Raw genomic sequence first — 72089 nt, 5'->3', positions numbered from 1 at the left:
TAATGGATCTGATTCATGAAATTTGGACATAAGAGTAATCAAGTATCACTGAACATCTTGTTCGAGTTTCAGGTCACATGACTATGACCAAATGTCATTTAAGGTCAATAAACTTTGGCCATGTTGGGGGTATTTGTTGAATTACTCTAACTCTGTTAGTGTATTGGTCTAGTTCATAAAACTGGGACATAAGAGTAATCAAGTATCACTGAACATCCTGTGCGAGTTTTAGGTCACATGACCAAGGTCAATGGACTTTGGCCATGTTGGGGGTATTTGTTGAATAACCATCCTAACTCTGAAAGTGTATGGATCTAGTTCATAAATCTTGGACATAGGAGTAAAAATGTAATTTATTGTCAATGAACGTATTATTGTATCATTATATGATTGGTGTTTTTTGTGAATAATTATTTTATAATAGTTTTCAAGGTCAGCACGGCTGCTATTTTGAATCGCACGATGCAGGCCCTCCACTTGTTGGTTTACTTGGCGTGGATCCAGAGGGCCGAAGCGGCAATGATCCCCAACAAAAACAAGCGAGAAAGGATCCAGGGACCGGAGGCGCCTAACCCCTCCCCCCAAAGAGAGAGAGAGAACAAAAAAAAGGGGGGACAGGAGTGGAAAAGGGGGAGGGAGTGTAGAAGAAAAAAAGAAAGGGAGAAGGGAGAGAGGAGAAAACAGAAATAAAGATAGAGAGACGGATCATCTCTATCTTTAACATTTGTTATTTCCCTATTTTGATTATTTATTTTCTCCTCAATTTTCATTATAATTATTTTTTAGGTGGGGGTGGGGGTGAGGTGCCCCTCCAGCATCCCTGGATCCGTCATGCTATCTGTAATTCTGTTCTTTTCTCAACTTATCCTTTATTTGTCTACTTCCCTATCTTTCTCCCCCTTTTCCCACCTTGTCTTTTTTTTTGGGGGGGGGGGGGCAAGGCCCCTCCACTGAGCCTCCTGGAACGGTTTCTCTATATCTATTTCTGTTTGTCATTTCTTCTTCTGCTTCTCTCTCCTTTTTTTTGGGGGGGGGGGGATTGTCCCTCTGGCCCCCTGGATCCGCGCCAGGTTCAACCAACTGGACAAAAACGATTAGACAGTTGATAATAAAACCAAATGATGAACCCAAATCGGTATCCTACATATTAGCCATTAGACAAATTAACCAATTAGAAAAAAAATATGTTATTTTAGACAGTTAAAGGGGAATCCAACCCAAATAAAAACTTGTTTTTATAAGGAAAAGAAAAATCAGACAAGTTGATAGGTGAAAGTTTGAACAATATTGGACAAACAACAAGAAAGTTATGAATTTTCAAAAGTTGTAAATATTCGTAATCACTATACTCATGGAGACTTCAAATTGGCCGCATATGGGATGTCATAGTGATGTAAGGCAAGGACTACTCTTCTATGTACTCCAATACATATTATGGCTAAGATGTCATTTTTCCCAAAAGTTTTACTTCAAATTATATTTTTCTTTCATGAGGACATTAAACAATATACTACCTGGGTTATATTTAGATTACTGCCCCAGGGGAATGGATACTTAGGAGAAAACCACAAATCCCTGATAATAAAGTACATGGCCTATGGGAAAGTTGTCCTTGCCCCTTGTCATAATTTACTTACACAGTTGCCAATTTGAAATGTACATACTATTAGTGATCTCAATTTTAAAGCAGCTATAACTTTCTTATTGCTTGTCCGATTTCTTTCAAACTTTCACCATTCTGTTTAATTCATTTTTCTCCTTCCCAACACAACAGTTTATGGCCAAGGCTGGATTCCCCTTTAATAAGACCAGATGATGAAACCTATAGATAAAAACCCAACAAACTAATGCACGGTACGCACCCTTTCGGCAAAATCCGGGGGGGGGGGGTGCTTTGGACGAAAGGGTGAATTTGAGGAAACTCCATGCAACCCGACGCATCCTTTCAGTTAAACGGGCCTACCTGATAAATATCCGCCGAGGAAATATGTGACGGATTCACCCACGTTATTCACCCCCAATGCCATGGGCAGGTTTTCAGATGAAAATCGATTCCTGATGATCACCGTTTTCAAAATAGTTCTCCCAGCAATGCAAGCCATTGAACAGAAGGACGTCACGAGCATGACATGATAATTAGAAAATAATGCATCGAAAGTGAGAGAAATGGTGTTAATGAATGTTAAAATGAGAAAGATGTTCACGGGTTCAAAGCATTTATGCATCAGGATAGCTACCGCTAGGCGGATGGAGATGTTTCCAACCCCCGCAACGAATGTTAGGATGATCGTGTTCCTTTCAGAGATTCCACGCTGGAGAACTTGGGGTATAAGAAAATCATGCCATCCATTGTACACGAAAAAGTGCATTGCAATGGAAGCGAAAATGAACAAGGAAAAAGGGTCATCGTAGAACCCCATGCTTCGAAAAAAGGATGACAATTTTTTCGGGATAATGGCGAGGTAACCCAAGCAGGCCTTTGGAGGTATTTTATTGTTTGGGCATGTCTGGGCATCCACATCATCAGATGTCTTATCATTTCCAGTTGACGGAGGCAGTAGTAGGTCTGTGCCAGTGACAGTACCACCATGGACCTTCTCTGTTGCTGCATCAACTTCAAAGCTACCATCCTCTTGGTTAGGTTTCTTCGAGTACTCTTTATTTCTTGGTTTGAAGTCATCTGGGGTTATTCGAACGGCCATAGCACATGGAATAACATGTAATGTAAGACCACCGGTGATCAAGATAACCCCTCGCCAGTCGTATGCCGTCAGCAAGACTTCTGCCAGCAGCGGGAATATCAAAATTCCGGCAGACATTCCGCAAGTCGAAAGACTGAACAAGAGGTTGAAATGCTCACCAGCAAGGCGATCCATCAGAGTCAGGCATGTCAAGCGCAAAATAGTGTATCCTATTCCTATCATAATGATAAAAACAGAAATTTACCCTAAAAATAAAAGTAGCAACAACATTAACCAGTAAAAACCCACAACAAAACACAAATCAAAACAAAACAAAATCTACAAAAACCTGCAAACATATCCTACAGCCCTAATTCACTGAGAGTGATATTTTTAAGATTCAAGAAATCCATCAAACAAATTCAGTGGCGTACCGTACGTGGGTCACCGGGGGGGGGGGGGGGCACCAGCAAAATTTTTGAGTCACTTGCCATGTATGCTGGCCTAATCTAAGGACTGTGCCATTAAACGGAACTGTACCTTACTGATAAAATAACCCGAGTGCGAAGCGCGAGCTGAAAATATTTGATATTCAGACCTAACAAAGGGACATTATAAGTAAATTTTGTAATCGTGATACACATCCGTCTCATTTAAACAAATTGAGAGCGCGAAGCGCGGGCTGAAATTTTTGTATAGTGACCCCAATACAGTGACCCTAAACAGGGTATTTTAAGGACTATTTTTTAAAGGAATTAATGAAGAGCATGCATATCTTTTTATAATCATGTGCGAAATTTGTTAGAATAAAACCTAAATACAGGCATGACATGAAGCTTTTTTGTAGTCATTGTAATCATGAACATACGGTATACGTATCTCACTAATCAATATTACGAGCGCGAAGCGCGAGCGGAAAATTTTTGAAATTCGGACCTGAAGAGGGGCATTCTAAGGCTTGATTGTTTGAATTAACTAAGACCATATGTATTTCACTAAAGAAATGATGCAAGCGCGAAGTGCGAGCTGAATTTTTTTAAAAATATTCTGACCAGAAAAAGGGACATTTTAGGACCATTTTTAGGAATTCATGAACAGCAGACATATCTCACCAATCCACTAAGTGAACGTAAGCACTGACTGGAGATATTTTCATAGACAGATCTTAAACTGGATAAATCAAACATGAAAAAATCAAGTACATGTCAATAGCATAATTTTATGATAACAAAAACTTGTACGAAATACCTTGAATGTGTTTTGGAATGAAGGGATCCACTAAGAAGAACTGCTGGTAGAACACCGATCCCCGATCATAGTATTACTAAAGAATGAGTGTACAGCTATACAACATATTAAACATGGGAGAAACCTCTTGACAGCTGGAATGAATTAGGGCATTTGTATTACATAAGTTGTAATTTGCGAGTTTAGGGATGTGTCACTACCTATTGTCATAATAATAATTTCAATCTAGTATGAATCAGAATCCCAAAGTTATGTTAAAAATATATAACTGACAAAATATAGATTTCAAAGCAATAAGACCCAGTTATCTTCAGGCTGCTAAAATGTTTTTTTTCCTACTAGATTTTCTTTTCGGCGTCAGAATATGGTTTATTTCCTCAAAGAGTACCGTCATGAATATTCCTAACTTGAATAGCTCTTAACATATTATCGGTGAGCGCCTCGACAGCGTGGTTTATATGCCGATATTTTTTTTCGGCCCTATTTTTGGGGTACTTTTTCGTTCCTCTTACTTCCCGTATCAGATGTAACCCGTTTTGAAGACTTTGATTTTAGGCTACAAGTACTACCGTGTGAGTAGAAAAAAAACCCGGCCCTACCTTACATAAACTTGTAATTTGAATTTTTGATCTCACCTGATATTGAAAAGGTGATGAAGAAATGCCAGCTGTAGGTTGCTCTTGACGCTAGTATGATAGGACAGCTACATACAATGGCACCGGTAATTAATAGAAAACGGGGATGAGGTGTTCGGGTCATGACGGTTGCCACGATTGGACCTGAAAGAAAATTTAAAACAAATTATTCGAAATGTAACCAGGGCCATGGACTCTGATTTTGTTTGGTATAGGATAGAAATGGAATACTGTTAGGGATCGAATAGGCGTATATGCATACGACTAAAAATAGTATTTTGTAATTGAAACTTATTAAGGCATGGTAGTGAATGAAGGACTTTAGTTATAAACACGTTATTTGTCTCCATAAAGCAGGAAGTGGCCTTATGTATTTATCCCCGCTATTTTGATTTTAAAAGAAAAAATCATTTGTATCATATAAAACTTCAAATTATGTCTAATCATTCTTCATAATGATACAAAGCGGGGGGGGGGGTGACAAATGGGGGAGTAGGAAACTCTTCCCCCCCCCCATAATTTTCACGACCCCATAATAAAAAGAGAAAAGGAAAGAAAAAGGAAAAAGAGAAGGGTGAAATATGATACAATTTTCTGAATATGTTAGAATCTATGGCAAAATCTGATTTTTTTTGTAATAAAAATGTCGAAACTTTTGCTTTCTCGCTCGCATCTTTTAATGATTTTTGCCCGATCTAGCCCCCTCAAAATGTTTGGCTCATAACGCCACTGATACAAACATGAAAATACATCGTGTTTACACAGTGATTCGGCTCGGGGGGTTCGACACGCGAGCCGTGCTCAACGCGGCAATTTTATGCTGTGTAAACGCGATCAGTGGGATCCGAGAGCCGTGTCGAACACGGCTTTACTGATCCGCCCAAATCGTAGGTTTCATCCCGCGAGCCGAGACAGACTTCCCTATTTTTTTTGCGTGTAAACAGAAAGGCGTGTCGAACTCGCATGGCCTATATAGGTCAAACATGCATGGGCGGAAATCCAAGGGGGACAGGGGGTCGCGTCTCCCCTACCCAAAATAGTAGGGGGGGACACAAAATCATGTCCCCCCTACTATTTTTGGTCTTTTATGATGGAAAGAAATACATCAATAAAAATCGAAATAATACATGTATTTTGGAGGAGAAAAAAATGGAAAAAAAGGGGAAATAAAGAAAAAAGAAGGGGAAAGGGAGGAAAAATGAAGAGGAAGAATGAGAAGGGAGACGAGTGAATAAAATAAGGTCAAGGGAAGACTTGGAAAATGATTTGAAAATACATTTCATGTCACTATATTAAATTTTTGCTCGCGCTTCGCGCTCGCATAGTATGTTCGACGAAATACATATCGTGTTTAATATGCTGATATGTAGCTTAAAATATCAAGTTTTGAAATATACAATGCATATTTCAGCTCGAACATCGAGCTTTAATTATTTTGTTTGATTTACAAATTGTTTTTAAGTGCTCTGTAAAGTGTCCGTTTTATTGTGTGAATATCATTTGCAGCTTTTTGCGCTGTGCGCTCGCTTTATTTGATTTGCCAAGTAGGCCTACATATTGTCTCCGTTTATTCCATAAGATTCTTTATACATGAATATTAATTCTATAAAAAATTACTTAAAATCCCCCTTTTATGACAGTTTATCAAAAATTTCGTCCGCGATTTGCGCTGGCATTATTGTTGAAAATATATCAACTCATAAATCTTATTCATGATTACAAAAGTGCTTAAAATATCCAGTTTTCAGGCCTCAATGTCAACAAATTTCACTCACTAATTATGCTTATAAAATTAATAAATACGATAGATAAAATTTTCATGAATTTCTAATAATAAAATTGTCGCTTTTTCAGAATAGGAATAGGACAGTCATCATTTTCATATGATGACAAAATGTTCAGGTCTCAGGTCAAAATAGTAATAAAAATATCAGCTCGCGCTTGTCACTCGCATCATATATTAAGTGCTATCCATATCCACTTTACAATTTCCATACACAGTGCTTTAGATTGTGCTTAAATTCACCTTTTTCATACCGGAATATCAAGTATTTTCCGCTCGCGCTTCGCGCTTCATTATTGATTTTCATGATAAAAAATGAAATGTATTCAAAATGCCCAGATTCTGCCTAACTCTAAAACACACGCACAAATTTTTTATTGAGATACGCAGCTTGATCTTTATTCAAAACGTGCTAAAATTATCCAGTTTCAGATCAGAATAAAAAAAAAAAATCTGCTCGCGCTTTGCACTCACATTATTAATGTAGGAAAAGACCAAATTTCCCATCTTTTTTCATGATTTTCAAAACATGAATAGAGTATCCCATTTTTAGGTCTGAAATCTCATTTTTTCCGCTCGCGCTTCGCGCTCGCATTGTTTGGTTTTATACCGTTAATGATTATAAATAGTGCTTAGAATGTCAACTTTGTAGGTCGGAATATCAAAAAAAATTTCAGCTCGCGCTTTGCGCTCGCATTATTTCATAGTTGAAATATGTATCGTCTTAATGGCTAACTGCAAAACGTCCTTAACAGGTCCCTTACAGATCAAGCCAGAACCGCTCGCAGTAATTATTTAATTACTTTAATTAATTTAATTTAATTGAATTTAATAACGCATCTTGTTCAGGTTCACACATATTGCCCAGAATATTCAATTTTCAGGACAAAATACATGAAATTCCAAAAAAAATTCAGCCCGGGCTTCGCGCTCGCACTATTTGAATATAGCTTATGAGATTACTACACTTTTTAATTTTTTTTTATAAGAATAAAGTTAGAAATGACTGTAGAACATCGGCGTTTTGCCCCCACCCCCAATTTTTCACAACCAAGAAACTAAAAGAGAAAAGGAAAGGGATAAGGGTGAAATATAAAGCCTATTATTTTCCAGATGTCATGTCAAAATTTATCACAAACTTTGATTTTTGTAATGAAAATTTTTAAATTTTTGCTCGCTCGCTTCGCTCGCAACTTATTAATTTGATGTGATACGCCGTATCAAGCCCCTTAATTTTTTTGGCCCCTTGGCCCCAACCCCTTCAAAGAAACAAACAAAAATCAACTTTGAGCGGCCGATCGGGGAGAATATGGGTGAAAAAAATCTGGATCCGCCCCTGGTCCCCCCCCCCTACCTTCGGGGAGAAATTTCCGCCCATGCAAACATGGCATATCTGTGCCCCTGCCTTCGCTCGGATTTTATACAGGTAAAAATACTCCTTTCAGGGGTCGTAAATTCTGTTGTTGCTCATATTGTCTACAAGGTATATCTCTATTTTTTATGATCCTTGCATATCTTATTCTTCGTCATTTCTCCAAAGTGGATAATGCGGAGAGCTCTAAATCTGAGGTCATTGACATCGATTCACAGCCATCAACCAAGTCTACCAAGAGTGAGTAAGCCTTTCTTATTGAATTAGATAAGATTGAAGAGACATAGATGTAGCCTGTATATATATATATATATATATATGTGTGTGTGTGTGTGTTTGTGTGTGTGAATCGATTTGTAATGGCATTATTTCATATATATGTATTCCATAGGCAACTGAACCCTTGCATTTTTTTGTTTATTTGAAACTGAAGAATTTTGTTATTTTCTAATGTTGTAAAGGTTCTGCCAGTTGTCATTCAGCCGGGTTCAATCATTTGATTGCAACTTGACTTGTGATTGATACAAACTGATCTCAGTTATTACTGCTAGATTAAACTCAGGGGCGGATCCAGCTTTCGCCAATAGGGGGGGGGGGGCGAAAAATATTTTCATCAACATTTTGCTTGATTGGCCGCTGATTTTTTTGTTGTTGGTTTTTCAGGGGGTAGTCCTAACTAAAGACTGAAGTTTTAAGTATATGTTAGTTTTTATTGTTATAAACAAGATAAGGTATCTCATGTGGTCTTAATATATAATGCGAGCGCGAAGCGCTAGCCAATTTTTTTGATATTCTATGTCCTTAGAATTGAATATTCTGGACAGTTTTTATAATCATGAACAAAGATAAGTATCCATCTAAAGAATGCGAGCGCGAGCCGAAATTTTATAATAGTAACGTGAAAAGGGACTTAATTAGAACTGTTTTTAGTGATTAATGAAGAGGATACAAGTATCACCAATTAAATAATGCGAAGCGCGTGCTCAAAATTTTTGATATTCCAACCTGAAAACTGGACAGTCTAAGCGCCTTTTTATTTGAAGTTAAAGAACAAGCTTGTGTCTCTCAAACAATTAAATGCGAGCGCGAAGCACGAGCTTAATTTCTTGATATACTGGCATGATAAAGGAGCATTTTGACAAATTTTGGAAAGAATTTCCAAAGAGGATAGGTATCTCACAAATCAAACAAAGCGAGCGCGCAGCGCGAGCTGAAAATGTTGATATAACAATTTGTGTAGATCAAACAAATAATTAAAGCTTGATGTGCGAGCTAAAATAATGTGTGCAAATTGATTTCAGAATTGGATATATAAAGTGTCATTTAATCATCTTGAATGGGATTCATTACACAGGTAATGCCCCCGCCTTCGCTCGGTTTTTATACAGGTAAAAATACTTTTAGGGGTCGTAAAATTATGTTGTTGCTCATATTGTCTGCAAGGTATATCTATTTTTTATGATCCTTGCATATCTTATTCTTCGTCATTTCTCCAAAGTGGAAAATGCGGAGAGCTCTAAATCTGAGGTCATTGACATCGATTCACAGCCATCAACCAAGTCTACCAAGAGTGGGTATAAGCCTGTGTTATTGAATTCGATAATATTGAAGAGACATAGATGTAGCCTGCATGTATGATATATATATATATATATGTGTGTGTGACACTGTGTGTGTCAGTGGCGTACCTAGGATTTTCCAAAAGGGGGGCGAATTCGTCCGCCCAAAAATTTGACAAGCAAAAAAAAAGGTATTCATGTCCAAAGGAGCAGGCCCATTGTGACTCGTCAGGGGGGGGGGGGGGGGGGGCAGGGATACGTCCCTTGCATGGGTTGTGACTTTCAGGGGGGGGGGCAGTCTGCCCCCCGTAGGAACGCTAATGGTGTGTGTGTGAATCGATTGTAATGGCATTATTTCATATATTTGTATTCCATAGGCAACTGAACTCTTGCATTTTTTTTGTTTATTTGAAACTGAAGAATTTTGTTATTTTCTAATGTTGTAAAGGTTCTGTCAGTTGTCATTCAGCCGGGTTCAATCATTTGATTGCAACTTGACTTGTGATTGATACAAACTGATCTCAGTTATTACTGCTAGATTAAACTCAGGGGCGGATCCAGCTTTCGCCAATAGGGGGGGGGGGGATATTTTCATCAACATTTTTTCTCGATTGGCCGCTATAATCTGTTTTTTGTTGGTTTTTCAGGGGGTAGTCCTAACTAAAGACTGAAGTTTTAAGTATATGTTAGTTTTTATTGTTATAAACAAGATAAGGTATCTCATGTGGTCTTAATATATAATGCGAGCGCGAAGCGCGAGCTAATTTTTTAATATTTTGTGTCTTTGGAATTGAATATTCTGAGCAGTTTTTATAATCATGAACAAAGATAAGTATCCATCTAAAGAATGCGAGCGCGAGCCGAAATTTTATTATAGTAACGTGAAAAGGGACTCAATTATAATTGTTTTTAGTGATTAATGAAGAGGATACAAGTATCACCAATTAAATAATGCGAAGCGCGAGCTTAAGATTTTTGATATTCCAACCTGAAAACTGGACAGTCTAAGCGCCTTTTTATTTGAAATTAATGAACAAGCTTGTGTGTCTCAAACAATTAAATGCGAGCGCGAAGCACGAACTTAATTTCTTGATATACTGACATGATGAAGGAGCATTTTGACAAATTTTGGAAAGAATTTCCAAAGAGGATATATAGGTATCTCACAAATCAAACAATGCGAGCGCGCAGCGCGAGCTGAAAATGTTGATATAACAATTTGTGTAAATCAAACAAATAATGCAAGCTTGATGTGCGAGCTAAAATATTGTGTGCAAATTGATTTCAGAACTGGATATATAAAGCGTCATTTAATACTCTTGAATGGGATTCATTACACAGGCAATGCGAGCGCGAAGCGCGAGCGAACATTTTTATATAAAGTCTCTTTTCCAATTATTCCCCTCACCTTTTTCTTGTTTCCTTTCGGGGTCGGGCCGGCCGTTACGAGGCTATAAATTACAGATCATGGGTATAATATCTATTTCTTACATTTCTTTCTGTTTTTCGTAGTTTTATCAAGATAAAGAGTACACTCTTTTGCAGGTTGTCAAAAAATATGGGGGGGGGGCGGGGCCGGCTCGGCCCCCTCCTGGATCAGCGCCTGAAACTTACACTGAGCCGGCTCGGCCCCCTCCTGGATCAGCGCCTGAAACTTACACTTGAGTCGAAGTCTTACGTAAAATGTATTTGGAACATGAAATGTTACTCCCCCAAAAAATCCTGAAATCTACAGCTAAATTCCAAAGTACTTAGATTTGCTAAATCCTATGTATTGTAGTAAAAGATTGATTCTTCATGATGCATTCCATCCTATAAGTACTCAACATAATGACCCGCGAGCCGTGTCGAACTCGCATTTTTTTGGTTTCAGTATTGATTGGAGCACATTATCGTGCTGATTACGGCTTGCGAGTCGAACCCCCACTGTGTAAACACGATGAAAATGTTATTGCGAATGTGCATGGCCATTGATTCGATAATTACTATTGACATTGTGCTTTCTAGTATTAAAAAGAATGTTATTTGTAGTATTTATGTAATTATCTCGCCTGCAAAAGCACAGCGATATAGCCGCCACTTTCCGAACATTGAAATCTTAACCGAGGTTTAGTTAATGAAATGTCACCTTAAGTAAGAAAGTATAGGGAACTTCATAAAACATGTACTTAAAGGTAATCAAATATCACTGGTCATCTTGCATGAGTTTCAGGTGACACGACCAAGGTCAAAGTTCAATTAGGGTCGGTGAACTTTTACCGTGTTTGGGGTATCAGCCTTGAAATCTCAACCAAGTTCAAGTTTTTTAAATGTCATCATAACGTCGAAAGTATTCATGAAACTTATTGGCCGTAATGGTAATAGTTATCAAGTATGACTGATCGTCTTGCCTTGGTTATAAGGCACAAGATTAATTAAGGCTATGAATGTTTATCGTCAGTTTTCACTGACTATCGGTGTACAAACTCATACCGAATTTAAAGGCAATTGCCGGTTATATTACGAATTATCAGTCATTTTGATGAGTGATACAAAGTGCCAAAATTTATGAAAATATAGCGTAAATTTTATATAGCATTTCAAAATCCTTATTTTCAATATCCCCATAATTTTTTGTTGTTTTAAAAAATATCTTATTACATTAACCAGAATTTTCCCGACCTGATAACGTTAATAGATTACTGTTTCTCGGCTTTATGAGGAAATGCCAGACCTTCAAAATCAGGTTAATTTTTGCTATATTTCTAACAGAAAATTGTTAGATTCGAACTACTATACCAACTGTACGCCCGAAGGAGGGTTATCATCTCGTATTGTTGTGTAAATGATACATAACAATTCATTTCAGGAGTGTAGTAATCCATGTTAGATAATCTTTTTCACGATGAGTTTTGTAATGAAGAGAAAAAATCAAGTTCATTCTTGGCACGCGAGCCGCAGAATGATAAATTTTAGCGTGCGCAGACGGGGCTGATCCCTAGTGTGTCGGACGGGATTATCTAGTCCCATACTGGTCATGCTGGTTTCGGGTGGTATATTCCACGTACCTTTTCCCCTTGCGATGACCACTGTCCAGTTTTATAGTGCTTAATGTTGATACTTAATCTGTGAAATGAATAGTTTACCGATATCTAAAAATGCTCGAATATACCTGACACATGAATGATTTCATTTTCGAGAATCATTATTTCTTTCGACCTGCATGAATCACAAAAAGTCAATCTTATAGGTAAAGAATGTGTATATACTCTAGTTAAAAATGAAAGAATTGTCAAGGCTTGGGAAATATCGTGTTAAGTTTGCCCAATGTCATGAGTATCTCACTGTATGTTAAACAGATCACAGAATGACTGTAAACTTTGTAAATTCCACGGCTGCCTCCACGAACTGGGACATGAAGACGACATGGCGGCTCCTGATTTGTTAAAATAAAAATGATGGCAATATTTACAACAATTTTGAATCATACAACTGCGATAAACCAGGCTCTCGTGATTCGGCGGATAGTCCCTATAACCATTGCAAGAAAGCAAAACATAATTTCGTAATTACCTGGGCTGATTGGCACTTTGCGAGAAATGTCTCGTTTTTAGACTTTCGGCCATGCAATCTAAAGCACTTAAAAAATAATCTTTCTAACAGTAGTTTATTAATTTTAAGAATTAAAAATATGTATATAGTTTCTGTGTTGAAAACGGAGGGAAGATTGGAGAAGCCTTTCGGCTCTCAATCCAGTTCCTCTTCCTCCTCCTCCTTTTGTATATACCATCCCTTTATCTTTCTTATTTCTAATAGTAATTCCTGTTTTTATCGTGTAAATATTAAGATTTTACCTTTTATCATAATGGGGATCCTACTATAAGCTTTCCAGCTGTCCGAGATTACTGATTTTAATGCTACTGTATTTTATTTTGGTGACTGTATTCAATACAGTCAATAAATTGATTTTATTAGCCAATCTGGCTAAACACAATCAATTCATCAACCAATCAGTCAATTTTCTGCTGGTCCCATTGGCCCCCATTCTCTGCTACTGAGACTGACTAGGTGGTAGAGGGAGGGGGGGGGGGGGGATAATCATCATCTCACCGTGCTCACTGCCGCCCCAGACAAGTGCCTGTTTGATATATTTTAATTGCAAGGGCTTCTCTTTTCCTCCTATATCTCCCTGTTCTCTCTTTCTTTGTTTTTGCGTTCGTGCCATTATATATCTCAAAGATCAGCTCTCCCTATTTAAATTTCCACTGTCTTGTATTATTCCTTCCCTCCTGTTATGGTGATGCTCTCCTCAAATAAAGCTTGCCCTATTAATATTTGCCCCTCTGTCATTCTACCGGCCTGCAATCTCCTTTTGGCCCCTTAATTCTTTTTTTCTCTCGGCCTCGACCCCTCCCCAATCTATTTCATCCAACCCTTTTTACTCCCCCAACTCACCATGATTATAATTTATAATCACAAGAGCCTGGTAATAGGCATATTGAAGGTCCTTATAAATATTGCTATTACTTTCATTTTAACAAATAATTTGAGTGCCCCCCCCCCCGGCGGTCATGCAGGTCGACTTCATATGTTCCATAATGGTGTAGGCGGTCGTGGAATTTACAAAACATATAGTTGTTTTATATTTTCTGTTTAACATATACCGAGATGCTGATGACATTGGACAAACTTAACACGATATTTCCCAAACCTATATTTTTAACTATACAGTCAATGTTACACATTCTTGACATCAGTTTGACTTTTTGTAATTAAGGAAAGAAATAATAATCACCGAAAATTAAATAATTTATGTGTCAGGTATATACCGAGCATTTTTAGACATCGGTAAAGTATGAATCTCATAGACTGAGTATCAAAATAAAACACTAAAACTGCACAGTGGTCATCGCGAGGGGAAAAGGTACGTGAAATATACCACCTGACTCCAGTATCGGACTGGATAATCTGAACGGACAGCCAGGGCGATCAGCCCCGTCTGCACACGCTAAAATTTAGCATTCTGCGGCTCGCGTGCTAAGAATGAACTTGATTTGTCTGTTCATTACGTAACTCATCGTGAAAAATGTTATCCAACATTGATTGCTACACTCGTAATATTTAATGTTATGTAAGATATACACAAAATTATGAGATGATAACCCTTCTTCGGGAGAACAATGATATAGTAGTTCGAATCTAACTATTTTCTTTTAGAAATATAACAAAAAATAACCTGATTTTGAAGGCCTGAAATTTTATTATGAATGATGGAGAAAATAAGCTACCAACGTTATCAGGTTGGAAAAATTCTAGTTAATGTAATAAGATATTTTTTTAAACAAAAAAAAATTATGGGGATATTGAAAATAAGGATTTTGAAATGCTATATAAAATTTACGCTATATTTTCATAAATTTTGGCATATTGTATCACTCATCAAAATGACTGGTAATTCGCCTTCTTACACACACTTGCTTATAGTTTCGATATAGGTTGATACACCGATAGTCAATATAAATGATAAACATTCATAGTCTTACTAAATTTAAACGATTTGATTAGTTTTTAGGATTTTAATACCGCAGACATTTTGGAGAGTGAGCAAGAAGATGCTCGTAAGTGTCGCTAACAAGATTGTTAGGCGACCTACCGCGAGAGGGATTTTATTATGGCGGGCTCCGCTGAGTTGATGCATAGCCTATAGGCGGTTCACGTACGTGTTTCATGTTCTAACTTCTATTACAATTTCATTGGTCTCGCTTCAGCGGTTTTGAATACACAATGTAGCCAGAAGCGGATCTAGAGGGGGGGTTGGGGGGGTTGCAACCCCCCCAAAAAAAAATCCGGGGACCATTTTTTTAAATCTTATCTTTTTTTTTAAACTTGTAATTTTATTTTATTATATTTTATGCAAGAAAACGCCATTTTCACACACAGATTTTCAAAAATTTTCCCTACTGTGGGAGGGGGGACACCCCCCTCCCACCCCCTCCCCCCTCGCTCGCTCCGCTCGCTTGGACTCGGTCGCTACGCTCCCTCGCATACCACCCCAACCCCCCCCTTTATAAAAAGCTGGATCCGCCCCTGGTAGCTGTGGTGCTTTTCAGCCCATTCCAAGTTTGCATGCAGCACTGCTGTATCTTCTGCAGTGTCTACCATTTTGTAGCCCAGAATCTGACCAGGGAAATCCCCATGATCTCATCACATCACAACCTTTAGCTAAGAAGGGCAGCAGCAGTGCTTGATAGTCCACTTCAAGTTTGATCAGTGTAGTAAAATAGCACGAAATCGTCATAACGGTGTAGCGTTAATTTCGGTGAAAGTTACGTAATCTTCGCACACCGAATTCGCAGAGCGGCAGCATGGTCGAGTGATTTTTGTAGCCTGTTGTTAGTCGTTTCGCGCGTATTTGACACACAAGCTTGCACCGTGCGGTGATGCACACAGCACAGGCGCTCTTCACCAAAGAGCCGACCCAACAACTTACACACAAATCAAGGCCTATACCTCGGGTATCTCTCCTTGCATGCACACACCAGTTAGCTCCATGCACACACCAAACCCCATCTCCCTGGTATACACATGATTATGTAATGATAAGCGTGATAAGAGAGAATTGAGAGGAATTAGGGAAATTATTCTCTGACCATCGTGAATGTAGGCCTACAAAAATGCTTGAACTGACCACGGGACCATACAGCCAGTACCAAATTATTCACCGTTTCCCCCTTTTTTGCAATCATAAAGCCAAAGGAAAAATAAGGGATATTATGATTCATGCGATAGTGGACAAGTCAAGTAAGTAGTATAATTTCATCATGTTCATCTGTTTTGTAATTGATGATCCTGATCCTTCACTGTGTCAGTTAACTGCATCAAGGATTCATAATTTTTATATAGTTCTTACTGGTTTTTATTGTACATGTCGAATCTCATGCGTTGCTCTCACCTCCGAATATTAATACTAACGCAAATAACCTTCAATATCACTGTAGTCGTACGACGTTGTGTGCATATCATGATCAGTACACTACGTGTAGAATGAAAGTTCACATATCGGATACAAAAGTTTACGTGAATGACGGCTGTCATAAACGCCTATCAGTCGTTTTATTCAGCTCGGCAAAACTGATGTACATGTTCTTTTGCTAATTTATAACAAAACGGCACGGTAAAAATAAAATCGGCACGGATAGATCGGATGCTAATTAAGTTGAAAAACAAAGTATCGTAGTTTGCAGAAATCCTTTTGCTTTGGGAGAAATCGCCGGGAATGGAAAGATGGGGGAAGAGCTCGTGGAATCGTTCGCTCTTGATTGTTTCTCATAGGTTTGCGTGCAAATCTCTGTGAACCGCTGGCAATGTGCAGCGCTCTCGCTGTGATCGATTCACTGTGATGACCTCATTTTATTACACGTTTGCGTAATGACGATTTCGCGTGGTTTTACTACACTGTTGATAATGAAAAAGACAACAGGTCGTGCCTGTTTCATGTCTAATCCAACAATTGCATCGTACATATTTGTTATAATGTATGAAAAATCAATATCTATGTCATTTCTGTTGGAAATAAATATGAATCTGAAATCAATTATTTGATTTGTGACGTCATATGCGAGCAGCATTCCTACATAGCGAATGGTAAAAAATGAATGAAATGTCATTTCCTAATGAAATTGAAAATGGTTTTCACTGTACCTTTTGTATATCAATAGACATATCATTTCACACCCGATCATGAATAGAAAACAAAATTAAGTCAACAGGAACCATACAAAATTTGATATTCGTGCATTTTATATTACATAACGCATGGGGCAGCTGCTTGTTTATGACGTCACAAATCCAAATCTTTGAACTCTAATAACTTTCTTATTCTTTAACGGATTTTCCTCAAACCTTCACCAATACTTTTTTAAACTATTTTCCTGCTATTTTTACAACAAAGTTTTCTTTAGGTTGAACTTCCCCTTTAACATGCTTAGGACCGTAGAACAGAGCTGGACACTTGAAAATGTGCCTCTCTTACATAGCACAATGTGCGTTCAAAACCACTGATGCGAGACCAATTACATTTTCATAGAAGTTTAGAACACTCTGTAAACCTGTATATTTAATTGACAATACAATCATAGTTTTGAATCAATTTAGTCCTATGTCAGAGGGACATTTTTAGGGGGGGGGGCGCTGTAGGCTCTTTGACCTTTTCATGAAACTTGAACATGGTTATCATATATAACCGATCTTTTTTCTTGAGTTTTAAAGGTCACATGATAAAGATCAAAAGTTCCACCTTGGTTAATTATTGACAATTTTCTTCCTTGTAAAAAAAAAAAAACATGACGAGAATAATATTGTGATGTGCACGTATTATTTCTCACGATATTTGCTACTGAACATGTTCTTCCTAATAATACAAAACATGCAGGGGCGGATCCAGGATTTTCCAAGGGGGGGGGGGCACTTTTTTCCGATGAAACTTTGACAAGCCAAAAAAAAGGTTTTCACCTAAAATTGAAGTGTTATTGTCCGTGGGAAATTCGACAAGCAAAGAAAAGGGGGGGGGGGCGTTACCTAAACTTGAAAGTGATGTCGTCCGCGGAAAATTCGACAAGCAAAAAAAAAACAGCGTTTTTCCTTTGACGGTATCTGTAAATTGAAGGCAAAACGCATTTTTTTTTTCGATGACTAGATTGTAATAGGTTCTATCGTGATATAAAGTAATACATTACAATTAATATAATTTTCAGTAGTTGCAAGACAATATGATGTTCCTAAATCTCTTTCAAGTGGTGTGTTATTATCACATCAAAATCAGGCGAAATTAAACACTTTGATTGCACCTAAAGATCAATCCACGCATTAACAGTAGTATCAATCATTAATGGATTAAAATATATATTGTTTTTTGTCTTAGAAAGTGGGGGGGGGGGGTTGTGCATGTCATCCCCCCTCTTCGAATAGGGGGATATATCCCCATCTCCCGGGATTTACACCCGTAACTTGTATCATTACTTGATAATAAACCGGTTGCATAAAAAAGACCAAGTGCGATGCCAAGATCAGCCGAAGTCATCTCCATTGACTTTGAGAGGTCCTCGAACAGGATCCCCATGGCCTTGACAAGGCCTATCTTGTTACAGGCTTGCATGAACAGGATAATGAAGACCGGGAAACAAGGAGATCTCATTACACTTCTACATCGATCCATTGTCATGATGACACAAGGTATCTAATATCTTAATGATTATGATCACAAATCAATCGAGCACGTTTGTGTTTACAGAAATGTCAATTCGAAAACAGTCAAATAAAAGTTGTAAAGTTTCCACAACCAGAAGTACATGAACAAAGATCCAACTTTTCAGCAAGAATATCCGGAAATAGATGTGCAGTGATACAATAAAATCGTTGATGATCGCATCATGGTCAAGCAGATTTTTTTAAAGTCATTGATCAATTCAAGAATGACAGTACGTGACGAAATACACAATTTGTTGACAGTCACTTGCGCTTCTGTTGAGCGTTCAAAAAACAAATGTGTTCTTTCGAAAACACACAACCCACTGGCTATACACGATCGTCTGTGTTCACCTGGGCGGGGGCGGCCTACCTTTTAAATCGAGAGAGCCATTTTCGAATGGGTCGAGGGGAGTCAAATAACGCACCCTTTCGGGACAATTAACAGGGGAGCTTCTTACGAGAGACTGTTTTCTAAACCAGTCATTGTTATGAAAATTATTCGTCAAATAATAACAACATAATATTAATAGATTATAAGGGGAAAAGGAAGAGAGCTTGCAGGTTTTCTTGTTTTTTATTATAACTGCATAATAAATAGTTTCTAATTCTAGAACTCCGCCAAAATTCCACAAAACCATACTAAACAATATTGAATTATAAGAGAAAGAGTTTGTTTTCTATTTAAGTGGGGGGGGGGGGGGGGGCGTGGCCTGTGTTATCATCCCCCAATAAATTGAAGGTTGAATATCATAGTTTTTGATATTATGGCTCATGACACAAGTACGATCACAATATAGTAAAAATTATAATAATAACAATAATGATGATAATTATATTATTGTAATGATGATGATAATAGTAATAGTTATGATAATAATGATTATGATGACGATGATAATTATGATTATCATGATGGTAATGATGATTATTGTATTAATGCATGATGACCATTTTGTTTTAGGTTCTCATAAGTTTATTGTTTGTTGGTATTGAATTAAACCATTTATTTTTGGAAACTGATACAAGCAGATGGAATCTGGATGGAATCGCGCTTTTCGCACGCATTATTGATTTATAGTAATAAGTTAACATTATACTTAAAATTTAGGTCTTACGGACCCCCCCCCCCCCACTGGCGTAGGCCTTCAGTTGGGGCTTGGGGCATGAGCCCCAATGAATTATAACGACCAAGAAAGAAGTAGAAAAGAAAGAGAGAAAAGAAAAATATGATGTACTTTTTGACATATGTCAAAACCTATTACAAACTTATAATTTTTCATTAAAAAGGTAACAAATTTTACACTTTATGCCATGTCTGACCCGAAAAAAATTGGACTCGTAAAACTATAAAAAAATCCCCTCACCTAGAAAAATATTTGTGTCGGTCATCCCGTCCATGCATGAACACCGATCGGCACCGATGGTTATGCATATATTCTTTTCAATTGCGATTCTGTCTATTTCTGTAACCAAAGAGCTAGCAATGCTCCGATAAAGCGATTTGTTAACGTTATACAAGTCTTTGAATTCACTGAATCAAATCATTTTCTTTCTAACATCATGTCAAAGCAAATATTTGGCATGAAATACACAAAAGAAAATGAACTTTGATTCGCGACTCATTTTCCTTTCTTTTCTTTTTTTGGCACGGGGGATGAGGGGTACACACTTAAAATGATGGGCAACACACTGTCCACTGTGCTGGGTAGTGCATGTTGGTAATATATATTGGGCAATTATTATCCAATTGAGCAAATTTATTACCCAATTATTAGTTTTTATTACCAAATTTGGACAGATTTTTACCAATAGTTGTGTGAACAGTATGTTGCCTAATGATGGTTAAAAATTTCGCCTTTTCCCCCAACCTTTTCAAAAGTGCAGAGTCCACACTGAATAAAAGAATCGCAAAATGAATGGCAAGGACAAAAAGTTACTCATAGGAATGTGACTTTAGAGCAATGTATATGCGATGTGAAGGAATTGTTCAACTGCAACAATCAAGTAAAGAAAGAACTTCTCTTATTCGTAAAGGCTTGGTCCTATTGCATTTGTGGATGCACTATGCAGAGAGGGTGTAAAACGGAAAAGAATCTTGCTATCCGTTTGAAAACGCTCCAGACAATTTTGTCCATTGTCTGGAGCGGATGAAAACGGATGGACTCCTACCCCGACATTTTTCTTGTCCGCTGTATCCGTTATGAATACGTTTTGAGTCCGTCGGCAAGTAGTCCAGGATAGAAGAGGCATAACCTTGTTTTTTCATATATACAATATTTATGATGTTTTTTAGTCAATTTGAGGGTGCTGATTACGAATCTGAATGATGCGTCTCGTGTAACCTTGAGCATTTTACGCAAATTGGCAAAATCCAATATGGCCGCCAAAATATGCATATTACCCATGAAAATCATAAAATTGGCCATAAAAATAATGTATGTAATTGTGTTGCAGAGGTGAAATACTCTCTGGAAAAAAACATTTTTTGACAAAATATTTATTTCTTGATATTCAAAATGGCCGCCACAGACCTCTGTATACCCTATAATGTCATGTATATACAATATGAATAGGGAAAATTAATTTTTCACAAAAATGATCGCTAAACTGCAAGTAATTGTGATCTATGGACGAAGTAATTGTAATATCTGCAATTTTCCCATGTAATTTATGTAAACTTTGTATGTGCCTTGTATTTGTTTTTATGATGAATGGAATAAATGCTATCAAATCAAAAAATCAATAAAAAAAATAAAAAAAAGTAATATATGAAAATCATCAATGCTAACATGATATATCATTCATTATGTCGTGTATGGGAAAATTGTTGTATTTAATAATCAAAATAGCTGCCACTGGCCCAAATAGTATTATTTTCTATGGTAAAGGGGCCAACAGAAATCGCAAGAGTGAGCACTAAAATGCATACTATTAGAGAAACGAGTGGAATACTGACTAAAAACACAATTGCTAACGAAATATATTATCTAATTTGCCATGTATGTGATAAATGCTGTATTTTTATATCAAAAATGGCCGCCAAAGGCCCTAAAAGTATTATGTACAATGAGAAAGAGGACCAAAGAAATCACAAGAGTGAGCACTGAAATGCATTTATTTGTGATGAATAAATGGGATACTGTCTAAAAAAAACATATTTTTAACGAAATATATCATTCAGGTTTAAAGTTTGTGTTTAATACTGTATTTTGGCTTTCAAAATGGCCGCCATAGACATTGATTCTATTATGTACAATGCGAACTAGGAAATAAATTTTCACACGAGTGAGCACCATAAACGCACGTAATTGTGATCTATGAGTGAAATATTGTCTGAAAGTATAATTTCTAACAAGATATATCAGTTCTTACGCCAGGTAGGTGATAAATACTGTATTTTGAAAATCAAAATGGCGGCTACAGGCCCCAACAGTACTATGTATAGTGTGAATGAGGACAAATGATTTTATCAGATTTTGGCTTTGCCTGACTAAATGGTGTTGTGTGAGTAAAATATCGTTTGAAAACATGATTGATGACGAAATATATCATATCTAAAATTTAGGTGATAAATGTTATATTTCAAAATTCAAAATGGCCGCCATATGCACTTTTGTGAGAATTATGTGTCCTCATTCAAATTGTACATAATACAATAAGGGCCCATGGCAGCCATTTTCCATTTCAGAATGCAGCATTTATCACCTTAAATGCACCAGATATACCTCGTTAGGAACCATGGTTTTAGACAATATGGAAACATGGAAAATGAAGGTCATTTTGTCCCACAAAGAAAAAGAAAGAAAGAAATAAGAAAAAACCCTTATCGTTCCTGCACATGCTTGTGTTCAGTAAAGTGTATAACTATAATACATGTGACTTATAACGCGCCAATTCCACTCTGTAGAGTGCTCAAGGCGCATAAAGAAAGTAAGAAGCAACGAACGTAGAGGGCAGCAACACACAGCAGTGTTGCTATTAGGAAAGTCCACTCGAAGGCATAAAAAAACCGTCAAAGAAACATGAGGCTTTGTACATCATGCAACCTTCAATCAATTTGTGATGAATTCCTCTATAATTTGTCCTTCTTTTGCTAAAGAAAGAAAGTTCCATCTTAAAAAAAATATTACACTGAAAGACCGAATACACTCAAAATGAATCAGCAATTTAATAAAAAAAAAAAACAGACATCAGTTGCAACCTTGCTGAATTTTGCAAAAAAAATCTAAACAAGTTATGCTCAAAATTAAACATTTTGAGCTATATCCCCCGAACAGAGTTCGGAGGATACTATGGATTTGGCTTCCTCGCGCCGCCGCTGCAGATATTTCCTTGTGAGCGCTCTATCGGCTGCATTTCTTCTCCGATCATCTTCAAATTTGGCAGGAAGGTCGAGTATGGTATAGCAAAGCCACCTATTGATTTTGGTGTGGGCGGAGAAATCGTTGCCATGTTAACAAGTGTTTTTGTGGAATAGCAGAGATGTTCTTGTGAGCGCTCTACCAGCTGCATTTCTTCTCCGGTCATCTTCAAATGTGGCATGAAGGTCCATTATGGTAAAGCAAAGCTGCCTATTGATTTTGGTGCGGGCGGAGACACCGTTGCCATGGTAACAAGTGTTTTTGTGGAAAAAGCAGAGATGTCCTTGTGAGCGCTCTACCAGCCGCATTTCTTCTCCGATCATCTTCAAATGTGGCATGAAGGTACATTATGGTAATGCAAAGCCGCCTAATGATTTTGGAGTGGGTGGAGACATGGTTGCCATGGCAATCATATTATTTGTGGAAAATTTGGTAAAACCTGTAACTTCTGCTTTTTTTCCCAGTTTATCATAACAGTTGGCAACAAAAGCAATATTTTTTCCTGTAAAGCGAAGATGCCTATCATTTTTGGTGGGGGGGGGGGGGGGGGTCTTAGGGTTAGGTGTACAAAATACATCCAGATTAGTCTTTATTTGTATTCCCCAACAGGTGCTAATGGACAATACTTTACACTTTACTTTGTACATTTGTATGATTGTTTTCTCCAATACCCACTCTATGGGTGACAAGGGAATAAATGTAATTGCTATTGTAAAAAAAAGAAAAAAAAATAGATTTCGCAAATACTGAAATTAGCGATCAAAATTGGCTCCTACTGTGCAAGCACGCTAGTAGAAATATTACCAATGTTGCCTTTTGTTTTTGTACAGTACTCCTACGGAGAGGGCAACATGGCAAATGTTTACTCCGTTGGTCTCGAATTGAAAGTAGCGAGCGAAAATTTATAGGAAATAATTTTTGATATACGCGGTGAATAAGCGTAACTTATACAGGAAATCCGCATAAACCGTGCCTGGGTGCAACCAATGGTTTTAAAAATCACCTTTGTGAATTCGGGCCTTTGAGTGCCAATTGTGTCCTATATAATTTGACTGACAAGTATGTCGAATTTAAAGGTGAAAGCTATTATGCTCTCACGTGATGTCCCATTCACACAATTTATGACGTGTAAAGAAGTGTGTTATTGCCTTTATGTACAGGATTTTAGAAAGTTGGCAGTGTCTACCACCCTTTTATTCCGAAATTACTGCCACATTGGAATGATTGAAAACTTAAAGGACAAGTCCACTCCAACAAAAAGTTTATTTGAATAAAAAGAGAAAAATCCAACAAGCATAACACTGAAAATTTCATCAAAATCAGATGTAAAATTAGAAAGTTATGACATTTTAAATTTCGCTTGATTTCACAAAACAGTTATATGCACATCCCAGTCAGTATGCAAATGAGGGGACTGATGACATCACTCACTCACTATTTCTTTTGCACTTTATTGTATGAAATATTATAATGTTCTCCTCATTGCCCAATGAAACAAAGTTTTATTTCTCCCTAAAAATGTGGAATTACCATTGTTTAACATTTTATGACTCAGTCAAGTTGGTCCTCATCTGATTGTCAAATCTGTAAAATTGAAATATTGTATAATTCAAACTATAAAAAACAAAATAAATAATAAGTGAGGGATATCATCGACTCTGTCATTTGCATGTGACAAAACATTGTGCATATAACTATTTTGTGAAAAATAAGCGAAACTTAAAAATGCAGACATATCTCACCAATCCACTAATGTGAACGTAGGCACGGACTGGAACTATTTTTATAGTCAGATCTTAAAGGGGGTCCGTAAACATACAATACGAGCGCGAAGCGCGAGCTAAAATTTTTGTATATATTGACCCCAAAAGGACATTTTAAGGACTATATTTTAGGAATCCATGGAGAGTATACATATCTCACCATAGTCATCTAACGCGAGTACCAAGCGCTTGCTGATTTTGTTAGAATTACATCTTAACACACGAAGCACTTTTTGTAGTCATTCTAATCATGACTTCATATGCATCTCAATATTGCGAGCGCGAAGCGCGAGCTGAAAATTTAGGAAATTCAGACCTGAAGAGGAGCATTCTAATGCTTGTTTGTAGGAATTCACTCAGACCATACGTATACATGGTATATCACTAACCAAATGATGCGAGCGCGATTTTCTTCATTTCTCCCTCTATTTCTCCATTTCCCAGTTTTTTTTTGTTCTTTTATTTGCCAGCCGATTGGGGGATGCCCCCCGTAGTTACGCCACTGGACACAAGGCCCAAATTATATTATTTCATTTTATGTAGAATCATAATACTTTTCTTTAGTTTTATTCATTTTGGAAGGAATGGCATATTATAACCAATCAAATGTAACTCATGTACAAAAATTCAATGAGGCAACAACAGTGAAATACCCATTCATCTTAAATCGTTGGACAAATAAGAAATATGTATCAAAATTAAGACATATCAATTATTTCATCTCTCGGAAACATATGGCAAAAGTCATGATCACTGAAAATATGCATTGTCTCTTAATATGATGTATAATCATTTCCTGCATGACTGATCAAAATTTACAGCAAGCTGCAATACCATCTGCTTCTATACTACTTCTACTGCTCAATTAATCGGAAAAATAATCTTTTTTATAAATACAAATTAAAAGGTACTGAAAAAGAAAAATTAAAGCATACGTCCTATAAAAACACATTAATCAATATCATTCGTTTAGAAAAAAGAAAATATTTTGTAAATCGTTTGGAAATGTTCAAAAAAAATACCCAAAACACATGGAAAATCATCAAACAGGCGATGAACCTAACTAAAGGAGTTTCTGAAATAAATAGAATCAGGAATAATAATGAAATTGTTGAAGATCCAAAACATATAGCGAATATTTTCAATAATTACTTTTCCTCAATTGGTAACGATCTGGCTAAAAATATTCCCCCTTCTGACAGGTGTTTTACTGACTTTTTAGGTCCTGCTAATCCAATTTCTATTTTCTTTTTTCCTACGTATAGACAAGAAGTCACAAACATTCTTTCCAACTTACAAAATAAAAAAAGTTCCGGCTTTGACGGAATCAGTAACGTTATTTTAAAGGCCATTATTCCTTACATTGTAGATCCATTGGTCCATATCTTTAATTTATCACTGCTGCATGGTGAATTTGCTAATTCCATGAAACTTGCTAAAATCATACCATTATTTAAGAAGGGTGACACACTTGAAGTAGGTAATTATCGGCCAATCTCGTTATTGTCTTCTTTTTCCAAAATTTTAGAGAAAATAGTGTTCACTCGAATGATAACTTTCTTGAAGAAAAATAATATCTTTGCAAACTTCCAATTTGGTTTTAGGGAAAAACATAGTACTGTTCACGCTTTAATGACTTTTGTAGAAAAGGTTGCCCATTCAATTGACTCTTCTTCTCACACAATTGGTATATTCCTGGACTTCTCCAAGGCCTTCGATACGATAAATCATGACATTTTACTTTATAAACTCAATCATATCGGTGTCCGTGGAAAGGCCTTGGGGTGGTTCAGGAGTTACCTCTCTAACAGAAAACAATTTGTTTATTTAAATGAGCAAGAATCTGATTTTAGAAATATTACTTGTGGTGTTCTGCAAGGGAGTCTTTTAGGCCCTTTGTTGTTTATTCTTTATATAAATGATTTTCATAAATCGTCAAATTCACTGTCATTCATTTTATTTGCAGATGACACTAACTTATTTTTTTCACACAGAGATCCAAATGTTCTTGTTGATGTCGTCAATGCAGAGTTGCGAAATATTTTAGAATGGATAAGAACCAATAAACTGTCATTAAATCTTTTGAAGACGAATTACATATTATTTAGTAACTCCTTAGCTTCATTACCGACTCAAATTATGTTTGACAATACCCCACTTAGGCAGGTTTCTCATACAAATTTTTTAGGTGTTTTGGTTGATAGCAAGCTCTCCTGGAAATTACATATCGAAATATTTGCAAAACAATCTCTCGAAATATTGGTATCATTAACAGACTAAAATCACATCTTCCACAACCATCTTTGCTTATTCTTTATTATTCTCTTGTTTTACCCTACCTAAATTACGGACTTTTGCTTTGGGGAAACACTCATCAAACTCTGTTAGAAAAAATTATATTGTTACAAAAAAAAAGTAATTCGTATAATCTGCAATGTTCCGTTTCGTGCCCACTCGGATCCACTTTTCCATGAACATAATATTCTCAAAGTAAACGATCTCTACTTGTTTCATCTTGGAGAATTTATGTATAAATTAAATTCTGGTGCCCTTCCCTTAGTTTTTCATGACATGTTTATAAAGAATCAAAGTATTCATAAATATCCCACTAGACAGTCTGAAGAATTTCATTTACCTTTACTAAAAATACATTCAGCACAAAACACTTTCATTTTTGAAGGTCCTACATTTTGGAATACTTTGTGCATAGATTTGAAAAAGTCCCCTTCACTCGCAGTCTTCAAAAGAAAACTTAAGACATTTTTTATTGGCTACGTATAAAACCTCGCTCTCCTAGTTGTACTTAGTCCCTTTTTTATTGTCAATATTATCACTATTATCATGATTAATTTTGTTATTAGTATCATGATTACTATTATTATTGTGATTATCAATATCATTAACATTATTATTATCTCTATTATTACTGTCCTTGTTATTATTGTTGGTATCCGAAGAACTCGTCACCACTTCTCAACCAGGCATAAACTTTGATCCGTTTCCTTTGCGCGTTTACTTCATAGTCGTTATACATCACCTGTGAAACATTTTCTTATTTTAGTCCACATGCAGATATGTTCTCCTCATCGTCTCTCCTCGTTATTCTTCGTAAATTACTCATTTCATGCATTATGTTATTGTTTATTTCACATTTTTCTTCCCCTCTTTTGGCCACTATCATTATTTTAATTATGTAATTTAATATTAATGAATAATTTGATTTTAGGGGTCCACGATTTACAAGCACAGCTTCACAGTGGACCTTTCCATTTCCAGCATGTTATTTTCAGCCACGAATATATCATGATCCATATAAGTTTCAAATGTATAATTTAGATGAATATATATATATTGTGTTACATATTTCTTTATTACATTTCAATTGTTATAATTGTATTTATGATGGATTTTGTCTACTGTTTTGCTGGAAATGAGAAAAAATAAAACTGAAACTGCTGCTGCTGCTACTATACTACTACTACTATTACTACTTATTTCTACTTCTGCTACGGTGCTACCACTACTTTTACACTTATTGTGCTATTATTACTAGTAGTATTATTACTTCTTCCTTCTCTGCAACTTTTCTGTATACTTTGTTCCTGGATACGTCTACTATAACTATTGCTTCTATACTTACACTAATACTACTTTTACCACTTCTACTACTATACTACTACTTTTTTCGTTGGTTGTGTACGCCTGCTACTGGTCTGTCCACATTGCTTTTATTCCTGTATAGGCCTATTCTTACTTTTGTATAACTCGTATAATATTGCTTTTAACAACTGATTTTTGTGTATTACATGAATTAAAGAAGGCATTCAACTTGACTGGTTTCGTGACTATATAATCGCCTTCAGTTTGTTCAGCACAAAGGCTCATCATCTTCACTCTCATCAATTGTTTGTGGGGTGTCTCAAGGACCCGTCTTCGGTCCAACATTATTTTGATATATATTTACGATTTACCCGAATCGTCAGATTACTTTAACTTCAAATTATTTGCAGATGATTCCAATAATTTTCACTCGTTTCCATCTAAGCATAAACAAAGTGATTTCTTAGAAATGTCTGAGAATCTCAGGCCAATTAGTCAGTGGTGTAATGCAAAAAAAATCACTCTTAATATAAATAAAACTAATTATAATGATAATAAATCCTAGAAGGAAGAAAGTTTGCGTTGTAGGTGAGGTGAAGATTAAGGTCAAGTCCACCCCAGAAAAATGTTGATTTGAATCAAGAGAGAAAAATGAAACAAGCATAATGCAAAAAAAATCATCGAAATCGGATGTAAAATAAAAAAAGTTATGACATTTTGAAGTTTCGCTTATTAAAAAAAAAACCCGTTCTATTCACTCAGTGACCATGGTGACATGCAAGTGAGAGAGTCGATGATGTCCATCACTCACTATTTCTTTTGTTTTTTATTGTTTGAATCATACAATATTTCATTTTTTACCAATTTGACATTAAGGACCAACTAATCTCAATATATACTCTTCCAGTTGGTGATATCATCCGAAATCACTGTATCAATTATCATTTTTATGCTGACGACATACAATTATATGTTTCTTTTGATCCGAAGACTCCTAGAGCTCTCGATAATGCACTGGTTAAACTCCAGAATTGTATATCAGATATAAGACAGTGGATGATAGTGAATAAGCTAAAACTAATTGACAAAAAATGAATTTTTGTTGCGGCCTCTACTTATAGCTTGCGCAATCTTCCAAATGTTCAACTTGATGTTGATGGTACACTCATTAGACCATCAGAAAAAATACGAAATCTTGATGTCATATTTGATTCCAGCATGTCAATGTCGTACCATATCTCTCATATCTGTATCACAGTCACTTTCGTTTTAAGGAACATTTCTAGAATGAGAAGGTTCATTGACCAGTCTGCCTGTCACAATGCTGTTCGTTCATTGGTTCTGTCTCGTATCGATTATTGCAATGGGCTTCTTTCTACGATTCCCTCTAATCAATTTAATCCGTATTCAACGACTACAAAATTGGGCAGCACGATTAATTTTACAGGTTTCTCGAGATCATCCTTCCCAACCACTCTTTAATTCTCTTCACTGGCTTCCTTTTAAACAGAGAATTACGTTCAAATTACTCTTGATTGTCTACAAAACACTGGATAAACAGGCTCCACAGTATTTAAGTAACTGCTTGAATCTGTATACACCAACTAGAGCACTTAGGTCGGCCAGTGATCACCTTCGCCTCACATATTCATTAACTCGTACATTGGCTGGCGACAGAACTTTTACGGTGTCGGCTTCAAAATCCTGGAACGACCTGCCACTAAAATTTAGACAGTCTCCAACATTAGCAATTTTCAAAAAATTATTATAAACTCATCTCTTTCGTACTTTGTAGTTTTTAAAATATTACATTTAATTGATTCATTGTAAGCGCTTTGGGCCTAATGGGAAAAGCGCAGTACAAATAATAATAATAATATCTGAACCATAAATGTTATAACAATGGTTATACCACATGTACAGGGAGGAATAAAAAATTGTTTCAAAGGAAAATGAAGAAAAAATGAGTATATTTCATGTAATAAAATACAAAGGTAATAGATGTCATCAGTTCCCTGATTTGCATACCGACCAGCATGTGCATATAACTGTTATGTAAAATTAAACGAAACTTAAAAATGTAATAACTTTCTTATTTTACATCCGATTTTGATGAATTTTTCAGTGTTATGCTTGTTAGATTTTCCTCTTTTTCACCAAATCAACTGTTTGTTGGGGGTGGACTTGTCCTTTAAAAGTAATCAGTTGACTAATTGTACAAAGTTCATTATTTGTTGATATACTTATTGATGAGTATTCAAGTTGGAGTGAACAGATTAATCATGTTAATGGATATACTTCGCAAAGTATCGCTTTAGACACTTTAGACACTAGGGTGCCGTGGCCGAGTGGTCTAAGGCGCCTGGCTATACATTGAAAGTCCAGGGTTCGATCCCCGGCCGCGGCACCTATGCCCGTGAGCAAGGCGTTTAATCTACAATGCTCTTTTATCCTGCTTTCAAATAAATGGAAATGCTATATGCATTATTGGTAACTAGGTGTGCACTTGTTCAAATAAAAAAAAAATCCTTAAAGAATTGTTTTGCTTTTATATCATTCATTTATTCAGTCACATATCTTATGGGCTTGAAGTTTGGGGGTGCGCCCCTAAAACAAAAATACAACATATTTACATTGTACAGAAAATGATGCTGAGAGCTATTACATTCAGTTCGAGAATGAGCCCGTCATCACCCTTTTTTCAACTCTTTGGGTGTTTTAGATGTATTTAAATTGTACAGGCACTCCGTAGCAATGTTTATTTATAGACTTATAAACTTATAAACTCAGTGTACGAGTATTATCATTTCTTTGAGAACCAATACAGTACAAGACAAAACATGGTAATACTTCAATTCCATTTATGAGTTCACAAATCAGGAACAGCTCTCCTGGGCCCCGTCTTACAAAGAGTTTCGATTGATCCTATCAGTCACAACTATGCTCCCCAACTTTGGCGAAAGGATACAAGTGACACATCAGTCAAATTTGAGTTATTGTTGTTTCCGAAACACCGTCTGTTTGTTGCACGTTCAGGCAAAATTTTAGGGGAAGAAATTATCGTTCTACGTAAAGTTATTGAAGAAAATATGCTGTTAAATTGCATAGACGCCTGTGTAAATGACGAACACACATTGCTCATTTACAACAAATACTTTTGTAACTTGCTTGCTTTTGCCCAAGTACGGCAGTATGGACGGCCCGCAACGTCAACATCTAAAATGCAAATTTGCTCAAAATATTTTCTAGATATGATGTATATTCATGCATTCATCATCCTCTTGAAGATTCAGTTTGATTCTCTTTATTTACTAAGGACAAAATTTCCTGAAGAAAAAAATATGACGTTGATGGATTTCTATATACTATACTTGAGGTTGATCGGATCAATCGGGACCCTGATGAAGTAAAACGGCTTAAATCTGTAATCCTCAATCTTTTGTAAATATTGTACATATGTTTTAATTCATTTGTATGCAATTCTTGCTTGTACCATATTGTGCTAGACCTATTCATACACTTTCATTTGATTTACACTAGATATGGTATTGACTGCGGAACATAACATAACTTGTAAACTTACTTTTAAACATTATTTTATGCTAATAATTATGTACTATGTATATTGTAGGATAGAGGCTCCACGTCCCACTAGGAGTACTTGTTATTTCTTTGGAGTCCTTTTTAACATTAAAGTGTATATGAAAATTTACCTTGTATCAATGTATTTTTCTACATTATTTGGTAATCAATTCAGTTCAAAGCAGATTAATCAAAGTAAGCGTCTGGTAAGCCTTATTTTAGTTGAAGTAATTCATTTAAAAAATATCTGACCCCTCTGTACACCGTAGCTATTTTCATTCACACGTCTTACACATGTATTGTCCTGAAAAGGATTGTAGGCCAAGGTTTACTTTCTTGGTTGATTGTAGCTCTGAAAAGAACTGTTGATCAATGTTTATGTTCATCGCTATTGAAGTTGCTGCTTATACAGTCAAATTCATAATCCTTTGTTGATTGCTTCTCTGTTATGCATACTCCGTGAAATTCACAACATTGAGCTCTTCAAATCATTTGACAAAACTTACATAAATTATTTCAGCAGATATGTAATTGGATGAGCCTGCGCCTATGAATGTTTTAACAGAAATATGGCAAAAAATAAATGCTGTGGATCATCATCATCATTATCATCATCATCATCATCATCATCATCATCATCATCATCTTCATCATCATCATCATCATCATCTTCATCATCATCATCATCTTCATCATCGTCATCATCATCATCATCATCATCATCACCATCATCATCATCATCGTCATCATCATCATCTTCATCATCATCATCATCATCAGCAGTATTTTGAAAATACAGCTGAATTGGGTGATCCTCCGTTATTGTATGTATCTCTCTTGTATATTGTATATTTTTTTATCTGATTCGGAAATAAAAACTAACAAACAAACAATCATCACATGTACACCAGGTTTATTGTTACCTTGTTAAAATTTCATCAAAAAAAATGTTTCTCTTAATAAAGCCTGTTTGCCTGGTACCTTGTGTTTATTTTGTTTATTCATATTGTGTTGCGGTTGTCAGCTCCAGGATAATGAATGTCCTCTGGATTTCAGCTGTCCATACATCCATGCAAACTCCTCTCAATCTCGTGTTAAACATGTTAAGCCAAAGGGGAAGTATCTTGGAACCCCTGTAAAATATTTTGCAAACTCTGAGTCTACATTTCAGACTTTGTTGCTGATATCTGGGTCCCATAACACAAAGAATAGCGATTGATCGCTAATTTGAAATGTCGAAAGAGCGATTCTGATTGGTTCCTAGTCAGTCTACTGCGAAAAATGCGCATGCAAGGATGATCTTAATTGGCCATTTCATTTAGCGATTAATCGCTAACCTTTGTGTTACGGGGCCCGGGTGATATTTTCAACCTGGAATACCCATTTAATAATACTGTTTTCGTGAAATACCCTATTCAATTGATGGGGTTGGAGGTCGGACTTGATTTTTTTTTTCGGTCTAACCTTTCCTGTCACTCACAGAATTTCTGTGTTAATGACTGCAAAACTTCCAGTATGCCTCTCATGGTGTACCACAGGGATCTGTTGGCGGGCCAATATTATTCACGATCTACTTGGTAAGTTTAGGACATATCTTGCAATGTATACCAATTATCATCTCTACGTCGACCAACTCGGCTCCCGTTAATTGCCGAGCCAGGCTGATGCAAATAATGCAATAAACTGTCTTGAGAATTGTCTGTCCGTCATTCACTCCTGGCTAAAACGTCATTTATTGAAATTAAATCTCACTAAAACTGAGTTCATGTTATTTTGGTCACTGGCTAAATTAAGATATTAAGGTTATATAATCTAGGTGTCATCCATCTCCTTTACCATGTTTACGGGAGGTAAAATAAACGTTTCCCAGATGTCTTGTAACCTAGCAGTCATACCCCAGGTAACAAGCCAACGTTGGCTCCACGTTGGAAACTTGAAAGTCGTTGGACGTTGGGAAAACTTGATGGATTAACGTTGAATCGACGTTGGAAACTAGTTTGATGGAAAGATGATGGACAATCAACAATGACACGACGTTGGCAACGTTGGAAACTTGTTAGTCGGAGAGTTGTTGGACAGTCGACAATGTCACAACGTTGGAAACACGTTTGATTGGATAGTTGTTGAACAGCCAGCAAAGGCACAACGTTGGAAACTAGTTCGCTGGAAAGTTGTTGAACAACCGACAATGGCACAACGTTGACAAAGTTGGAAACTAGTTTGTTGGAGATTTGTTGGACGGTCGACAATGGCACAACGTTGGAGACTAGTAAGTTGGAGAGTTGTTGGACAGTCGACAATGTCACAACGTTGGAGACACGTTTGATTGGATAGTTGTTGACAGCCAGCAAAGACACAACGTTGGCAACGTTGGAAACTAGTTCGCTGGAAAGTTGTTGATCAATCAACAATGACACGACGTTGGCAACGTTGGAAACTTGTTAGTTGGAGAGTTGTTGGACAGTCGACAATGGCACAACGGTGGAAATTAGTAGGTTGGAGATTAGTTGGATAGTCAACGATGACACAAGGTTGGCAACGTTGGAAACTAGTTCGATGGAAAGTTGTTGAACAACCAACTATGGCACAACGTTGTCAAAGCTAGAAACTAGTTCGATGGAGATTTGTTGGATAGTCGACGATGGCACAACGTTGGAAACTGGTAGATTGGAGATTAGTTAGATAGTATACAATGACACAACGTTGATAAAGCTGGAAACTAGTTAGATGGAAAGTTGTTGAACAACTGACACTGGCACAACGTTGGAAACTGGTAGATTGGAGATCAGTAGGATAGTCGACGATGACACAACGTTGGCAACGTTGGAAAGTTGTTGAACAACAGACAATGGCACAACATTGGAAACTAGTGTGTTGGAGATTTGTTGGACAGCCAACAACGTCACAACGTTGGAAACGCGTGTTTGATTGGATAGGTGTTGAACAGCCAACAAAGGCACAGCGTTGACTACGTCGGAAACTAGTTCGATGGAGAGTTGCTGAACAACCGACAAAGGAACAACGTTGGAAACTATTTTCTTGGAGATTTGTTGGACAGTCGACAATGGCACAACGTTGACAAAGTTGGAAACTAGTTTGATGGAGAGTTGTTGAACAACGGACAATGGCACAACGTGGACAGCGTAATTGGAATAGTTTATTGGAGAGTTGTTGACAGTTAACATTGACACAATGTTGGAAACTATAGTTTGTTGGATATTTGTTTGACAGTCAACATAATATCCCGGCATAATATACACAGTGTTGAGAACGTTAGAAACTGGTTCATTGGAGAATTGATAATTGATAAAGTTGGCGGAGTACAGCAAGTCTGCATATGCCGACTTAACCCAAGACAAGACAAGACTACTGGCATAATTTCCAATGGGGCCAAGGGGGGGGGGGGTTCGATCAAGTAAGTTTGCTTGTCTATCCATGTCACCCTTGGTATCCCCCAGCAATAAGGGGAAAAGAAATCGAGAGAGAAGGAAAATAATGGGAAGGGAAAGAGGAACTAAAACTAAGTCTAAGGGAAAACAAAAATAAAGATGGGGTAGAATAGAGAGGCTGCATGCACCTGGGGATGCAAATGTGTCGATTAATATAGAAAATAAAGAAGAAAAACAAGAAAAAAAATGTAGTTCAAGACCAGAATTTCCAGAAACGCCCTCGTCGATCCTTTGCAGCTGGCAAGGCCTTTCACAGTAAGTACGAGATATGTCATAGGCCTACCGTCACATAACTAGAAGAAATTGAAGAAGGAAATACAAGCATCAAATGTGCCTATTTAAAAATACCATACTATTCTGATGCGCAGAATTAGTCGCGACGTCGGACTCCTTCTGTCATGTCTGTGTAGTCTGCTTCCTTCAATTTTGAACTTGAAGAATCTGGCAGAATTTGGACTGGATAGTGGATATAGATAAGTAAATTCCAGAATATCTAGTGATCTGGAACAGTACTTATAAGCTGTATATTTAGGACCTACAATCTACAGTTGAATTTTCTTTGCACTTGCAGATAATCGGTAACTGCAACCATTGATCCCCTCCGAAAGATCCCGGAGTCAGCTTCTTCTGTGCGCGTACAGTCCGACGCTAGTATATTCGTGTACTGTAAGTAGTAGTAAAGTAGTACTTAACACCAGTCACTGCACAGTATAACATACTAACTAACCTCAAATTAGCTTGTGTGAGTGACTAATACTAACCTCGCAATACGTGTGAGTGGGAACGAGTATGCGATACCAATGGCAAGGCAACAGTCATTGGATGATTTTCAAAATTCAAGTACAGTGTTGAAATCTGGTGTTGGTGTAACCCAGGCACCCAAGGGTTCATTACATGCCGCCGCGCACAGAAAAATCAAGCCATAGAAGTCGTGTGTTGTGGACCCAAGAAGTGAGATCCCAGCACGTGCGACCCACTAGTAAGAAATCCAGTGCCAAACGCGGTTCGTGGTGCGAGGTTAGTATACTAATACTAACCTGGCAATACGTGTGAGTGTAACCCAGGGAGCTCCGGCCCGCTGCGCGGGCCGGAGCCCAGGGGCTTACCGTGTAATTCACCATACCCACGGTAGTAGCGTGAAGTATGGTCTAAATAATTATCCGAATAAATAGTTAAAACAGAAATTAAGCACTTACCACGATTATATGGATGAAGGTCTAACGAGTGGCAGCTTCCTGACATCGAGGCACAGACTGGAACCTAAAAAAACGAAAAGTTCTGTCGCGGTAGCTCTCCTCTTTCAGAATTCAAAACAAAATGGCCGATTATGAGACCGAGACTAATTTATAGCACTAGTGCATTAGTATACATCTCTATGATATAGACTTTGTCAAATTCGCGCATGCGCCCTACACCCTCGGTACCGGTCTCGAACGGCCATTTTGCTATGAATTCTGAAAGAAGGAGAGCTACCGCGACATAACTTTTTCGTTTTTTGAGGTTCCAGTCTGTGCCTCGATGTCAGGAAGCTGCCAATCGTTAGACCTTCATCCATATAATCGTGGTAAGTGCTTAATTTCTGTTTTAACTATTTATTCGGATAATTATTTAGACCATACTTCACGCTACTACCGTGGGTATGGTGAATTACACGGTAAGCCCCTGGGCTCCGGCCCGCTGAGCGGGCCGGAGCTCCCTGGGTTAGTGTTGGTGTTGTGACAACACCGTACTTGAATCAGGCTGGTGTTAAGATTGACCTCGGAAAATATGGTGTATTTCCGGCAGTTTGTGTTGAAGGCTTGTGTTGATTGTCATCTGCTGAACCCAACACTGCACTGTGGCTGCATGGTGTTGATGATCTACAAGCAATTTCCCCATTCAGCAACACCGACGTACCCCAGGGATTGGGAGAATCGTGATTTAAAGTTCAGTGTTGGTGTTGATGAACTGTAGCTTACGAACAGGGGCGAACACGACGAACCATCTCCGTAAAATTATCTTTTACATTTAAGATGAGAGCAAATCATTAGAGTTTTAATACATTTCAATGAAAAATAATATTACGCTTGGTACGTGTTGGAGCTCAGTTCAGCAGCCCTTTCACGCTCTCAACACCGTACACCGTACTTGAAATCACCCAAATGACTTGCTACCTGGCATTCCTGCCTTATTTATTATACGCTGCCTTGAACTGACTTGGTCGGTCCTGCCTGGCCTAGCCTGGACCGAGTGTTTTCCAACTGCAGTCAAACCTGTAGTTGCTATATGTGAGGCATGCTACACTTGACGCTGAAATATCATTTAATAGTTATGGCACGAGCGAGACTAGGCCATGGCCATGCATATTGAGATATCAGTTGACTTCTATCTTAATCAAAAAGAGGCACTCTTTAGTTACAGTAGGCAGTAGCTACGTTACTCTGAGTGAGGCCAAGTTACGCGACCTCCTTTTTTGATTTTGTAAATACTGAGAGACTGCGATTACACATGTGAGTTTTTGTGATGATTACTGACGTTGCAATTGGCATTGCATACCGAGTCATTAAACAATTGTAGACAGAAACAGAGATTGCAACTCGCAAGAAAATGTAATACATCTTATTTTTTATTACATATGCATATGTTTTTTTGGTATTAGTCTTGTTTGAGAAAAAGAGGATGTCAAAAAAGTTTGAATGCTACAAAGGCCTCAATAAATATCACACGTAATTATCTTGATTTCTCTTAATTATGTGAAGAGACTTAATTGTAACAGAAAGAATGAAAAGAAATGAATAGCTGTAATAATAGTTGTAATGTTTTTTGATAGAATCATGAACAGATTACAGATGATGATGGCACAGTGTTGAAAACTGTTTGATGGAGATGGCGCATCGTTGGATTTGTTTAGAATTAGACCAACAAAGAATCAACGTTACAACAACATTTAACCGATATTAGACAAACATTGAATCAACGTTTACGCCAACGTTGGACTAACATTGGACTAAAGTTGAATCAACTTTCCATCAACATTGGACCAACATTATACCAACGTTGGATCAACGTCACCCAACGTTGGACCAACATTGGACCAACGCTGCCATACCTGCCTCATCTGGACAATGATTATGCACTCATGAATATTCATTACATCAGTAAATGACCAAAATTTTAGGTAATATTGCTATAATAATTAGAGTATTTATGTTTATTCAATATTTCCACCATGAAAAGTTTCAGAAAAGTATGTGGCTCCATTACCATATCATATATCATCAAAACATATTATTCTAAGTGAAATATTCAAGGTTAAGTGTGGAAAATGATATTAACTGTATTCTGCCAAGTATAGCAAAGTTGCTCTATATATAGGAGTCAATGACAGGATACAGTGGATAGGTGTAGGATGATAGGAATAGGATATAGGATTAGGATGTAGGATTTTAGGATAGGATAAGACATATGATGATAAAGATTTGAGTGTAGAGTTGTAATGGTGGACTTCACCTTGAAACCAATTAATGTTTTGTTAATTACTGCCATACGTTGGAATAACGTTGGAGCAATGTTGGAGCAACGTTGTGACAACGTTGTAACAATGTTGGAGCAATGTTGCCAGACAACGTTGGAGCATTGTTGCTGGACAGCGTTGAACCAACGTTGTAAACATAGTTGGACTGACGATGTATGCAAGTGCACGTCCATCGCTGCTTCAACGTTGCCCATCAACGTTACAGCAACGCTGTTATTGATGACTCAGCCGACATTATACCAACGTTGGAGCATTGATGGTGGACAACGTTGAACTGACGTTGGAAATGTTGTTGGTCTGACGATGTATGGACGTGCACTTCTATCGATGATGCAACGTTGCTTACCAACGTTGTAGCAATGTTGTATTTGACTATTTAGCCAACATTGGATCAACGTTGCCAGACAACGTTGAAACATTGTTGCTGGACAACGTTGAACTAACGTTGGAAATGTTGTTGGTCTGACGATGTATGCGCGTGCACTTCTATCGATGATGCAACGTTGGCCTGCCAACGTTGAGGCAACGTTGGGAAAAAATTTCCCAACGTTGATCCAACGTTGGTCCAACGCTGTATTGTTACCTGGGACTAGATTGTGGAATGTCAATGTCAAATGAAATCACTAACAAAGGTATCAACTCCGCAATATTGGGTTCATCAGGAAATTTTTGTCAAAAAACGAACGGAAAATTAGTTTACGCCCTAATTTCAATTACTACTATTAGTACTACTACTACTACTACTTCGTCTTCTTCTTCTATATACTACTACTACTACTACTACTACTACTACTACTACTACTACTACTACTATTACTTATACTGCTGCTGTTGCTGCTATCCTACCATTCCTGGTACTACATTTTCTTCTTCAACTATACTATCCCACCGTTACTACTACTACTTCTATTAGTATTACAAAAACAACAAAAACACTAACAATTTCAACAACTACCTTTACACTACTGCTTCTTCTCCTCTTGCTATACTAAGTATGTTTGTATTACATTACTAAAAACCTGTATAATTATTATAAAGTAAATCAAATTTCAAACGAATCTCTCCTCTGGTCAATCCTTTCCTCAATTCTTCACGTCTGAACTGACTTCAGGTTTCTTTAGCACTTTAGGAAACATCATGAAAATGAAGGCCAATGCATCAATAGAGGCGAGTAGTATGAATGATGCATTGTACGTTGAAAATTTGTCTGCCACCAACCCTGTAATCAATGTAGAGAAAATAATTATAATGAAAAATAAGATAATTGACAAACGTCCTTTAACATCCGTGACCCGTCTCTTAAGTTTCATAAAGTAACCGCTTAAATAAATTATTTAATCCATTCTGAACAGTAACTTTAGCGCAATTATAATACTACAAGACGTTCATTAGAGGACAAGTCCACCCCAACAAAAAGTTGTTTTGAATAAAAAAGAGAAAAATCCATCAAGCATAACACAGAAAATTTCATCAAAATCGGATGCAAAATGAGAAAGTTATGACATTTTAAATTTTCGCTTAATTTCACAAAATTGTTATATGCACATCTTTGAGGGGATGCAAATAAGAAGACCGATGACGTTATCCACTTACTATTTCCTTGTATTTTATTATATGAAATATTAAACATTCTAAATTTCTCCTCATTGTCTAGTGAAACAACGATTAATTCCTCCCTGAACATGTTGAATTAGCATTGTTTTGTACTATATGGCTCAGTCAAGTCTGTTCTTATTGTCAAATCTATAAAAATTGTATAATTCAAACAATAAAAAACCAAAAGAAATAGTGAGTGAGGGACATCATCGATTGTCTCATTTGCATGTCACTGAGTTGTGCGTATCACTGTTTTGTGAAAAATAAGCGAAACTTTAAAATGTCAAAACTTTCTTATTTTACATTCGATTTTGATGAAATGTTCAGCGTTATTCTAGTTTGATTTTCTCTATTTATTCAAATCAACATTCTAGTGGGGTGGACTTGATCTTTAAAGGGCAATTCTATACGTGTCGTTCAGGACATTTCAACAACAATTTCTAGTCTCTTAACTGAATGCATGAGCATTAAAATTATCCATTGTGTCATAATATAAAGTAATAGTGGGTAATCATGTGTAAAAAATAATTATGGGTGAATTAAAGGTGAAAATGTTGCGTGTCGTACAGGAAGCAGAGATGTCATGTACGACACGCAACATTATCACCTCTGATTTACCCAAGGATAACATTCTTTTGTTGGTTGTCATTTTTTTTCACTTGGCTACCCAGTAGTGGTTAATTGTTAACAAAACAAATTGAAGTTCCTCGTTAGTTTGGGAAGCAGGTTGAAAAATGTAAAAATGGCTGATTGGCGGATCCAGGGGGGGGGGGGGGGCATAGCTGTGTCCCCCTTTGAGAGCCATAATCAAAATTTGTAATGTAAATATACCGTTTTTACCTAAGTGTGCCCCCCTTTTGAAAGTGAGGACCCCCTTTTTTGCTTGCTTGTCTAATTTCATCGGGAAAATGTGTCCCCTTTTTTAAAAATCATGGATCCGCCCTTTGCTTAAAGGGGAACTCCAGGTTGAAAATACTTTCTAAATGAGCAGATGATTCAAACGATGAATTTGAAGTTTAACAATGTCTTGTGAAAACATTCATAATGGATGGCGCCATGAATATGCGTTAGGTGGGCTGATGATGTCAAGTCCCCACTTTCCCTACTTGAGATCATAATTATTGGACATCATATACGCCTACTTGTGTAAAGCACGTCTCACTTGTAGCAATATACGTTTTAGCAATAATTATCCGACATATAAAATCAGTAGTCATTCATATTTCGACATCTTCGGAGAAAGAAATTTGAATGAATGTAATTTCATGCGATGAAATGTAAAAATACAAGTAGGGATATTGCATCATCATCTCCTTGCATATTCACGAAGTACAAGCTTAAAACTATTTTACCGAAATAATTCAAAACTTTAAAAAATTCATAACTTTGTTATCCTTCATCCGATTCTTATGATTTTTTTAACAGTCAGGAATGTTAAAGGTTTGCTGGGGAAGATTCATTTTTGTAAATATCAATTTATGGCTTTCAACCCAGTAAAGCCATAAATTGTATTTACTAAAATGCATCTTCCCCAGCAAGGCTTTAACATTCCATTTCATTGTCCATGGCGGACTGATATAAGAATGCATGTCAGATTAAATCGCAACAGAGGGCTTTGTTCTTTTTTTCATCGTGACTGTGCCATGGACCAGTGATGGCCTGGTGGGACAGTCGCTGACCGGCAATCAGCAGATGAGAGGTTCAAATCCTGCTGGTTCTTAGATTTTTTCTGACTTATCAGATACATCGATCAATGCGATCTTATTTACTGGGTTGAAAGCCATGAATTGTATTTACAAAAATTTCAGTATTTTATTTGTCTGATCGTACTTTATCTGCTCATATCATAAAATATTCAGCCTGGAGAAACCCATTCAATATGTGTAAATTAACAACGAAATGAATACACCCGAATCCCAGTATTTTCAAGCAAACTGGAAAATTGTTAGATTTTGAAGAAAAATGTGATCAATCTTCATTTAATTTTGAAAAAAAAAAATAGCAATAAATGGAAAACCATGAAGAGCAAAGGTCATCAATAAACCTGCATAATAATTTATCTGAACCACTGATCTGTGCATTATTGAATAGATCAGTGTTCTGAATGGATGGACACTATTACCATTATCATAGTTCTCAATCCGACACTTGATAAATGGAAACCTTTGGTTATTCGCTACCCAACCTCCCACTATTCCGGAATCTCTTTCCATTAATAAAATGAATCGAACCGGCCAATACAAGCATTAACACGCTTACGACCTTATGAAATGCATGAATTCAGAAATTTTTTTTAAGGCATTACTGTACGCGAAACACAACCCAACAAATTTCAATCCCGTTGTCGATTACTCCATTTTGTCATAAAACCTCAAGGTCAAATTTAACATTTTGGTGAAGTCTTAGAAATTGTTCCCCTTAGAAATACAAAAGAGAACAAAAATCCGGCGGAAAGGTTCTGCTTTTGAATATGCCACTGCCATAATTAGATTGAAATTAACTGCAGCATGTCAATTTATTTTACCGAATAACTCATTTGTTCGTGTCTTGCCAATTTCCCATTAGACTGCAAGAAATTGAAGAAAAGACCTTTTGTACAGAAATTTCTTATTACAAAAAGTAAAAATGCACTTATACTGGCTTTGAATAGTTGAGTTCTAGTGATCTCGGACCAGCCTTACTCGTTTTGCTGGTAGGTCTAGAACATAATTTAGGACAAACCAAATATCCCATTATACATTAATTTTCACCTGAAATGCCTCATAAATAACCCATTCACACCTGATAGGTATCCACCAAGGAAAAATCCAAAAGCTTCTACGACGTTGTTCACACCTAAAGCCATAGGAAGTTTTTCAGAGGAGACGCGATTCCTTATGATGATGATTCCCATAATAGCTCTTCCAGCAATGGCGGCAGCTGAACAAGGTGACGTCACCAACATGACATAATAATAAGGTAAGCATACATCACACGCCAACGACACCATGTCCATGATGGATAAAACGAGGAAAATGCTGATTGGGTCAACAGAGTTGTGAGTTAGGGAAGCGATGATGAGCCGTACAGAGAAGTTCCCAACAGCGGCGACGAAGGTTAAGATGATCGTATTTCGTTCAGAGATTCCTCTTTGGAGAGCGTGTGGTACTAGAAAATCATGCCATCCATTATACACGAAAAACAACATAGCAATTGAAAGAAAAATGAAGAGGGAAAATGGGTCGTCGTAAAATCCCATGTGTCGAAACCAGGATGTAACCTTTCCTGGGAAACTGGCTATATAATCCAAGTATCTTGTAGGAGATGCTTCATCATTTGGCAAGGTCTGGTCCACACCGACGTCCACAGTATCATGGCCTGCTGAAGGAGTCAATAACAGATCAGTGTCAGTGACGGCATCAACAAAACCCTTCTCCGTTGCTTCATCAGGATAGCAACCATTACTTCCGGCCAAAGAAGTATCATAATCGACTTGGTCTCGTCTTTGCAACTCCTCTTTATCTCTTATCTTGAATGTTTCCTGAGTTATCTGAATGGCCAGAGCGCATGGAATTCCATTTAACATGAATCCTCCCAAGATGAGAAAAACGTCTCGCCAGCCGTAGGTCATCAACAATTCCTCAGCCAGGAAAGGGAATAGAATCATACCCGCCGAGTATCCGCAAGTCGAAAGGCTAAACAAGAGGTTGAAGTGCTCCCCAGCAAGTCTATCAAGTGCAGTCAGGCAGGTCATGCGCAAAACGCAGTAGCCAGCCCCTGTGATAATGGAGATAAAAAAAGCATAATCAAAAATACAATCTGAGTAATGATACACATACATTCTTGTTGGAACAATGTTATCATCACTTTTCTTAAAACCAGAGTAAAGGAAAATCTATTTGGGTTGAGTCGTCGTCTGGTGGTTATGACTCTCGTCTTTCAATCTGAGGGACGTGGGTTCGATTCCCAGCCATGGCGTGTTTTCCTTTAGCAAGAAATTTACCCACATTGTGCTTCACACAACCCAGGTGAGGTGAATGGGTACCCGATAGGAAAAAAATCCTTGAATGGTTGAGCGCCTATAGATAGCAGAGCAAAAGTGGGGTAATAATCATAGCAGTTCCCGCTGAGATATCAGTTTTCGGAACTGAATTGGCTACCCTTAATTGGTAAATATACCGTTATTCAGTGGTAATACTACTAAATTATTAATATCCTAAATACATCTTTACCTCCTTTGATTTGTAAAAACAAATTTTGTCTTTGCCCCCCCCCCTTGCATCCCCACTTTATTTTTTTTCACAAAACAGTGATATGCACAACTCAGTGACATGCAAATGAGTCAGTCGATGATGTCCATCACTCACTATTTCTTTTGTTTTTTATTGTTTGAATTATGCAATATTTCATTTTTTTACAGATTTGACCATAAGGACCGACTTGACTGAACCATATAGTATTAAACAATGCTAATTCCACATATATAGGGAGGAATTAATCACTGTTTCACTTGACAATGAGGAGAACATTAGAATATTTCATATAATAAAATACAAAAGAAATAGTGAGTGGATGACGTCATCAGTCTCCTCATTTGCATACCGACCAGGATGTACATGTATATATAACTGTTTTGTTAAATTAAGCGAAATTCTAAAATGTCATAACTTTCTTATTTTACATCCGATTTTGATGAAATTTTCAGTGTTATGCTTGTTGGATTTTTATCTTTTTATTCAAATAAATGTTTTGTTGGGATGGACTTGTCCTTCAATAGCCGATATCAGTTTGTGTGTGGTAATTAAATACCACCCGCGCTTCAACGCTAGGGAATGCACTAGATATTGCTTTCTTAATGTCCGTCTCAAACTTTTGGGAAGCTTTTCCTCGCCACGGCAGTTTGATATAGATTGGGCATATCTTGCGTCCAAAGACCGGTGTCTGTGTGGGTTTGTGCAGTGTGCGTGCTCCCTATCTCTCACTGCAGTAATGTTATTTACGAGTTTAAGTGCCGTTGTGAAGCTCGGTACATACGGCGTACATTAGCAGATCGCAATTAGCCAACATGTGCCAACCTCTATCCGAAATTAGCGAGTTTTCGCAAAACTCTGGGACGCGACATTAGGGTCCGGTAACACAAAAGTTAAAGATCCAGACCGGACCCGAAAATGAAATTGATAAATTATATACCAATCGAAAGCTTATAAGCTACTAAATACAGCAAGGTATGCTTTATGCATTTTCACCGCTTCCCAGCTGAGTATTTTGCTTGTGAATATTCCAATTATCGGGCTTCGAACCCCGCTTAGAAAATAGGCTTTATTGTGCTTTTCACCTGCCTCGAGACCGTGACGTCACGTTGTGTAAGAAGCGTCGTGATTCCATAGGTTTGTACACAGAAAAACTGGGTGATTTTTTGCTTTCCAGATAACGCATTTCATTCTCTTCACTTCTATCACAAAGGGATATCACATATATTTTTACCCACAAGCTTGAATTTATGAAATCTACAGTTTTTAACTAGTTTTTGCCATATTTTATTTCCTGCTTATTTGGCGCAGATTTCAATTCTATCTGCATTTAGATTATGTATAACAACTTTTCCTGACATAGCAATTTAGGCCCAATAAGAGCCAAACAAAGAAATCACAAAAAAGGTATAGTGAATAGTTGTAGGTTTACAACAATTTGAACAGTGAATAATTTTGAGTGCCATTTTCATCTGAAACGAAAAAAAAATATGGATTCATAACATGGAAATGGAAGAAAATACCCAATGCTTTTGTACACAAACCTATGGAATCACAACCCTCCTGACACAACGTGACGTCATCATTTCCAGGCGACATGGGGGTGCTCAATCGAAGCGTACTTTGGAGGAGCAGTTTCTTTGATTTTTATTTAATATTTGTCAGAAATGGAAGGAGATATATGTAATATTTTTGGTATATTTGTATTGTATGAATCATTACCTTTATTTTGATATATGACTGTTTTTACACCGGTCAGGGTCTTTAACGATTAATCATAGACTCGATTTTTAAGATTGATCGTACACTATAGTCAATAGAATCGAACGTAGAAAACTGTTCTACAATCATTGCAAAACTTTGTGTTACAGGCCCTATAGATCTGCGTTTCGTGTGCAAAATTCTTTCATGCGACACCAACATGCCATTCCAAATTGTTTAAATCCCACTTTCATGCATGTACGACTGATCATCATTGCATATGCCCGCCTGAGCTCTCGGTGGGGCGCGACGGCGGGGCTAGCTGTACTATCATGACTATGGCAGCTGGCTGGAGACATGCGAATCGTAGATTATGACATGGATAAGAAAGTGGTTTTTCAAACAAATCGAGTACATAATTGAGGAAAAACTTACTGAATTCAGACTTAGATATAAATCATTGCAGTCCATCGAATCAATATTGCATCTAATGTGGATAATTGGTGGATCACCATCACTGGCAATTGATTCCATGGGTCGGATCACCTCTCCAGCTAAACCATTTCGCATGCGTTGATATGTACACAGCATATGCAATAGGCCTATCCGTCTGAAAACCATCCGAATATGCGGTTTTTTTTTTTGGGGGGGGGGGATTAGATTCAAATTCCGGGGGGGGGGGACCACTTCCGTTGACAAGTGGATACCAGGCGCGACCATGGGGTTTCGAATAGTACCCTAAACAAGAGAAGCAAGTCTTTTCCAGATTATGAAAATGCATCCCTTAACAAGTATGTGGCTTGTGAAACCCTACGAGTATTGGAAATACTATATCCCTTTTTCAGTATTTTTTTTCACCCGTTTTTGACACCCTTATAACGTTACAGAGACCTATACGTAACGTACTTGCCCACTCTTTTCCTATTTACGCGTGGTCGCGCCTGGTATCCACTCGTCAATGGAAGTGGGCCGCCGGGCGGCTTCTCGAGCTCTGGGAGGAACCAAATGTTGCTCTGGAAAGTCGTCCTGAACCGGATATATCGCTGTTACTATAGTAACAACCAGAATTTTGCACACGAAACTTAGATTGAATGTTTCCGTTGCAGATGCGAAACGAAAAAAAATATCATGTCACACAACTTGCATTGCAGGACAGTGTTTTACGACCATGACGACGGGCCCAAAAGTCTCTTCCAAAATCAATATACCGTCGTAAAGTCCGTCTGCGTTGCCCAACGAAAAGTGGGGATTGTCGAATTAGCGCGCGTTCAAAACCTCTGCGCTCATGCAGAAAACGTACCGCTAGTACTGCGACGGATGTTGGTAGTATTATTGGTAACCGATTGCTGAGCAACCAAGCATGGGCTGAACAATATTATTCATCTTGGTATAAGGTGCTCAGCCGAGCAAGAAGTTTCACTCATTTGCGCATGCTCGATTCAGCGTATATCCAGCTAACAGACCCAATTCTGTGCCGCCAAAAGCGGTTCGTTAGAACCCTCGCGTTATTTTAGTTGCTTCGCTTCAATATACTGGCCGGTACTAAGCCTAACTTGGTTACATTGACAGCCAATCATGGCTCGCCATTTAGCGTCCGTTGTCTAGTTTCGGTTCTATTATATATTGTTTTGCTCCAGTGTTTTAGTCATTCATGCGATTTTACTCCGATGAGTGCATGACGAAAAGCTAGGCCTAAGTATGTCCGTCATTAAGGCTATTTTACTATTTTCCGGTATCAAACACTTATTTAAAATCATTTAAAAAACAATCGCCCCCAGCTGCCCCATATATTGGAAAAATGAAAACGGTCCCTGCCCCAAACATTATCTTCTGCCCCCCCCCCCACTTGCCCCTTCTGGTGCCGCCACTGTCCCCTATCACCTCTGTAAGTTAGAATCCTGTATTGTCTGAATTCTTACCAATCCAGCGTTGTCTAAACGCGAAGTGCATGGGAAATGCCAAACTTTTCACTAGACATTGTGATTATTTTTACTCAGCGCCGAATAAACAAATAACAAAAGAGCATTGATTCTGAATTTGATGAAAGTCAACATGTGTTTCAAAGTTGAATCAGCGTGCTTAATCGATGGCGACAAAGAAGACATTAATTCATTTCAATTATCGGATTATAGGGGGGGTGTCTTTATCAGTCGATATTCAAGCGTGTTTTTTCGCCATTGTCTCTAAAAACAACAACTAAAAACCGAACCCTGATGAAGATAGGTATAACGCGGTGTAGTTAGGTCATATATGTATGCGTGTGTGGGTGTACGTGTGTGTGTGTGTGTGGGGGGGGGGGGGGGGCTTGCCCGAAGTACCAATCTACGGGATCGGAGTGAAGAAAAAGAACGAAACCTTTCAAAAATTAATCTTTATTATAAAACTGCAAAAGTGTTCTCACGAAAATCGAAAAGGCAGCAAAACTAAAGATAGAACAATATATATTTTTTCCTGCACGCTACCTGATATCGCAAAAGCGAGAAACAAATGCCAACTGCTTGTCGCTTGAGATGCAATGATGATAGGACTACTCCCCATAGTGGCGCCAAATATTAGAAGAATCCGGGGATGCGAGGTTCGGGTGATGACAGAAGCCACAAATGGAGCTGAAGAAAAATAACAAAGAAAGAAAGAATTAATTATAACGGATTCGAAGACGATGAATTTTGTTCCAGCTTCAATTAGTATATAGAGGGAGTTCACCCTGACAAAAATATTATTGTAAAAATAGCAGAAAAATGTTACTGAAGGTTTCAGGCAAATCCATCAGAGATTAGACAAGATTTTATTTTATTTTCATTTGTGACGTCATATGCGAGTAGCTTCCCAGCATTTATCGTATGGCAAAACAAATGAACGAAATGTAATTAAAAGAATGAAATAGTTTCGATTAACAGACAAGTTAATTCACACCCGCTTTTGAAAGGAAAACAATTGGAGCATAACGCGATTCAATTAATATAGCAGCAGTGCTGACTTTGATAACGACTATCAAATAATTATTCGGAACTGAAGTGGCTACCCTGTGTAAATATACCGTTATTATTATTTATCATTATTATTCACAACAAACATAATTCATATAATAACATAAAACGTTCATTAACCCTAAATGACATTTGGCATTGATCATGTGACCTAAGTCTTGTGCAGTATGATCAGTGATATATGATTACCCCTATATCCACATTTTATGAACTTTATCCATAAACATTCAAAGGTATGATGGCAATTCAACAATTATCCCAACATGGCCAAAGTTCATTGACCTTTGTCATGTGACCTGAAACTCGCACGGGATGTTCAGTGATTCTCATTACCCTTATGTAATGCAGACATTTTCATTTGGCGACAGTTTATCGGAGAATGGACCTACTACCCATGCACGCTCGGAGCAACAAGATTATAATCAGATTCTAATTTAGCTTGTCCATTTCTTAATAATGCATTGGTACGTTTCGTGGGCATATCGAGCATCAGCAAACAGAGATAACAAGAATTCGAGTAATATTAAAAGTAAATTCATCTTAGATTCACGCAATTAAAGAACACGCACAATTATACAAAATATTACCATAATTATGCGTATTTCGTTATAATGAGTGAGGTCTACAATAGCGCAAATTGCCCGGTAATGCTGAAATTAGTAAATTTTGTAAGTAGTTATGAAATTTGATATGCTTATATCTTTTTTCACGATTCTGTTTGGTCAACCCATGGACCTACTACATGGTTATCTATAGCTTATTTGAAATTTGCAAAAGAACTTGCTCCAAACGCCACTTCCAGTCGGGTTGAGGTGCAAAAGATAGGGGAAAAGGTGGGGAATAAGAAAAAGAATGAAAAAAAAATATAAGAGAAAACAACTGACATGACTGATCAATGAAGACTGATGCCGCAAATTTTGGATTTTTTTAAACGTTTGAATATTAATTAGTTAATTATGATAACTTTATGATGTGTAATTAGTATGCTCAACTTCCCCGATAAAGCCCCCCCCCAAAAAAAAAAAAAAAAAAAAATGTCAAAAAGTTTACTGTAGAAACTGTTTTATATAGAGTTCTTAGCATATTACTTAAAAATGAACATATCAGATCAATTTCTTATGTTTTGGCAAATTCTTATGTATTTATTTGCTTTTTTGGTCTTTTATTTTTTACAATTTTTTCAATAAAGTTTGCCAGTAACACTTACTAGTATTTTGAATCATTAAAAGCAAGAATATTCATACATTAATGATATTTGGTTAAAACAAAATTTTTCACAGAATCGCGTTTTTGAGCAATTTTCAGACCCGGGCGTCACAAAAACCTTTACGTCTTAAAAGATGCAGGACTCTCGAAGGAAAGGAGTCATATAACATCGCGACGAGAAACGTCAAGGGGCGGGAGTGGCTCCGGCATAATTAGGGTTAAAGTACATCCCATTATGTGAAATGGAAATTCGAGCACAAATGCACAATAAGGGTCACCAAATGCCAGGATTATGGTTGTGCCTGTCACGGAACAGCCTCCACCTTGTTCACCCAAGAATGGATCCGTACAATTCAATTTAATTCAATCTTTATTTCGCAAATAGGATAAAAATACAAAGAAACATCAGATAATGTGATTAGATAATAAAATAAATTGCGTGGCTTTCCATGAAGGTTATAAGAAACCTGTAAGACTGGATCGCCAAAACGTAGTAAAAACACAACAATGTTAATTAAAGGGAAACAGAATGTCATATTATTATTGTAAAAACAATGCAGGAACAGGGAGAAAAAAACTTAGAATACAAAAAGACACGAATTGAAGGAGGGGGGGGGGTTAAAAACGGTACAAGTAATGCATTGATATCAACTGTGAAAATTAATAATCATTTACTAGAATTTTTTTGTACTGCTTTCTAAAGGAAGATATAAATTGTGAATTAGTTATTATTTGGGGAATCTCATTCCATTGTTTGGGACCTACATAACTCAATGATTTAGCTTCGTGACTAGACTTGATAGACCATAAATGAAATTTATTGGAAGAACGGGTATTATGATTATGAACTTGGTTATTGTATTGAAAAAGATCTGAAAAAGGAGTGGGTAATAACCTCTTCTTGTACTTAAACATAAATATTGCGAGTTCTTGCTTATTAATATCATATATATTAAGTAAGGATAGTTTCTTAAATAAAGGTGCGGATGGTGCTAAGTAATGGGAATTGGTAATTATTCTTAAACATTTCTTTTGAATTTTGAATATTGAGTCCAATTCATATGAGGTTACATTGGTAGCCCAGACAATATTGCAATATTTAAAATAAGGGAAAATTATGGAATGGTATAGAGTTATCAGATTTTTATGAAGCAAACTATGCTTAAGTTTGTAAATTAAACCAGTATTCCTACTTATCTTATGTAATACATGTATCATATGGTACTTAAAACTCAAAAGAATATCCAATGTGACACCTAAAAAGTTAATGGAATTACTTAATTCGATACGTTTATTGTCGATATAAATATGAGCGTTGTCAATTGGATTATAATTATTAGATTTGTAAGTATGGGTTTGTGTTAAAGATTTTTTTTTAATAGATGCATCTAGTTTTATTGATATTCAGGGACAACTTATTTGCTTTTAACCAGTCGGAAACATTTTGGAGTTCATTGTTCAGGATGTGGATGGTATTATTTTAATCTTTAGAAGAATAAAAAATACTTGTGTCATCAGCTAATTGATAAAAGGTTAACAAATTAGATGATTTACAAAGGTCGTTTATATATAGAAGAAATAACAAGGGGCCTAAAATTGATCCTTGCGATACCCCAACGGAAACATTTAATGAAGAAGATAAGACACCGTGGACAAATGTATGTTGAACCCTATTTAAAAGATAATCCCTAAACCAGTCTAACGCGATCCCTCGAATTCCATATTGATTAAGTTTAAATAAAAGTAATGAATGGTCCATAGAATCGAAAGCTTTAGATAGATCTAAGAAAACCCCAATTATATGTTCGTCAGCAATAAATGAATCCATTATTTTTTGTTTAACTTTTAAAAGAACATACTCACAGGAATAAGTGGGTCGAAATCCGTATTGAGAATCGCTTAAGATATCATTACTGTTTAAAAACTTATGTAATCGATTATATACTAGTCGTTCAAGTAATTTAGAGAAATATGGTAAGAGGGAAATTGGTCTATAATTTACAAATTTATCTGGGTCATCTTTCTTAAAAACGGGAATTACTTTAGATTCTTTGAGTTTTGAAGGTACTTTCCCAGCTGCAAAAGACAGATTAAATACATGAGCTAAAGGCAAGACAATGGCATAAATGATACGCTTAACAACTTTACAATTTACGTTATCAATTCCACAACTTGCACTACTTTTAAGGCATTTGCAAATATTAATTAATTCACTTATATGTACAGGTGATAAAAAGAAGGAACCAACCACATTTGTTCGACAATAAAAATGAGAAGAATTAATAGATTAAGGGACCATATCACTAATATTTTTTCCAATATTTACAAAATACTAATTGAATGCATCAGATATTTCATTTGGTTGAGAATACATTTTTTGATTACATTTAAACATTTTGGGGATCAGATTTTTTCTTTTTACCTAATAACTCATTAATAGTTTTCCATGTCTTTTTTTATACTATTCTGATTCATATATAATATTTTTTGCAATATTCTTGACGAGATATACGAATGATATTAATAAGTTTATTTCTGATTTTTTAAAATTTTCTCTGGCAAGTTTAGTTTTGCAAAATATTTTGAAACATTTATTCTTTTTTTAAATTAATCTTAAAATTTGGTTGGTCACCCACGGTTTTTCATTTTTTCTTCTCCTTTTTTGTTGTTGAAGAGGAAAATGTTTATCATAAAGTTTGATGAAAATTTTCATGAATAAATTATAAGATTTGTCAGCATCGATACATGCTAATACTTCACTCCAGTCAACATTATACAGTTCAACAAAAAAAACTATTGATCGTTGATTCATTGATTTTCCCTGAAGTGTAATATTTGGCTGAATCATTCTTAAGTATTCCTTTCTTGTAACAAAAAATTGGCATGTGATCAGTTATTGGAGAATAAAGCACACCCGAGATAATATCACTTTCATTTGTTAATATATTGCCAATAATAGATTGAGATGTATTAGTTACACGAGTTGGCAAGTTAATTTTGATATAAAAGCCATATGATGCAATTGTATTCATTAAATCAATAGTACTGTTTGAAGTCATATTCAATAAATTATTATAATCTCCAAGTGGATATATTTGTTTGTTTTCTTTTGAAAGTTTTTGCAATAAATCGGAAAAATATTCAGCGTATTGACGTAGATTAGATTTCGGGGGCCTGTAGATTATTCTAACTATAATACTTTTAACATTAGGTATATTGATTTCAATGAAAATAGATTCACATGAAGAACATGTCGGATTTAGATCATTGCGCAATTGATAGAGTAGTCGTTCATCTAAATATACTCCAACGCCTCCTCCTCTACCGTCTTTTCTATTATTATTGACAAAGTTATAACCATCAAATATGAACCGATTTTCGTTTTCTGGGTTTAACCAAGTCTCCGTTATACCTATAACCGTAAAATTCAAAGAAAGGCTGCTCAGGTACGCAGAAATTTGATTGAAATTTGTTACCATGCTCCTCGAGTTAAAGTGGATAGCACTGAACTGTACCAAATTAGGGTCAATAGATTCTTTGAAGTCATCGTCAGAACAGTATTTGCAATCATTTACATATTGTTGATCAAATTCAAAATCGAGAATGGGAGCAGAATCATTTAGTCTTATATCTTCACTCATATTATTTAAATCATCATATGTTATAAGTTGATTGTTAGTTTGTTTTACACAGTTAAGAAAATCATCATTATTGATAGAGTAGAATGGGAAAACAGAACACAAATTAACAGGCATGTAAGTTATCAACAACAACAAAATAAGTATGAGAATAACAATTGGAATGGTCTCAGGATAACATTAGAACAAGATTTTATAGGACGCCCTTCCAATAAACAGGAATATCTCATGAAAAATTAATTTGACTGTATTTCGGCTCAATTCGTGGCTAGCATGTGTGGTCGTGGCAGTGTAAGTAGCGCGCTGGTGTATATTAACAATTTATGAAAAAAGGGTCTTTTATACTCAGTTGAGGTCCGCTCTATAGCTTCTTATCAATCCTCATGCATTGAATTTTTTTTATTTATTATTGTAGCCGATATACCCTTTTCGACCCCCGGGCTGTTTCATAAAGCTCTTCCTAAATTACGCATGACTTGTGCTAAAGATTTATCCCTTAAGTCAGCAATCATTTAGCTGACATCATTAGCACTAAAGAATATACTGTCGTGCAATACTGAGTCCTGCTTCATGACACATATAAATCTCCATTTTGGTCACGTCATGTCTATACTATTATTTTAGGCACCGGCTCCCTGACATTTTAAGTAAATACGAGTGCATGTCAACTGATATATATATAACATTTAGACCTAAATGTAAATTTTCCTGAAAATGTGTCTTATACGTATCATTTTATTGTTATTATTTTACGCACAAAACTAGAAATGTATGGTGCTACTTCTAAAAAATTACAATGGATCTTGATTTTTTTTACAAAACCGTTACCAAAGATTCGTTATAAATGGTGAATGTTCTTCATGGTGCAAAGTTCAATCGGGTGTTCCCAAGCATGCAAATGGACAATTTTAGGTCCGGTGTCATTTTTATGCTTTGTAAATGATATGCCTAATAATATCTCATCCACTATTCGATTATACGCAGACGATTGTTTAGTATTGGGTCCTATTCTCAATGTTAATGATTGCGAAATACTACAATATTAAAAGTTTTAAGCAAATGGTCTGAGGGTGGAACCTCGACTTTAATATAAGTGTAACATTATAAAAATGTCACAAAAAACATGAAAAAACCATATAAGTATTCTATTAATGGACAGGAACTATTTAAATGTTAAACCTGAAAAATATTTAGGTATCTTAATAAACGATTCTCTATACCTGAACGGCCAATGCAGGGATTTACAAATAAGATGCACCAAAATAATGGGAATCATTAGAAGGAATTTCGTTAATTGTCCAATATCTATTTCAAACAGTTTTTTTAAACATTAATTTGTTCACGTGTAGACTATTCATGTATAGCATGGGATCCCTACAGAATAAAATACAAAGACATGGTTGAAGTATGTATCTTGATTACCATATCATTTTCATAAAATAAATAATTCATACGTGAAGTTTTCAAGGTCAAATAGAGAAAATTGTTATTAACCGTATTTTGCCAAGTATTGGAAAGTCGTCTGCACAGATTCAGTGGATAGGTGTAGGATATAGACTGATAGGTTTAAGATTAGGATAGGATTAGGATATAGGATAGAATAATATGGGTTGTGTGATAGAGTTGTAAAGATGAACTTCAATTTGAAACCAATTAATATTCTGAAAACATTTTGAAAACATTCATTTGAAACATCAGTAAGATACCATATTTAAGACATTTTCTTAACAAAATTAAAATAACATTTTTAGAACATTAATCGTAAACAACATTATAATGTTTTCAAAACCAGGGGCGGATCCAGCTTTCGCCAATAGGGGAGGGGGGCGAAAAAGATTTTAACCCATGTTTTCTCCGATCGATCTCTCAAATATGATTTTTATTTGTTTATTGAAGGAATAGTCCTAACAATCACTTCTTAGTCTCAATTGAATAGTACGAATGGGAAGCGCGATCTAATTTTTGAGGAACTTTTTTCCTGAAAATTGAACATTCTGAGCAATGATTGTGAGCGTGAACAAAATGTGTATGTCACTAAATAATTACTGCGAGCACGAATCGCAGAAGCAGAAATTTTTAATATACATTCTGGCGTGATCGAAAAGGGACCTGTTAAGGACTGTTTGCAGTTACCCATGACAACGATTCATATTTCAACAATGAAATAATGCGAGCTGAACATTTGTGACATTCTGACCTAAAAAATTGACATTCTAAGCTCTTTTTCTAATCATAAACAGGACAACTAAACATTTCATGCGAGACCTAAAACGGGACACACGTTTTGTAAATCATGAAGATGATGACTAATTGTGTATCTTCCTACATTAATAATGCGAACGCGAAGCGCGAGGAGAAAATGTTTGATATTCTGATATGAAACTGGATACTTGAAGCACGTTTTGAATAAAGAACAAACTACGTATCTCAATAAACATGTGTGCGCGTGTTTTTGAGATTTATACCTACAATCGAGGCATTCTAAATACAATTCGTTTATTATGAAAATCAATAATGCGCGAGCTGAAAAAATTGATTTAACCATATGAAAAGGGTCAATTTAAGCAATATTTCAAGCATCGTAGAATTGTGAAGTGGATATGGATCGTACTTTACAAAATGCGATCGCGAAGCGCGAGCCGACTTTTTAAATCATTATTTAGACCTAGCACCTGGGGAAATTGTAAGAACATTTTTTGCTCGTGTTTTGCGCTCGCACAAATTATTGTTTATTAAGGTAGTCATTCTGTTCCTGATTAATAAAAAGCCTAGAACGTCCAGTTTTCTGGTTAGAATATCACAAATTTTCAGCTCGCGCTTCGTGCTCGCATTAGTCGATTGTGAGATATGTAGCCCGAATCCTATTCACGAGTAAGTAAATGCAGTCTTTAAAAAGTTCCATTTCTGGTCAGTATATTAAAAAAATCAGCTAGCGCTTTGTGCTCGCGTTAATTTAATTAATTAATTTAACATACACATCCTTTTGTCATGATTACAAAAACTGCTTGGAATGTTTATTTTTCATGTCTTATTACATAAAATTTAAAAAAGTTTGAGCTCGTGATTCGCGCAACATCTCGCAAGGATACCCTTTTAATAGTAATTAGGTCCATAATTGACCGAACGCGAGTTTTACAACTTCAGATTTGAATTTTTCCCCAAACTTCTCGCTTGCTACGCTCGCTCGCGACAAATTTATACCTAAATATATATCTTATCAATCAGAAAAAAAAAAAAAAAATCTCAACTTAATTACTACAAAACACAACTTCTTCACAAAGATGATAATCTCATGCAATTTCCGTTTGCACCAAAATGCCCTTTTTGGCATATAAGTGCCCTTTTTTCGCTTTGCCCCCCCCAAACGAAAATACGTTCCACCGCTCCTGGTCAATGGTCCTGTATGTCCACAAATCCAAAATGGGTTCTAAAAATGGAGTCTAAATTGACTGCTTTTACTGAAAAATTAACATTAAAAAAAATTAATTCATTAAAAATCCACCTGAGAGATATGATTGTAGTGTCTAAACTATGGTTTAAGGGATCAAATAATACATAAGGACAAGTAAAAAGGACAGCCAGTGGTCCAGTATGTCCAAAAATCGAAGACGGCTTCTAAAAATGGAGTCTAAAATGGCAGTTGTTACAAAAAATATGAGAGTATCATGATATATTTACTTATCAAAAGCCCAAGCGTATAGAAAAGACCAAATGCAATGCCAAGATCAGCTGACGTCATCTCGATTGACTTGGAGAGGTCCGCAAACAGGATTCCCATAGCCTTGACAAGACCGATCTTGAAACACGATTCCATGAGGAGTATCAGGAATATCGGGGAACAACGGGAGCGCAAAATACTGATGCATCTATCCATCATCAAATCATCTGTACAGTTATTACACTGGGCGGTGATGGGCACAACAAAACGCGTGTTTAACAACAGCAAAAAGTGTGGAAGTTTCAACTGTTAAAACGATATTGAAATATTCCCTAAAATGGCAAGTTGAAGCATAAAAAGATGAATCTCATGAAGAAAGTTCGGGAAGATCCGGATTCCTGTTTGAAGAATCAATTATGATAGAATAGCAGACGTATTCGGGGATATGCTCATTAGAAGAATGAAAAAAAAATTATGAAAAAAAAATTCTACTCAACGAGCATGACATGCATGAGGAGAAGAACAAACATAGCAGAGATCCGAACTCCAAGCTAGAGTAAAAATTGATTGTGCCTCAGAACTTCGATATACGATACAAACCAATGGTAATTCCGCAAGAACAAGATTACCCTATACAATGAATCCATAGAATTGTGGTTTAAGCTGAGAACTTACAGGGTCTGTTCCACTCATTTGTCAGCATCGCCATGACATGCAAACGATTGTCCCTTAATAAAGATCATGGTCTATTGGAGGAAGAATATGAATGTACCCGCTTATAATATAACACGCCGCTCGCGCTACATGCTCTAACCTATGAGACGCCGATTGTACCAATATTATATAGAACAATTATTTGTTATATAATCATTATTTATTGAATAATAACTATTATTTATATATAATTTACATTTTATTTGTAAATAATTACTATTATATAAAATAACATTTCTAATTATTTATATATAATTCCACGTAATACTTCATTATTTGTAAATAATAATAGTTCGACATTCCATTATTTATAAATAATGATTATTTGTTTTTCATTATTTATAAATAATGATTATTTGATTTTCATTATTTATGAATAATGATTATTTGTTTTTCATTATATATAAATAATGATTATTTGTTTTTCATTATTTATAAATAATGATTATTTGTCTTTCATTATTTATAAATAATGATTATTTGTTTTTCATTATTTATAAATAATGTTTATTTGATTTTCATTATTTATAAATAATGATTATTTGTTTTTCATTATATATAAATAATGATTATTTGTTTTTCATTATTTATAAATAATGATTATTTGTCTTTCATTATTTATAAATAATGATTTATTGTTTTTCATTATTTATAAATAATGATTATTTGTTTTTCATTATTTATAAATAATGATTTATTGTTTTTCATTATTTATAAATAATGATTATTTGCCTTTTATTATTTATAAATAATGATTTTCGTTTTTCATTATTTATAAATAATGACACTACATACTTCATTATTTATAGATAATTGTAATTCATTTTTCCATTATTTATAAATAAGTTTTCTATTATTTATAAATAATAATTATTTATTAACAATGCCAGTGCACATTTCTTTATTTATAAATAATTTGTTGAGTTTCCCATTATTTATAAATAATGATTATTTGTTAAATAATGAAAACGTCTACTTCATTATCTATAAATAATTTTTTCGAGTGCGCCATTATTTTCATTATTTATAAATAATCATTATTTAATGTTCGAGTTTTCCATTATTTATAAATAAAGATTATTTGTTAAATAATGAAATATCTACTTCATTATTTATAAATAATAATTTTGTTTCAATATCCCATTATTTATAAATAATCATTATTTATAAACAATTTTTACAGTTTGCCATTATATACAAATAATCATTATTTATATACAAATAACCATTATTTATAAATAATGGAAAACTCGCTATAACATGCAAATGTGGGACCGCCCATGATATGAATATTCATGATGCGATTTCCTTTTTCGTGATTTTTCTTCACAAATTTTTGTCCATTTCCTCTTCATAATGACATTTCTTGAAGCAATTTTCTAGGGATATGGTCTGATTGTAATATTCTTCATTTTCTATATAACTTCGTCTTCGTAGAAATATCAAAAAGTGTAATTTTATACGATTTTTCCTACAGTTCACAATCCCCATAGGTGCGCGTGTATTTCACCTTTTCTCTCTGATCGTAGGAACAACCCAAGGGTTCATTACATGTTGTCGCGCACAGAAAAATCAAGCCATAGAAGTTGCGTGTTGTGGACACCAGAAGTGAGATCCCAGCACGCGAGACCTACTTGTTAGAAATCCACTGAAAATGCAGTTCATGGTGCGACCTTAGTATACGGTACCTCGCAATACGTGTGAGTGGGAACAACCGGTGAATCGACGAAATGCTCTTCATCGAAATATTACGTTGGTTGGTCCCCGGAACTGTCGGGCGGATTTAGCCCGAAATCCGGATCCTTAATGGAAGTGGATCAAGTGCATATGAGCTGAGAGAGTGAGTGCATCAGGCCCTTCTACTTTCTATAATTTTTTGTTTTTTTGTTTTTGTTAAGTTAATTTCTCCCCAAAATGCTCGCAACGACAATACGGGGGCATGATGACCCCTAAATTTTTGAAAACTTATTTTTCTATTGAAAATTATCACAAAATTCACCAAAAGTGTGCACGAAAGCCTTCATATTTCACTTTTAAAACTCCAAAAAGTGCCCAAATGACAAGCTTGGTCGCTTCGCTGTGTCGCTTTCAACTTGAGAACGAGTTTACGCGCATGTTCCCCCCCCCCCCCCGAAAGAAATTATGTGTACGGCCATGCTCAAAAGAGCCTGGCACATTGATTTATATATACTTTTCATTTTCATTATTTTTAGATTTTTATCTCATTATCACCATGGCCTCACGCAGATTTTTTTCGGGGGGGGGGGGGGGGGGAGCATGACGCGCATAAGCTTTCTAAAAAAAAACCTTGAAAGCGAGACAACCACGCGACCAAGCCAAAATGACAAGCTTGGTCGCTTCGCTGTCTCGCTTTCAACTTGAGAGCGTTTACGCGCATCTGCCCCCACCTCCCGAAAGAAATTATGTGAACGGCCATGCTCAAAAGAGCTTATGGCACCATTGATTTATATATACTTTTCATTTTCATTATTTTAATCACATTATCATCATGGCCTTATGCATAATTTTTTTCCGGGGGGGGGGGGCAGGACGCGCGTAAACTTTCTAAAAAAATCTTGAAAGCGAGACAGTGACGCGACCAAGCTCAAATGACAAGCTTGGTCGCTTCGCTTTTTCAAGATTTTTTTTGAGAAAGTTTACGCACGTCATGCTCGCTCCCCCCCGGAAATTTCTGCGTAAGGCCATAGTGATAATGAGATAAAAATAATGAAAATGAAAAGTATATATAAATCAATGGTGCCATATGCTCTTTTGAGCATGGCCCTTCACATAATTTTTTTCGGGAGGTGGGGGCAGACGCGCGTAAACGCTCTCAAGTTGAAAGCGAGACAGCGAAGCGACCAAGCTTGTCATTTTGGCTTGGTCGCGTGGTTGTCTCACTTTCAAGGTTTTTTTTAAAGAAAGTTTATGCGCGTCATGCTCCCCCCCCCCCTGAATAAATTCTGCGTGAGGCCATGGTGATAATGAGATAAAAATCTAAAAATTATGAAAATGAAAATTATATATAAATCAATATGCCAGGCTCTTTTGAGCATGGCCGTAGGCCTACACAGAATTTCTTTCGGGGGGGGGGGGGGGGGGTGGGGGGGAGCATGCGCGTAAACTCGTTCTCAAGTTGAAAGCGACACAACGAAGCGACCAAGCTTGTCATTTGGGCACTTTTTGGAGTTTTAAAAGTGAAATATGAAGGCTTTCGTGCACACTTTTGGTGAATTTTGTGATAATTTTCAATAGAAAAATAAGTTTTCAAAAATTTAGGGGTCATCATGCCCCCGTATTGTCGTTGCGAGCATTTTGGGGAAAAATTAACTTAACAAAAACAAAAAAAAAAAAAAATTATAGAAAGTAGAAGGGCCTGATGCACTCACTCTCTCAGCTCATATGCACTTGATCCACTTCCATTAAAGGGGAATCCAACCCAAATAAAAACTGTTTTTATAAGAAAAAGAAAAATCAGACAAGTTGATAGGTGAAAGTCTGAACAATATTGGACAAACAACAATAAAGTTATGAATTTTTAAAAGTTGTAAATATTGGTAATCACTATACCCATGGAGAGTTCAAATTGGCCGCATATGGGATGTCATAGTGATGTAAGGCGAGGACTACTCTTCCATGTACTCCAATACATATTATGGCTAAAATGTAATTTTTCCCAAAAGTTTTATTTCAAATTATATTTTTCTTTCATGAGGACATAAAACAATATACTACCTGGTTTATACTTAGATTACTGCCCAAGGGGAATGGGTACTTAGGAGAAAACCACAAATCCCTGATAATAAAGTACATGGCCTATGGGAAAGTTGTCCTTGCCCCTTGTCATAATTTTCTTACCCAGTTGCCAATTTGAAATCCACATACTATTAGTGATCTCAATTTTCAAGCAGCTATAACTTTCTTATTGCTTGTCCGATTTCTTTCAAACTTTCGCCATTATGTGAAATTTATTTTTCTCCTTCCCAACACAACATTTTATGGCCAAGGCTGGATTCCCCTTTAAGGATCCGGATTTCGGGCTAAATCCGCCCGACAGTTCCGGGGACCAACCAACGTAATATTTCGATGAAGAGCATTTCGTCGATTCACCGGTTGTTCCCACTCACACGTATTGCGAGGTACCGTATACTATAAGGTCGCACCATGAACTGCATTTTTCAGTGGATTTCTAACAAGTGGGTCTCGCGTGCTGGGATCTCACTTCTGGTGTCCACAACACGCAACTTATATGGCTTGATTTTTCTGTGCGCGACAACATGTAATGAACCCTTGGATTGTTCCTACGATCAGAGAGAAAAGGTGAAATACACGCGCGCCTATGGGGATTGTGAACTGTAGGAAAAATCGTATAAAATTACACTTTTTGATATTTCTACGAAGACGAAGTTATATAGAAAATGAAGAATATTACAATCAGACCATATCCCTAGAAAATTGCTTCAAGAAATGTCATTATGAAGAGGAAATGGACAAAAATTTGTGAAGAAAAATCACGAAAAAGGAAATCGCATCATGAATATTCATATCATGGGCGGTCCCACATTTGCATGTTATAGCGAGTTTTCCATTATTTATAAATAATGGTTATTTGTATATAAATAATGATTATTTGTATATAATGGCAAACTGTAAAAATTGTTTATAAATAATGGTTATTTATAAATAATGGGATATTGAAACAAAATTATTATTTATAAATAATGAAGTAGATATTTTATTATTTAACAAATAATCTTTATTTATAAATAATGGAAAACTCGAACATTAAATAATGATTATTTATAAATAATGAAAATAATGGCGTACTCGAAAAAAATTATTTATAAATAATGAAGTAGACGTTTTCATTATTTAACAAATAATCATTATTTATAAATAATGGGAAACTCAACAAATTATTTATAAATAAAGAAATGTGCACTGGCATTGTTAATAAATAATTATTATTTATAAATTAGAAAACTTATTTATGAATAATGGAAAAACGAATTGCAATTATTTATAAATAATGAAGTATGTAGTGTCATTATTTATAAATAATGAAAAACGAACATCATTATTTATAAATAATAAAAGGCAAATAATCATTATTTATAAATAATGAAAAACAAATAATCATTATTTATAAATAATGAAAAACAAATAATCATTATTTATAAATAATAAAAAACAAATAATCATTATTTATAAATAATGAAAAACAAATAATCATTATTTATAAATCTTGAAAAACAAATAATCAAAATTTATAAATAATGAAAAACAAATAATCATTATTTATAAATAATGAAAATCAAATAATCATTATTTATAAATAATGAAAAACAAATAATCATTATTTATAAATAATGGAATGTTGAACTTTTATTATTTACAAATAATGAAGTATTACTTGGAATTATATATAAATAATTAGGAATGTTATTTTATATAATAGTAATTATTTACAAATAAAATGTAAATTATATATAAATAATAGTTATTATTTAATAAATAATGATTATATAACAAATAATTGTTCTATATAATATTGGTACAATCGGCGCTCATACTAACCCCGTGTGACGAGCGTATGACAAAATAGCTTTAAAAAAGGTATTTCAACAATTCAGACATTTTCATTTGGAGACAATTTATCGGAGCATGGACCTACAACCTATGCATGCTCAGAGCAACTATAGAATGCATGCTCAGAGCAACTATAGATATAATCATTTTCTAATTTAGCTTGTCCGCTCCTTAATGATTCATATATACCGATCATCAGCGAACAGAGAATTCGAGTAATATTAAAAGTAAATTTATCTTATATTCAAGCAATTTCAGAACACGCACAATTATACAAAATATGGCCATAATTATGCGTCCTTCATTATAATGAGTGAGGTCTAAACTAACCAAAATTACCGGGTAATGCTGAAATTAGTGTAGTCGTAAAACTGTATGAAAATGATGATGAAAATCCATAATTTATTGTTCGAAATAGACATTAAATGAAATACTCCGAAAATTTGCTTTGCCCAATTGATCGTGGGCCCGGCAGCCGCTGTGCAGCGCCAGATCGACGAGGCTCTATCCCTTTAATCGTTGAACGCCAAACAGGGTAGCAGCAACTCCCATCTTTTAAAGGAGAATCCAGCCTTGGCCAAAAAATGGTGTGTTGGGAAGGAGAAAAATAAATTAAACAAAATCGTGAAAGTTTGAAAGAAATCGGACAAGCGATAAGAAAGTTATAGCTGCTTTAAAATTAAGATCACTAATAGTATGAAGATTTCAAATTGGCAACTGGGTAAGTAAATTATGACAAGGGGCAAGGACAACTTTCCCATAGGCCATGTACTTTATTATCAGGGATTTGTGGTTTTCTCCTAAGTACCCATTCCCCTGGGCAGTGGCGGACCGTGACTCGGAGGAGACAAAGCAATGGAGGGGCACTGTATTGTTTGCGAACAATGCTGTGCCCCTCCAATGCTTTGTCTCCTCCGGGTCACGGTCCGCCACTGCCCCTGGGGCAGTAATCTAAATATAACCCAGGTAGAATATAGTTTAATGTCCTCATAAAAGGAAATATAATTTGAAATAAAACTTTTGGGAAAAATGAAATTTTAGCCATAATATGTATTGGAGTACATGGAAGAGTAGTCCTTGCCTTACATCACTATGAATCCCATATGCGGCCAATTTGAAGTGTCCATGAGTATAGTGATTACCAATATTTACAACTTTTAAAAATTCATAACTTTTTTGTCGTTTGTCCAATATTGTTAAAACTTTCACCTATCAACTTGTCTGATTTTTCTTTTTCTTATAAAAATAAGTTTTTATTTGGGTTGGATTCCCCTTTAACGTCTTTTGGTCTGACGCGGCCGAGGTTGAACGCCCGACCTTCCGAATGTGAGACGGACGCTTTACCAACTGAGCCAACACATCGATATAGGCCTATGCCTTTTTTCACGATTCTTTTTTGTATCATGTTGGCATGACAAGTGCTTTTGTTGTCCCGTAGACCTACTATGGTTGTCTATAGCTAATTTGAAATTTTCCAAAGAATTTGCTCCGAACGCCACTCCCAGTTGGGGTGGGGTGTAAAAGATATGGGGAAGAAGTGGGGAATAAGAAAAAGAATAAAGAAAACATTAAAGACAAACAATACTGATCAATGAAGACTCATGCCGCAAATTTTGGAACGTTTGATTATTAATTAGTTGATTATGGTAACTTTTTGATGTGTAATAAGTATGCTCAACTCCCCAAAGAAAGCCCCCCCCCCCTCCAAAAAAAAAGATGTCAAAAATTTTACTGTAGAAACTGTTTTATACAGAGTTCTTAGCAAAAGTACTTGAAAATAAAGATAATCAGATCAATTTCTTATGTTTTGGCAATGTCTTATGTATTTATTTGCTTTTTTTATCTTTTATTTTTTTAACCATTTTTCAATGAAATTTTCCGGTAACACTTACTAGTATACGATAACAAACAGCATAAAATCAAGTAATTTGAATTAGTAATAGCAACAATATTCATACATTAATGATATTTGGTGAAAACATACTTTTTCACAGAATCACGTTTTTGAGCAATTTTCAGACCCGGGCGTCGCAATTGCATTGCAGGAGACTCATCGCGACGAGAAATGTCAAGGAAGCGGAAGTGGCTCCGGCCTAGTTATACCCTTTTTACACAGGATTTTCTTAGCCCCGGACTATCGCTAACCCCGAACTATCCTTAACCCCGTACTATTTTTTTCCCATTTCACACATGCCAAATTGTTATTGCTAACCCCGGATAAGGAATGCTTGCTTTTCACACACGAAACTCGCTAACCCTGGACTAGTGGTAGCTCATTCACTCGTACCTTTTTACACACGCTAAAATGTCCTTAAATGGCAATTTAGCCCCACCTATAGTACGGGGTAAAGCTTAGCCCACTTTCGTTTTACACTAGCGATCTTAACCCCGTACTATCGCTCTTAGCACCGCAATTGCTGGGATAACCCTGCTTTTTTGCAGGGCCAAATAATCCCGTACTAAAGGTGGGGTTAGCCCACTTTGCAAAAATGCTGTGTAAAAAGAAAGTGGGCTAAGCTTAACCCCGTACTATAGGTGGGGCTAAATGGCAGGTGGGGCTAAATGGCAATTTAGCCCCACCTATAGTACGGGGTTAAGGAAATTTCAGCGTGTGTAAAAAGGGTATTATAGGGTTAAAGTACATTTCCATTATGTGCAATGGAAAAACAAAAGTCGGGGTCGCCAAATGCCCTGATTATGATTGTGCCTGTCACGGAACAGCCTTCACCCAAGAATGGATCCGTACCACAAGCGTACCTAAGGGGGGGGCAGACTGCCCCCCTGACGAGTCACAACTCATGCAGAGGACGTACCCCTGCCCCCTGACGAGTCACAACTGATCCATTTGTAATGTAAAAATGCAATAAAAAGAGACGTGTGCCCCCTTTTTCGAACCTGAAGACTTTTTTTTTTTTTTCTTGTCAAATTTTTTCGAGGACGAAATATCTTCCTAAAAATGTGCCCCCCCCTTTGGAAAATCCTAGGTACGCCACTGATCCGTACAATTGAAATAGTCTCAGGATAACATTAGAACGAGATTTAGGACGCTCTTCCAATAAACAGGAATACCTCATGAAAAATTAATTTGACTGCATTTCGGTTCAATTCGTGGCTGGCATGTGCGGTCGTGACAGTGTGACTAGCGCTGTGTATTAACAATTTATGAAAAAAGTCTTATATACTCAGTTGGGGTCCGCTCTATATAGCTTCTTTTCAATCCTAAAGCATTGAAATTTGTTTTTGAATATTATTATTATTATTATTTTTTATTTTTAACCCTTCCACAGGGTCCTTTATTGAAATCACTATAATAAATATTTTTTGACATGATACATGATTGAATAATTAACACAGTATATGACACACAAGTTGAATATGTACAATACAATATTCCATGAAATTGTCGTAACATTTGTATAAAAAAAGCACAATCAAAGTGCAAAGGAAAGAAAAGATCCATACAAGATATATATATATATATATATATGTATTTTAGAATGATATCTGAGAGACTAAATGTAATAAAGTAAAAGATGACCACCTTTTTATGAATTTCTTCTCTTTCAGATTTGTTTTATATATATACTTTTCCATACCATAATAAGATTTATTTCAGACAAAATATGGTCGAAAACTGGAAAACAGTGTTTGCATTTTGCTGCAAAAATTTCTTTTCTAACGATTATACAAATATAATTAAGAGCACCATTGTTGTTTCCGTATAAACCGAATAGTTTATTCTGGTTTGAAATTTTGATATGCAAATTGTTACGAGAAAACCAAATTTCGAGTTGAGACCATATTTCGTTTGTGTGGGCACAAGAACAAAAAATATGCATAATAGTTTCTTTATAATTATAACAAAAGGTACATAAGTTATCTGTAACCAATTTAAATCGCAACAAAGCATCTTTCATATAAATAATTCTATTCACTATTTTGAACTGAAACCATCTCATGTTGACATCTGCAGTTGAATAAAAAGGTATTTGATAGTAGAACCTCCATATCGTGTTGTCAAAGTCACGTCTGTTTCCATTTGATGAGACTTTTACAATCTTTGAACTTATACTTCAAAAAAATATTGTAAATGTGAGCACAACCTTTTTTTACTTTAATTATCAAAAATAGTGCTTCTGGAATAATAGGTTCCATAGCTTTTGGAATTACATGTTTATTGAAACCATATCGAATGGCGCTGCACAGGCCATAATATTGAAGAAAATTGACGTGTACATTGTATTTGCGTTGAAAATCAAAATATGAGAGAAATTTTCCATCTGTTCCCAAAATATCATTAACAAAACATACCCCATTAGCACACCAAGACCTGAAAAATATGACATTATTATTCATTTTAATTTTTGGATTATTCCAAAGGGCTTGACATGCAACGTCATCAACAATAAGGCGGGAAAGATCTGAAAAGGCCAACAATACCTGTGCCCAAAATGGGTTATTCATTGATAGAGCAAGTGATTTATAATGCTCAGCCCCCGTGAATAATTGAAAAGATGTATATGCTGCAGGCAAAAATGATTAAAACATGTGAAAAGTAAAATTTTCAGAACAAGAAATAAACCTTCTTATCCATGAAACTTTTAATGATTTGGAATGGATAAAAATATCAGTCATCCTAACACCACCCTCACTATACGATTGACACATTTGTTTCCTACTTATTTTATCAGGTTTGCCTTCCCATTATAAAGTCGTAAAAACATCGGTGAATATCATTCATAATTTCTAATTTTGGTTCTGGAAAAGATAAAAACAAGTAATTCAATTTCGGTATAAATATAGATTTAACAATGGTTACCCTCCCTAAGCATGCTAAGGGAGTCAAAGATTTTTTTCTCCATACCGCCATCTGACGTTTTATTTCTTTAAACTTTTCTTGATAATTGTAATCGACCATTTTTGATAGTTCAACTGAAAAGTCTATACCTAGGTACCTAAAATATCCTTCCGAAATCCAGTTCAGTTTGTACTCGTGTAAAATCTCTTTTTTGAAAGTTTTATTCTTCCCAATCCATATCACCTGGGTTTTAGTTATGTTAATTTTGAGGTTGGATATTTTTTCAAATTCATCAAGTGTATCAAGGGCACATTTTAAATCTTGTTCTGAACCATTGAGTGTTAAAAGGGTATCATCTGCATATTGTAACACTTTAAGTGTTTTCCATTAATATGCATTTCCTCTAGTTTGTCTGAGTGTCGAATTAAAATACCAAGAATCTCACTGACTAACAAAAAAAGATAGGGAGATAAAGGATCCCCTTGACGACACCCTCTTCCTATATTAAACCTATTTGTACAATGTCCGTTAACTAACACACAAGAGGTTGCGTCTGCATAGAACAATTTTATCCGCCTTTTAATGGATGGACCGAAGCGAAAAAAATCCAGGACATTGAAAAGAAAATCATGTGATACAGCATCGAAAGCTTTTTCAAAATCAACAACAAGAAGCATGCCAGCTATATCATGTAATTCACTGTAAAGTAATGTGTCATACAATAAACGAATGTTTTCACCTATGAAGCGACCATTCAAAAAAACAGTTTGGTTTTGATGAATTAAAAAAGACAGAACACCTTTGAGTCTGTTTGCTATACAACTGGACGCTATTTTATAGACAACATTTAATAGGGAGATAGGTCGCCAATTTCTTAACAAGTGTCTGGGTTTGTTTCCTTTCGGAATTAAAGTAATTATTCCCATTTTTTGTGAATTAGACATATGTCCTGAAAAATACGCATAATTTAATGATCTAACCAAAAAAGTTTAATATCTTCCCCAAAATAACGATAAAATTCTACGGTAAAACCATCCTGTCCGGGCGATTTACTATTTTTCATGAGCTTTAAAACGGAAAGGACCTCATTATAATTGTTGCCAATATCACTTTTATGACCCCCGAGGGCTGTTTCACAAAGCTTTTCCTAAATCACTCATGACTTGAGCTAAAGATATATCCCTAAAGTCAGCTATTAGTTTAGCTGACATCATTAGCAATAAAGAATATATTGTCGTGCAAAACTTAACGAGTCCTGCTTCATGAAAAATTTTAAAATCCTTTTGGTCAACGTCATGTATAAACAGTGCGTCCCAGAAAAAAAGGAAACCGGGATTCCCATGTCTTTTTTCTTCAAAGGCAAATAAATTATGATATTTTATTTACATAATCATATAATTCAATTATTTCTCTTTATTTTGGTACCAATGAGACAAACACTTCACGCATTAATGAGCAAGACGAGTTTGAAATTTTAATGTAAAACCACGTTGCGCAGAAAAATTTGACAAGATTGGTTCGGGATAAGACGATCGTGCTTATTCGACGATTGGTTCGTTATTATTTCTTTTGTATTCTTTGTTAAGATTATCTCACTGATCCCTAATATGAGAGTGGATTCAGATTCCCACGTGAGTTTCTGAGCAAATCGTTTCTGATATGCCTCAATATTAATTCATCTGCCATGCGTGAACAATTTGCTAAGCTGTTGGTTTCAGATTCGATATGAGATTCCACTCTTGCCATGAGTATCAAATTTATAGTAAAAGCATATTTGATAATTGTGAAATCTATCTCTGAAAAAGGGTTTTCTTTTTTGTGGGACGCACTGTACTATTATTTTAGGTGCCGGTGTGGGAGGCGAAAGTGTCCGGCCAGTTAAATCCGTCCGCGCGGACGAAACAACCTAGTGTTTCAGATGGGTTGGTCCGCGGGCAAAAAAACCGTGTTGAGTGGACGAATTCTCCGCCGAGGGGCAGACGTTTTCTCCGTGCGTAGTCTTTGTTTTTTTCAGTCGTCATAACACATAAGGCTTCACTTTTTGCACAGCTAGCCTGTCAGCCTTTACGTATATTGGACCACGCATTAGCGTACAAGGACAACTACTCCCAAATAGGGTTGGGAGTTAACTTAGATTATTAAGGGGAGTTAGGGGGTAAATTTATTATCAGGCAAGAAGGCGATCCTCATGTATATTTTCTAAATGCGGTGCTAGTGTTAGGATGATTCGGCCGTTTGAGGTATTCTAGAGAATGCTGTACAGACACAACAAAATTTGCATTAAAGGTCATAATGTCATTCGAGGCAAACGTTTTACTATTTGCCCCCGAAATCACGTTTTCAGAAACTCCGAACTGTGAGAAAGAAACAGTAATGTAGCTCGGCTGGATGTTATATACTAAAACACTGCAGCAACGTAACGCACGCGCACCTAATATTTCGAGGCATTCGTTAGACATCTCCCTGGTCGATGTAATTTGAAATGATTGCAAATAATACCCTAGTCTACGAAATTATCCGACGCTGTCACATAGTTCAGTTCAATTCAATGTGAAATCATCCCATTATTTCAATGATAGGGGAAGGGGCGCTCGGGGCAGTAGGCATCCGCCAATATTACTCTTCTAATTTTGAAGTACGCACTGGTCTCAGAATTGGCCTTCTAATTGGGATATCATTATAATGATATAAGTAATAATAATCAGATGTGTTATACTGTTGTTGTATTATATCTCCATATTGTATATCACGTTTATTATCATTATTATTATTAGTGGTAGTGGTAGTAATAGTAGTAGTATAGTAGTAGGAGTATTTATTATCATTAGACCCATTTACTTAGAAAGGCTATTCATCAAGCAAGATTTTGGATTCGTCCCTTTCATGCCCTTGGAAGTTTAGTGGCGAATGCAGGACAAGTGGGATATCATTAGCATATCGCCATTTAAGGTTTTCAAATAATGAGTGGGGGTTGAGGGATCGAGGGCGCTCGTCCTATGCGTCGGCATTTTACTCCCCTTATACTTTATATATATATATATATATATATATATATATATATATATATATATATATATATATATATATATATTATTACCTACACAAGACTCACTACTCCTCCCGATGAACAGAATCCCAAGTTAATTTCAATGCCGGTAAATACCTTGTCCTTTCACACACTTAAGTTTCCCAATCGTTTCT

General features: G+C 36.1%; 2 protein-coding genes across 4 annotated transcripts in view; both read right to left on the bottom strand.

Annotated features, from left to right (window-relative positions):
- The window catches only part of LOC129270438 (monocarboxylate transporter 6-like), a 6033-nt gene extending 1285 nt beyond the window's left edge, over nucleotides 1-4748 (bottom strand). The window contains exons 1-2 of the mRNA XM_054907822.2: nucleotides 4565-4748; nucleotides 1964-2917 (exon numbers count right to left, since the gene is read on the bottom strand). Coding sequence (XP_054763797.2) covers nucleotides 1964-2917; nucleotides 4565-4688 — 1078 coding nt within the window. The 5' untranslated portion in view covers nucleotides 4689-4748. The remainder of the gene's footprint in view (nucleotides 1-1963; nucleotides 2918-4564) is intronic.
- Nucleotides 4749-37829: 33081 nt separating this feature from the next.
- Nucleotides 37830-58561, bottom strand: LOC129269405 (uncharacterized). 3 transcript variants are annotated; one of them, XM_064105721.1, is made up of 4 exons: nucleotides 57808-58539; nucleotides 48761-48904; nucleotides 43150-44124; nucleotides 37830-39991 (listed from the first exon to the last, which is right to left on the bottom strand). In XM_064105721.1, exons 1-4 carry the CDS (start codon nucleotides 58004-58006, stop codon nucleotides 39855-39857), a joined length of 1455 nt encoding a protein of 484 aa, XP_063961791.1. In that variant the 5' UTR covers nucleotides 58007-58539; the 3' UTR covers nucleotides 37830-39854. The 3 variants fall into 3 exon arrangements, with proteins under 3 accessions (XP_063961791.1, XP_063961792.1, XP_063961793.1); XM_064105722.1 differs by having other exon boundaries at nucleotides 37839-39991; nucleotides 58463-58561; XM_064105723.1 differs by lacking the exons at nucleotides 48761-48904; nucleotides 57808-58539 and adding an exon at nucleotides 46734-46812 and having other exon boundaries at nucleotides 37847-39991.
- Between the last annotated feature and the right edge of the window lie 13528 nt (nucleotides 58562-72089).

The sequence above is a fragment of the Lytechinus pictus genome, chromosome 10 (assembly GCF_037042905.1).
Source record: "Lytechinus pictus isolate F3 Inbred chromosome 10, Lp3.0, whole genome shotgun sequence".
Lineage (NCBI taxonomy): Eukaryota > Metazoa > Echinodermata > Echinoidea > Temnopleuroida > Toxopneustidae > Lytechinus > Lytechinus pictus.
The sequence above is the reverse complement of the archived record's forward strand: the minus strand, read 5'-3'. Positions and strand labels throughout refer to the sequence as shown.

Coding starts and splice junctions, on each gene's coding strand:
- LOC129269405 (XM_064105721.1), bottom strand. CDS start 58,006: ATGATGGATAGATGCATCAGTATTTTGCGCTCCCGTTGTTCCCCGATA. Junction 48,905..57,807: donor TACGCTTGGGCTTTTGATAA/GTAAATATATCA, acceptor ATTTTTCTTCAG/CTCCATTTGTGGCTTCTGTC. Junction 39,992..43,149: donor CCTTGGTGGATACCTATCAG/GTGTGAATGGGT, acceptor CATTGATTACAG/GGTTGGTGGCAGACAAATTT.